Genomic DNA, 72089 nt, shown 5'->3' with positions numbered 1-72089 from the left:
TTGCAATTGGGTCAGTTTTGGAGTAACTTAGAATTTTATAGATTTGACAAAAAGATTACCGGTATAGTTGATACCTGTGGCTTTTTGATTGCACCTAGTTTCCCAGGATCTACACATTCTCACTGGGAAGTTTTACTTATCTACTAATAACATACGAGATGTATTTTTTTATTCTAGTTTCCTCTGGGAACCTTGAAAGGTCACGATCTTTCAACAGATGTTCTAAATCAGTAGCATTGCTTTCATTTAGGATAAAAATACCATGACGGAGACCCAGTACAACTAAACCAAGCGGTAGTGACTATTCGTCAATCTGGGTAATTAATCTTCTTCTGTGGAAGAAACATTTACACATCTTGCAAGTGATGAGGGAGAGGTTTCAGTGTGGCTCAGCGTAGTTCTATAGGTTATAGGATGTTAATTTCATTCCTGCCATGTGGCATAACAGGAAGGACTGGGAGGTCTGCGTGAATATCTAGTATTATGCACAAAGGATAACAGAAACTGGACACATTTAGGTCTTCCTCCGCGAATGACTTCAGCTACTAGCAAGTCAACCATCTAGTCTTCTAGAGCAAGGGCTAGTTTAAGAAACATCAATAATGTTTATGGATTGTACGTCATATAGGTGGTCATTTATTAACAGTGCATGCTAGCCATTAAATGCACATTATTTGCCACAGGGCACATTATATAAAATCCAGTTACATTATATCAACCAACTCACCTTTCCCTGTGCTAAATCAATGATGGCTCGGCCGTGTCTCTTCTTGTGAATAATTGTGCTTTTGTCAGTTTCTACCATTTTGCTTAGCACCAGTCAGGTTCACCCCCAAGAGCCCTTTAGTCTAGAGTCGGCCATTTTCTAATCCTCAAGTAGAGTAGCTACCTGACTGTAACAAAGCCACCGCCGCTCTTGGAGAATGGCTCGGCAATGTTTAAGAATCCACCGGAGTGCTCATTTGAATACTGAAAAGCCCATTTGCATGGCAGCGTCGGAGACTGCTAAAAAACTCGCAAAAGATAGCCAAAAGCTGCTTTGGATAATCCGACGGTTTAGTGACTGCGTTAAATGCCGATTTTGTTTTGAGAATCTAGACCTAAGTTCCTTTAGAACTCTGGGGTGTAAACCATGTGTTTCTCTTTAACTTGTCAGTATGCTCCATTACATTTTCCATGTTCACCACGACAGGTTACAATTCCTCTATCATCACCATCAAAGAATGTTTTCCCAAAATTCTCTTCAGTAAAGACTGCAAATAATTCATTTAGGCCCTCTTTTATTAAATTGCGGTAGAGGTTTCTACTGCTGCTAAATGCTCCAAGACTTCACTGGATGTTCAAGTTGAACACCATGAGCCCTCACGGACTCAATCTCACAAGTGATTGGCTCACATCGGCCACATGACGGCTCTCAGCTGTTTCAGCGTTGTTCATTCATAGTCTTTCATTTCATGTTATGTTTCTATCAGTTAATTCATTGGCCAAGCAGGGTCACATGATAGGGGGAGTGACTTTATCAATCCAGCCCTTAACGCCGCGGCCATTTTGCACCATTGGCGAACATCATTGTGAATTAGTGTTGAGCTAAAGTTCCGGATAGTTCTGGTAAATATTTTATACATATGATTGTTTCTTAGCTTGTTTTTTACTCCGGATTGCTTATGTATCCATTCTTTTTACAGCTCTCTCTGTCCCCGACCCTGAAGAAAATTATGAAATGCATCGGTGGGGAATGAGGCAGACCCGGTTTAAAAGCTAAGTCATTTTCATATACTGACTAACTTCAAGATGTCTTATAAGTTTTATAAATAAGTACTGATACTTTATAATTTATTATAACTTATAATGCACATAGTTGCACATTTGTTCAAAATATCCCATGATAAAATGTTCCAATGAGGATGGCTACCACACAACTATACAGTGTGGCATTCTGAGGAATTAAGAGGGATTTGAACATAATTGGTGGTGGATTGTTTCTGATAGTTTGATATCCAAGACTGTTCCGACATTTATAAGAATTCTATGAGCATCCTATCAGCATCAGATCATTTAGCGCTCCAAGCCGTGGTAGAAACTTCTACCGCTGCTTAGTAAAAGGTGGGGCTAATTTTTCTGCTATGACAATGTCTTCTTTGAATATCCATTTCACATATCGATCGTCTGATGGCCCAACAGCTTCCCTATCAGGTTTTAGCTTTCCGTGTATTTAAAGAAGTTCATAATGTTAGCGCGTGCCTCTGTGATGTGCTAGAAATTATGAGAAAAGAGATAAAAAATAAGATGAAGAATATTATAATTAGGGTTACCATTTCCACGGACATGTCTACCTTTTTGAGGACATGTCCAGGGGGGTCTGGAGGGCTTGTCAAAACCTGGCACTTTGGGTTTAGAAAAGCTTCCTCGAAATTGCGTCAGGCAGGAGGGCATCCACGCATGAGCGCATGCCCTCCTGCCTGACAAGGGCAGGCAGCAGGGGCGGGGCTAGGGCAGGATTGGGGGTGGAACTTGGGCGGGGATGGGTGGAACTAGGCAAGCCTGGCGGGGGCGGGGCTAGGGATCCAGATTTTACTAAAGTAAAATCTGATAATCCTATTTATAATGTCTCTGCATTGCTTCACGGTGAGACCTCACCTTAAGTATTGCCTTCAGTTCTGGTTGCTGTATTTCAAAAGAGATCTAGCAGAATTAGAAAAGATTCAAAGAAGAGCGACCAAGATGATACTTCTCTCATGTGAAGAAAGACAAATTTTGAGCTTCATTTCTTGCTTTACTAGTTCTTGCAGTAAGAGAAAAGGTGCCACCTTAGCTATTTGAATCCTGCTTGATTTTGTGAATGTGAGATAGCGATTTGCCTCTAAAGAAGGGGGGGGAGTGATTTCTTTCCCCCCCCACCCCCTTCTAGCAAATTTCCCCTGACGCAGCCTGAGGGCGAAACGTGGTCACGTCAGGTTTGGCTTATCTAATAAATTGCAGTCTTCTCGATATCATTTATCTGTTCTGTGTTTCTACCTCTTTAAGTTTTTTGAGTGTTTATTATCTGTTGTACTTTGTGTAAGTTTAAGCCTTGGTTTTAATGGATCTATAATGTAATTTGGTAGGTCATTCTGGGCCAGATTTTTAGGCGCCTAGATGTGTCAATCGCATGTTAGGCATCTAATCTAATCTTCAGTTTATATTCCGGGTCATCTCCCGAAGGAGCTCGACTCAGTTCACAATTGATTAAATTAGAGCGACATAAGAATAAGCCTATGAGAGAATAACAGAATCGCACCTACATGGTAGACACCTACCTCGCCTACATTGAGATGTGTAATGTAGAAGCCTACCAGTACTTAGCTTAAAAAAAAAAACACCCTCAATCCACCCCTAACCACGCCTGCATGTTGGTAGGCGCCTACTACCTAATTAACCTTAATTTTTTTGTCATTGTTAGCTAATTTTGAAGTTGATTTTTAGTGATGTAGCTGCCTACAATTTAGGCATCACTAGCGTTACCAGATTTTCCATCGGAAAAATCCGGACCCACGGCCACGCCCTCAGGACCACCCAATTCTGCCTCTGTCCCGCCCTGTTCTGCCCCCAGCCTCGCCCCCAGACAGCATGCGCGGATTCCCCCTTCCCAACGTAATTATGTTGGGAAGCTTTTCAAAACCCGTACAAAGTGCCAGGTTTTGAAAAGCCGTCCGGACCACCCGGACATGTCCTTAAAAGGAGGACATAGCCAGGGAAATCTGGAGGTCTGGTAAAACCTAGGCATCGCTTATAGAATTTCCCCCTTTCTGCTTGACCTAGAAAGACAAATCATTACTGAGCAAATAAAAGGATGCGTAAATAAATATAAATTCTAATCCATTGGTCTGACCCAGTAAAGCTGTTCTTTTGTCTTATGTCTAATGTATCAACTTAGAAGCCCTGCGATCTTTTCCTTCTTAGATTCCCATTTACAAACCAGTGCCAGGTGTAAGTGAGTTCAACAGCTACAATAACAGCTGAAGCCTCAGATTACCGGGCACCTTTCTTTTTCTAAATGGCTTTTTGAGGAGGAACAGGCAGTCAAATTTCAAGGCTGGTATCAATGGCTGAGGATCAAGTTTTAAATGGATGATGGGATGAGCAGGGTTGTTCTGGAAGTCAACTGTACAGGAAACAAGGGGAGCAAGAATGCAATATTCTTTCTTTATTAGTTCTGTTTTAATACGAGGGTCATTTCATAAATAATGCACACTATTCTTTTAAATTTACATGTTTTCTTTTCCAAGTATTTCTTTACAATCCTTCAATATAGTCTCCCTGCTTTGCAATGAACGAGTCCCAACGTCCGGGAAGCTTCATTATTCCATCCAAGACATCTTTTTTGTTCAGTTGCGGAATGGCTCGGGTAACGGTGGAAGAAAGCTCTTCCAGAGTTGCAAAACGATGTCCACGCATAGGTTGTTTCAACTTTGGAAATAGATCGAAGTCTGGTGGACTAGGAGTTTCACTTTATTTTCATAACTTCCTTGAGATTCTTTGTTCTCTCCCTTCCTATTGTTTTCAGTCATAAGTGTCTTTTCTTCTATTAACCAAATTGTATTTCTTTCCCCATCCTTTCCTCACGTTTTATTATGTTAGAAAAGTTCGTCTTCAATATGTTTTGTAAGGTTCAGTTTTTTGTTAGTTTTGTTGTCCCTCCAATTTTGTAATTTTATTGATTTGTTCATCGCTTGGAAATTTTGAATAAGCGATTAATCAAATTGTATAATAAACTTGAAACTTGATAAACTTGAGCATGAGGTAACACCTCCCAGCCGTATTTGCATTATTTTTTCAGTGACGACATTTCCTATGTGCAGGCGAGCATTGTCGTGAAGAATAATTGGCCCAGCCAAGAGCAACTGAGGTCAGGTTTTGTGCATTTTTCTGCGCATGTTTTGCAAAAAATCACGATAATACACTGCAGTGAACATAAGAACATAACAAGTGCCATCTCCGGAACAGACCCTAGGTCCATCAAGTCCGGTGATCCGCACACGCGGAGGCCCCGCCAGGTGTACCCTGGCATAGTTTTAGACCCCCATATCACATGGAACTTTGTGATGATGATGCCTTCATGGTCATAAGCAAAAATCATAATTTGTTTGACTTTTGATTGAGCTCGTCGAAATTTTTTTGATCGTGGGGAAGATGGAGCTCTCCACTCGTTGGACTGTGATTTCAGCTCTGGCTCAAAGTCTCTGATCCGCGTTTCATCAATAGCAACAATGTGATTCAAGAATGCCTGCCCTTGAACGTCGAATCTTTGTTTCAGCTAGGTTGAGGCAATGTACGACCTCTGATCGTCAACAGACACAGTGCCCGAGACACCTGCAGCCTCCATTTCCCATACTTGTCACAGCCACACTATGGGCTCCTTTTACAAAGCCGAGTTAGCGGTTTTGGCGCATGCAGCTTTTTAGCATGCGCTAAACCTCACTACGTGGCTAGAACTAACGCTAGCTCGATGCTGGCGTTAGCGTCTAGTGCGGCTGGCAGTTTAGCGCGCACTATTACGCGTGTTAAACTGCTAACACGGCTTCGTAAAAGGAGCGCTATGTACACTACAGAGCTCCTAAGCACATGTCCTGCTGCTTCAAGTACTGAAGTGAAAGTGAAACAAGGTTTACTGCAATTGGCATCATCCACTCCCCAATGTTGCCAACCTTAGCATTATTTATGAAATGACCCTCGTAACCTATAATAATAAAATGCTAAGCGTGCATGCGCACTCATGCCGCGTGTTCCCTGAACCCTGATCTGTCGGGATGTGCCGGCAAGAGTGCGCATGTGCGCTTACTACGTCACCACAGCACCGCGCCGCCCCTTCACAATGCCAGCCACAACGGTGATGCCATTGGCTGGTTCGGCGGTGGGTTGGAGACAGCACCGATCCTCAGGTCTCCCTCCCCCCCAGCCATCAAGAGGAGAGTCGCAGGCGGCCTGGCTACTTCACAGATTACGGTAAAGTGGGCTGGCCTCCCATCCCATGTGGGTCCCCCTCCCGACAGTTGACATGGCGGAATCCTCCTTCTCATAGTTCCCTAAAGCTGACCGGGGGAGGCTGCGAGAAGGACGGGATGATCCAGGCTGCGAAGAACCCAAGCCCCTCCTCCCGCCCCACTTCAACACTCCCCCCCCAGTTCAGCCGTAGACAAGGTAAGAAACGCCTCCTTCTCTCCCCCCCCCAACCCAGGCAGAGGCGCAGCCGACGGAGCCCCCGATCCGAGTGAAAGCACTTGGCGAGAGAGAGACCGAGGGGGGGGGTTAACACAGCCGCAATGTAAAACGTACCCGGAGACGAAACCGAAATGAAATGCCGACGAAGGTAAGCAGGGTTCGGGCCGGGATACCCTGGCACTCTTGCACCACTTTGGACGATGGTGAGGGGGGAGTCTTCTTAAAAAAAGAAAAAAAGGTTTGTTGGAGGGATCGTCGATCCTCGGCCATCCCTGCCTCTTTGGATTTTTTTGTTTCATTTCGGCCCGCTCTTCCCTTTCTTTTGCCACTTTCCCCCTTTTGCGAGGGATTCCTAAAAGAAGGCAGACAGACAGTGCAAGAAAGACAGGGGGCCAGGGAGAGAGACAGAAAGAAAGACAGACAGGGGGATAGAAACAGAAAGAAAGAAAGACAGACAGGGGGCCAGGGAAAGAGAGAGAAAGAAAGACAGACAGAAAGAAAGAAAGAAAGGGGGCAGGGAGAGAGAAAGAAAGAAAGAAAAAGAAAGAAAGAAATGCCTAAGTCTACACATCTATTTTAGCATCCGTTAATGTAACGGGCTAAAAAACTAGTAATATAAGAAACCGTTAAGCATACAAAATGAAATGGGAAATAAATGAACACAAAGGCCAGCAGCATCCGTGTACTGTATCACACATATCAAAGTGAGTTGTCTGCAAAAATAATGTGTGCTAATTTCCCAGCACAGGGAAAGTATTTGAGCATCCCAAGCACAACAGAGATGAGAATTGATACGCTGTAATAGTTAATCTCTGACTTTCAGTACACGGATCTTCATCATAATGCTTGGATTTCACGAACGCAATCTGCGTTTCACGATCAACTGTTGTTATAGGCATGGTTACTATGGTGCTGAAAAGGAGAATGAATTCATCTGTGCACAGCTCTGATTGAATCCACTTTGTATGTCAAATAGACTTTCTGGGTTGTTAAATGACTCTTCTTACTGCATTGTGGAAGGAACGGATGGTCCATTGTTGCGCTGTGATTTAGGCAGCAGGAAAATTGCTAAGGTGAAGCTATCACGATAGAAAGATTACTGAAAGAGACCCCGGAAGACAGGGCTGGTATAACCACGGTGTAGATTAGGTGGCTCCTTTTACGAAGGCGCGTTAGGGCCTTACCGCGCGGAATAGCGCACGCTAAATCGCCCCACGCGCTAGCCGCTACCGCCTCCTTTTGAGCAGGCGGTAGATTTTCAGCTGGCCCGCGCTAATCCAGTGCGTGCGCTAAAACGCTTAGCGCACCTTCGTAAAAGGAGCCCTAGGTGGTTGTCTACGATGGCAGATTCTTTAGGGTGGCCAGGAGAAAGCAGCATTCAAGACAAAAGAAAACTCAAAAATTCCTAAGAACAAATGGGCTACTGGGCTTGATGGACCATTAGTCTGACCCAGTAAGGCTATTTTTATGTTTTTATACCCGTTCTACGCCAGTCGGGATTTTATAGACTTCAATCATATCTCCTATTAGTCGTCTCTTTTCCAAGCAAGAGAAGCCTTTAGTCTTTCCTCATATGAGAGGAGCTCCATCCTCTTTATCATCTTGCTCGCTCTTCTCTGAACCTTTTCTAGTGCTATATATTTTTTTGAGAAAAGGACACCAGAAGTGAATGCAATACTCCAGGTGAGGTTGCACCATTGAGCGATACAAAGGCATTATCAAGTTTCAAGTTTATTAAAAGCTTGTTATACCGCCAAATCAATGTACATCCAGGGTGGGTGGGAGGGGGAGGGAGAAGGGAGTTGCACTGGAATTTGATTCAGGGAATTTATGGATAGTTTCTTGAAGGTTTTTATTTTATTTGAATATCAGATGGTGGGGGAAAATATAATTGTACATTAATGTCTGAAAAGTTGATTGTGCTTTTCTTGTAATATTATATATATATATGAATTACTTGTTGCACAATTATAGTTCGAAAATTCAATAGACATACAAAAGAAACCAAATCAATATACATCTAATAATGTCAAGGCGGTGTACATCTAATAATTAAAATATTATAACATTCTTAGTCTTGTTAACCATCCCTTTTCTAATAATTCCTAGTATCTTGTTTGTTTTTATGGCCGCCGCCACACATTGGGCAGAAGTTTTCAGAGTATTGTCCACGATGACACCTAAATTTTTTTCTTGAGTGCTGATCCCCAAGGTGGACCCTAGAATGTGGTATCTATGATTTGGATTACTCTTCCCAATGTGCATCACTTTGCATTTGTCCACCTTTGGATGCCCAATTTCCTAAGGTCTTCCTGGAGTTTTTCACAGTCCACCTGCATTGTAACAACTTTGAACAGTTTTGTGTCATCTGCAAATTTAATCACATCGCTCGTAGTTCCAGTTTCTGATCATTTATAAATAAGTTTAATAGCACTGGTTCCAATACAGATCACGGCGGCACGCCACTATGTACCCTCCTTCATTGAGAAAAATGGCCATTTAACCCTACCTTTTGTTTCCTGAGTTCGATAATCAATTCTTAATCCACAATTGAACATTGCTTCCTATCCCATGGCTCTTTAATTTTCTCAGGAGCCTCTCAAGAGGAACTCTGTCAAAAGCTTTCTGGAAATCTAGATACACTACATCAACCCACTCATCTTTATCCACATGTTTATTCACGTCATTTAAAAAAAATAATAATTTATCTTTTCATTAGATTTCTTTACACATCCAGGGTGGGTGGGTGGGAGGGGGGAGGGAAATGTACTTTGAGGAGTTAAATTATTTAATTATAATATTGAAATCATATCATATGTTTTATTGTATTAATAATTAAGATGAGGATGGGAGTAAATGACTGTTTAATGTAATAATTGTATAGTTATTAGTGCGTTCTATGCAGTATTTTATGATTTACCAATTATATTGCACTATCAAAGTTTGAAAATCAATAAAGATTTTAACAAAAAAATTCTTTATTGATTACTTATTTCTTTACAATCAAGTATAATACAACTTGAAACAGATCCATGATTTCAAATAAAAGTACAACAAAAAAAAAGAGGAAATAACAACTCCAGTATTTAGTCCACAATATTACGAGAGAAATCAACAAGAAAATTAAAACATAGGAAATCTAAATATTTAAATGAAAAACAGCAATGCTCAGCAAATGCTACAGCTGGTTTATGACAATTTACACATCTTGGTTACGGGTACCAGCCTCTCTTGATTCTAAGAAGTCTAACAGCTGTTTGGGCTAAAATAAGAAAAGAAAATTCTTAAGGGTCCTTTTATCAAGGCGCGCTAGCGGGGTTAGTGCGTCGGACATTTCATCACGCGCTAACCCCCTCGGCCGGCTAAAAAACTAATGCCTGCTCAATGCAGGCATTAGCAGCTAGCGCGGCAGGCGGTTTAACAGGTGGTATTACGCGTATTAAACCCCTACCGCAGCTTGATAAAAGGACCCCTTAGTCTGATAAGTAATAAAGAATTTTACAGGAAACATTAACAAAAAAAATTCCTCCCAAGGTGAGGACTCTTGGCTTTAATGCCAAGAACTCCTTTCTCCACCTTTGGGATCTCTGAGACATATCTGGAAATATATGAACATTAGAGCCCAAAAACTGATCATTTATATGCCTGAAATACAATCGCAATATATATTCCCTATCACTTTCCAAAGCTAAGGTTATCAGCAGGGATTTTCTCTGTTATATCCTCAAGTGAACGTTCCAAAAATGTTGATAAATTCATATCCACCTCTCTATCAGCATTAATTTCATTGGGGGTTGAAGCCCCCAATGATTTCTTTATCTGAAGGTAATTAACCCTTACTATAGGAGGCAAATCTTTTCTAACCATCTCCACTGGTGAAATTAAAGGACATTTAGGAAAATTTAAAAGTCTCAAATTATTTTTTCTTAGTTGGTTTTCAAAAGTTCCATTTTTCTTGCCACAAAAGATCTTTCTTTCACCAGTTCAAATTCTAATGCTTTCATTTCAGAAATTTTTTTCCTTCCTGTTTCTCCAACCTTTCATTTACCTATGTTAGAGCCAAACCCTGTTGCTCAACTTTAGAAAAGATAGTCCCATAGACCAGTGATTCCCAACCCTGTCCTGGAGGAACACCAGGCCAATCGGGTTTTCAGGCTAGCCCTAATGAATATGCATGAGAGAGATTTGCATATGATGGAAGTGATAGGCATGCAAATTTGCTTCATGTATATTCATTAGGGCTAGCCTGAAAACCCAATTGGCCTGGTGTTCCTCCAGGACAGGGTTGGGAACCACTGCCATAGACGGTACTCAAAGTTGGAAATGACAATTTGAGGTTAGCGTCCATAACCGATAGGGCTTGCCATAAAGCTTCTAAGTCAATATTTGCTGGCTTCTCTAATACCCCAAATTGGATGTTGTTCCGCTCTGAAGCACCTCTCACCTTTGCCCCGGTGAAGGGTAGATGTATTAATTCTCCTACTGCTCCTTCTCCAGCAGGGGTTAGAGCAGAGGACCCTCCATCACAAAGGCTCCAGTGGAGAGTGATAGGTTGAGGATAAGGCAGATAGAGGGGATGACAGTAGGAGAGATGGTGATAAGTAGATGGGTGAGGATGGCATCAGAAGAACAAGTAGTGGGTTTGGAAGAGGAAAGAAAATGTGCAGTTTCTTCTTCAGTGATTTCAGAGAATTGAGAAAAGGCAGCAGGAGTTGACAGAGGATTAGAGAAGGTAGAGGTGCAGGTGATTTGATTGAGAACTCAAAGTTTGGACAATTTCCTGGAGGAAAAGTCCATAGTCTGTTATTGAGAAAGATTTGGGGCAAGCCATTGCTTGCCCTGGATCGGTAGCATGGACTGTTGTTACTCTTTGAGTTTTGGACAGGTACTAGTGACTTGGATTTGCCACCATTAGAAAGGGCTACTAGTGACCCAGTAAGACTATTCTTATGTTCTTGTGAACCTTGTCATAGAAGTACTCTGCCTTAGTCTGTGGAGAAAGTGAAAGTGGGGGTGGGGGTAGGGGGGGTTGGATGCGAGGGCACTTTGAATAGAGAGTTGAGTGTGGCAAAGAGATAGCAAGGTTAGATCCTCCATGAGAATTAATCAAGTGGGTGTGGCAATCTTTTTTTTTGTAAGTAAAAGGGCAGCATAAGGAAACAGGATAGCATAGAAACATGACGGCAGATAAGGGCCAAATGGCCCATCTAGTCTGCCCATCCACAGTAACCATTATATCTTTCTCTCTCTGAGAGATCCCACGTGCCTATCCCAGGCCCTCTTGAATTTGAAATGCACGAAGTCAGTTGAGTGTGGGATTTCAGGCAAAGATGTTCCACAGATCGGGCACAGAAGTAACAGATTGTAGTGGTCAGCCAGGGCTGGGGTTTGGCACACCTTACACAATGTGAAATGGGAGAAGCGAGGGTATCAAGAACAGAGGAAAGAATAGTATTATAGGAAGAAACTGCCTCATTGTCAGACTTACATAGCATAATGTTTGAGAGGAGATGGGGGAGACAGTGGTGGAGAGTGTACAAAGGTCAATAGCCTGAAGATTTCTGAATGTATTGGTGGAGATTGGTTGGTGGAGATTGGGGTGTGGGTTGATGAGTTCTGAAGGTTATCAGATGATGGTCAGAAAGGGAAAGAACTAAGGTGGAAAAGTTAGCAATTGAGCAGTTCGAGAGAGCCAGGAGTCGAGGTCAGTGAGAAAAAACGATAGAGATTTGTCAAGGGGTTGATAAATGGCCAGAGAGATAGAAGAGTGAATATAAGAATGGAGTGGACTTTGAAGGAAGAGAAGCAGTGAGAATGAGATGGGAGAACAGGTTGAAATCAACATGAAGGTGAAAGTAACAGCCCGACCCTTGCTCCTTGACCAACTGGACAAGGCATATGGGAGAGAAGGTAACATCCATGACGTAGGGCAGAGTCAGATCTCAGTTAGTGCAAGCAGGTAGAAAGAATGAGAGATAAAGAAATTGTGGACATAAGCGAGCTTGTTGGAGATAGAGCGGGCATTCCACAGGGCACATGAAAAAGGTAACCCATGGCATGTGATCATCTCTGGGAATGTCACCAGAAGACAAAAATTGAGGTTTTAATGAATTAATTCGTTAATACCACAATCAACCCCATCCTTTTATGTGAAAAAAAAGTTACTTAAGTTCTGTTTATGGACCTATGACATGAAAATCACCCTTCTCAATATTGTGGATCTCTTTATGTTTAGGTTTATTTCACATTTGCTATACTACAATTATTGTACCAGGGAGATCTAAACAGTTTATAATCTAAAAAAAGAATTCAATAAAGTGAGAAAAGGAATGCCAATATGTAGATAGGAAAGCAGAATATCAATCATTCAGTGCACAAAGTGGGGTTAAAGACAAGAATCTGGGGGATGTTACTTTAATCACCTTTTCCCAGAGACGGTCACTTAAAAGAACATAAGAATAGTCATGCTGGGTTAGACCGATGGTCCATCGAGCCCAGTATCCTGCTTCCAACAGCGGCCAGTCCAGGTCCCTAGTACCTGGCCAAAACCCAAGGAGTAGCAACATTCCAGCATCTTAAAGAATAGCAAGATTCCGGAACCCCAATGAGAGCAACATTCCAGAGCTGAGATTGTGATGTCATAATGCCTCATTCCACAGTGCCTCAGAGCCAACCTCATCAGTGATGTTACAATGGCTTGATTGTCTTATACTTGGCACATGTAAGAGCATAAGAACAGTCATACTGGGTCAGACCAATGGTCCATCAAGCCCAGTAGCCCGTTCTCATGGTGGCCAATCCAGGTCACTAGCACCTGGCAAAAACCCAAAGAGTAGCAACATTCCAGCATCTCAAAGAATAGCAAGATTCCGGAACCCCAATGAGAGCAACATTCCAGAGCTGAGATTGTGATGTCATAATGCCTCATTCCACAGTGCCTCAGAGCCAACCTCAACAGTGATGTTACAATGGCTTGATTGTCCTATACTTGACTCATGTAAGAACATAAGAATAGTCTCACTTGGTCAATCCAAAGGTTCATCAAGCCCAGTAGCGCATTCTCACGGCGGCTAATGAAGGTCAATAGTACCTGGCTAAAACCCAAGGAGTAGAAACATGCCATGCCAGGCAAGCAATGGCTTCTCCCATGTCTTTCTCAATAACAGACTATGGACTTTTCCTCCAGGAAACTGTCCACCTTCTTAAAACCATATATTTATTTCATTTTCTATCCCGTTCTCCCCAAAGAGCTCAGAATGGGTTACAGGTTAAACATACATAATATACAGTTTTCAGGTTACAAATTGCCATAGTTATAATGCAAGGTTTTTCAATACAAGTTTTTATCCTAACGCGACACATACCAATGATCTAGTACCAATATACATTTCTTTGTAATCCATTGGCCGTGGGAGTTCTGTGGTTTGCTTTGATTGCTTATGCTGCTGTATCAATTCTTTTGATTATAGGAATTTTGCTTCCTTTCCAGTTTCCTGTGGTAGCATTTTATTCTTTCTAAATGAAAGCGTTTGATTGATTGTATTTGTAATATTGATAATGTTGTAAACAGGGGGGAATGTGTGATTCATCCTTGGAGCATTACAAGAGCTAGGTCTGGAGCCTATTTTAAAAAGGCCCACGGGCTCCTATGTTACCCTTTTAAAATCGGTGACTTATTTGTTTTACCTTCTCACACAGGCATTTGTTATAAAATCACCCAAAATGACTTATTCACCCAAACGTTTGGTGTTTCATAGATGGGAAACTTAAAACAAAGGAGCTGCTGACTGCATAAATCCTTTTCAATGTCACCTATTGTGTTCTTCAGGTTCGATAACACCAAGCAAAGAGAGGAATGTAATATTACTTGCTTTGGTGTGTATGCTCTGTAAACCACAGGGAGATTATCTGTCTATTTATTTATTTAGCTTTATAAATTACATCCTCCTAACAGTCCAGTGTGATGACCAAAAATCCATAAACATCACAAAGAACTCAATATTCAATGGCACGCCAACCGTATAACTTTAAATATATATCTTATCAGTTTGTTATAAGTCTTTTCAGTGGCAGATATATATGCTCTGCATTGAAAATCCACATATAACTTACATATTTATGTACCATACCATATAGTTTCGTACACCCTGCAATTGGCAACAAGGATTCATTGCAGTTAATAAGGTTTGGGCTCAGTCATTACAATTACAATAAGATTCAAAAGAGCATTGGAGCAGTCAGACAGTTACACGGAAAAGAGAGAGGTTTTTAACATTTTCCTGAAGTTGTAGTGCAAAGGGGCCTGACATAGATATAGTGGAAGGCTGTAGTACAGTGGTCTCAAACTCAAACCCTTTGCAGGGCCACATTTTGGATTTGTAGGTACTTGAAGGGCCGAAGAAAAAATAGTTAATGTCTTATTAAAGAAATTACAATTTTGCATGAGATAAAACTCTTTATAGTTTATAAATCTTTTCTTTTGGCTAAATCTTAATAATGATATTGTCATTTATAGCTAAAGAGACATATGATTAATAAGCTGTTTTATTTTACTTTTGTGATTATAATAAACATACTGAGGGCCTCAAAATAGTACCTGGCCGGCCGCGAGTTTGAGACCACTGCTCTAGTATATTACATGAATCAGAATGATAAACCCAGAGGACCACCTCAAAATCAAATTCTATAATAGCTCTTCAAGTGAGCACTGAGAGAGAAACAGAATCCACTCACACAGTTATATCAGTATAAATAAATAATTTTGATGATTTGGAAGTCTTCAGTGTGAATGCATAAGTCAGAAAAACACAAAGGCCCGGATTCCGTATAGGACGCCTGGTCTCAGAAGCCGACGGGCATCCTATACAGAATCGCGCCTAAGCCCCGCCTAAAGCGAACCCAGTTCTCTAACTGACATCCATGTTACAGACACCGGGTTAGAGAATCGGGTCTCCGTTGAGCTTATCACGATATGTTCCCACCTCCTGCAAAGACTACTGGCAGAAAGGATGCCCAATCCCTCCTTCCGGAACCCCCCCATACAATCACGGCATCCTTCCTGCTGCATTTGTTTGGGGAGGGACCGGTGGCCACAGCTGCGGGCGCTAAACTTACTGCGGCAGGGAGATCCCTTGCAATAAGCTCAGCGGCCGTATTTACACATTTTGCTGCCCTACATTGTACGTATCTCCAACTGGCCTAGGGAGACGCGCACGGCCGCCAAGGTCTGCCTAAGCCTACTTCCGGGCTATACCACGCTCGTGCCTAGCCTTGGGCTTGCACACTTTCCTAGGCTCCCAGAGGCACCTCCAATGTAGGCGGCATCAGGAAGTTAAAAAAACAAACAAAACGTGCATCTGATTGGCTGGTTAGACAGCGGTAGAATGCCTACCGCTGCCTACAATTGGGACGCCGTTTATAGAATCCGGGCCAAAGCGTTCAATACTTAACTCATGCAAGAGCACAAGGCTCAGTGCAGCACACCATCACAGGATCTTCCTGGTGCGTGATAACAATAGTGTAAAATGCAAACCCATTCAAATAATAATATAAACAAGTAAATTATGCTGGACAACCCGCTAAGAGTACAAAAATGAAAAAACTTATCTTGTGCCGGAAATGTTATCATAAGTGAATTTGCAGCTCCTGGTTCTACTGAGCTCGATTTTGGGACCACCCCTTCGGCAGGAACCTCCAAATTGCTGCTTGAATGATAACTCTCAGTTTTAAAGTACAGTGGTACCTCGGTTTACGAATGCACCAGTTTACGAGTGTTTTACAAGACGAGAAAAACATTCACAAATTTGGTGCCTCGTAAACCGAGCTTGCCTCGCTGTACGAGCGCCCCCCCCCCTGAGAACCGGCACCCTCCCCCCTGCGATCCGGCACTCCCCCGCCACCATCGGGCACCCTCCCTGCCGCCATCAGGCACCCCCCGCCGCCATCGGGCACCCCCCCGCCGCCACCTGAGATCCCCCAATCCACCCGAACCCTCTTCTTACTTCCAGTGTAGCCTCCGCATCGGCACCAGCATGTTCTGTGCCCGAAAATCTGCTTCCTGTGCTGATGCCGGCGATGCTGATGTGGAGGCTACACTGTAAGTAAGAAGACGGTTCGGGTGGGTTGGGGGATCTCAGGTGGCAGCGGGGGGGTGCCGGTGGCGGCAGGGGGTGCCCGATGACGGCGGGAGGGTGCCAGATTGCGGGGGGAGGGTGCCCATTCGCGGGGGGGCCTTCGGGGGAAGCAATGCTGGTTCTCGTGGGGGGGGGGGAGCAGCGCTGCTGGCCTCGGGGGGCAAGGTTTGGGGTGGGAACATATCAAAGCAAGTTTTCCTTACTTCCTATGGGGAAACTTGCTTTGATATACGAGCATTTTGGATTACGAGCATGCTCCTGGAACGGATTATGCTCGTAATCCAAGGTACCACTGTAGAATTTTCAGCAAAGCAAAACTTGCACGCTGAGCTGGGCATATTAGCTGGGCAGCTATCTAAGCAGCAGACTTTTTGGGGAAGACTCCTCAGAAAATCTGAGATACTTATGAGGTGACAGGAGAGAATTAATTCCAATTACTGTCAGCTGGTATCCCTTCTTCCTTCCTAACTGTTCCCCTTAGCTGTATCCCTGACATCCTTTTTGTTTCTCTTGGCTGTTTAGATTGTAAGCTCTTTCGAGCATGGACTGTCTTCTTTGTGACTCTCTACAGCGCTGCGTTCGTCTGGTAGCGCTATAGAAATAGTTCATTATAGCAGTAGTAGTTTGAAGAGTTTCAGTCTTTTGGGAAGCAGAGCTGAGATTGTGATGTCATAATGCCTCATTCCACCAATAAGAGCCAACCTCATCAGTGATGTCACAATGGCTTGATTGTCCTGTACTCCCCTCTGCCCTCCAGATTAACCATTCCCCTTAACTATATCCATGACATCCTGTTTGTTTGTCTTGGCTGTTTAGATTGTAAGCTCTTTCGAGCAGGGACTGTTTTCTTATTCTTTTCACTCGTGCAGTGCTGCGTGCGTCTGGTAGCGCTATAGAAATCATTAATAATAGTTTTACATAGGATAACATATAAAATCGCCCTCCTGACTTTTAAAACTTTACAAACCAATGCTCTGGCATTCATGGACAGACTCTTGATCCCTTATGATCCCCCTAGAGCAGGGATCTCAAAGTCCCTCCTTGAGGGCCGCAATCCAGTCGGGTTTTCAGGATTTCCCCAATGAATATGCATTGAAAGCTGTGAATGCACTTAGATCTCGTGCAAATTCATTGGGGAAATCCTGAAAACCCGATTGGATTGCGGCCCTCAAGGAGGGACTTTGAGACCCCTGCCCTAGAGCCTTAAGATCAGCCTCCCAGCATACCCTTAATGTCCCATCCCTGAAGATAATCGGTTCTCGTCGCACCCTTTTTTTTCAGTAATCGCTCCTTTGATCTGGAGCTCTCTTCCTCTATATTTAAGAGCCAAACGAAACATGCAGAAGTTCAAGAGCAGTTTGCCCTTTAAGGATGCCTATAACTGATAATTAGTTATCTATCTACTTTGATAATTTTAACTGTTTCTCATTCCCACTCCACCAATTCTTAATTTTTTCCCATTTCCTGTTGTATTTTCCTTTTATGTATTCTAACTATAACAAATTGGAATTCTGCCCCCTTCTTCTATTGTTCTTATGGCCTGAGTTTGTCTGTTTAGTTCATGTTTGTCCAACAATTTAGTACATGTATGTCTATAAAGCTATTTACCAAAAGAAAATTGGCCAACACTATAATTCTCCTGGAGGAGATGTTATGAAGAATAAAAAGATTTTGAATGAAAACCTTTTATTAAAATAATGGATATCAGTATGAGCCTTTCTGGTTACACACGAGAGATTATTGGCTCAGGCAGTAACTCATTAGTGGCTAGCACCAGACATAAGTCTAGATAAGAACTGCCTCATACATCATATTGTCCCTTTGGTATATGATCAAATAATATATGCTTTAAATTCTTGCACACATCTACTCCAGGGGAAAAAAACAAAAAATAAAATAATCTCCCAAGACGTAATGATCACCCGGATGGCCTCAGGACTCAAGGACCTCCTGTACGAGGAGCGGCTGGAGAAGTTACAGCTCTACTCACTCGAGGAACGCAGAGAGAGGGGAGACATGATCGAGACGTTCAAGTATCTCACGGGCCGCATCGAGGTCGAAGAAGATATCTTCTTTTTCAAGGGTCCCACGGCAACAAGGGGGCATCCATGGAAAATCAGGGGCGGGAAACTGCACGGTGACACCAGGAAATTCTTTTTCACTGAAAGGGTGGTTGATCGCTGGAATAGTCTTCCACTTCAGGTCATTGAGGCCAGCAGCGTGCCTGATTTTAAGGCCAAATGGGATAGACATGTGGGATCTATTCACAGTGACAGGTAGGGGAGGGTCATTGGGGTGGGCAGACTGGATGGGCCGTGGCTTTTATCTGCCGTCTATTTCTATGTTTCTATGTAATGAAATAAAGTGCTAAAAGTTATAAAGTGCTAGAAGTAAATCTCTAAAAATCTCTAAAAAGCTTTAAGTAGTAAATTGAAAGTGCAAGTGCAAATAGTGAAAAACATATCAAGTTGATCTTAATACCATGTAATAATAATTAATAATAATAATTTTATTTCTTATATACCGCCAAAGCCGTAGTAGTTCGAGGCGGTTTACAATAAAGAAGGGCTGGACAATCAGCGAATGGGTACAATCAGCAGATACAGATACAATTAATATATGTAAGCATGGAACAAGTACAATATAAGGGGTCAAATGTAAGGAGCGGGAAGGAAGGTAAGAAAAAAGAGATCTTGGGGGGCAAGGGTCGGGTAAGGGGTCTTAGGCTACAAATCGGTTAAATAAATTGGTTTTTAATAATTTTCTGAAGTTTAGGTATGATGAGGAACGCGAGATAATGTTGCTCAGCCAATCGTTTAGATGACCTGCTTGGAAGGCTAGAGTTCTGTTCAGGTGTCTTTTGTAACGGCAGGCTTTTAGAGTTGGATGGCTGAAGAGATGAGCTCTGCGAGTGGGTCTGGATGGACAATCTAAGGTAAAACGGGGAACCAAGTATAAGGGGGCCGAACCAAGAATTGATTTGAAACAGAGACAGGCAAACTTGAATTGCACTCTTGCTTCCAGAGGCAGCCAGAGGAGTTTTTGGTAGTAGGGAGTTATGTGTTCCCATTTTTTTAGTCCAAAGATCAGTCGAATTGCCGAGTTTTGGATGATACGTCGTCCTGTGAATGTAAAAAACAGTCCATGTAAAAGTTGATAGTAAAGTGCAAAATCTAAATAAAATCAATTGATATAGTTCATAAATAAGGTTCATAAATATAGTTAATAATTCGTTCAATTGAGGAAACGTGTCCTCTGTGACAGTTCATAAAGTTATATGCTGAATTTCATCCAAAAACTGCTTGCACGCCAAACACTATACTGTACTTGGATACTTAGCTCAGTTCTAGTTAGAAATATATAAGGTCCATAAGAACATAAGAAACGCCTTCACCGGATCAGACCAAGGTCCATCTAGTCCGGCGATCCGCACACGCGGAGGCCCATTTAGGTGCTCCTTGTTGGAGACCCGGATTTCCCGTATCCCTCAATATGATTTGCAAGAAGGTGTGCATCCAACTTGCGTTTGAAACCCAGAACAGTATTCTCTGCCACCACCTCCTCCGGGAGAGCATTCCAAGCGCCCACCACTCGTTGTGTGAAACAGAACTTCCTGACATTTGTCCTGAACCTGCTGCCATTCAGTTTCAGGCTATGACCTCTTGTCCGTGTCACATCTGAAAATGTCCATGAGAATCTCCACTCTATAAAGCTGACATGTTTGTCTTCCTGTAATTTTTAAATACTTTGTACAACGCTTTATACTGTTGGATAAGCATTTAATCAAATATTTTGAATAAACAATAAGTATTCACCAGGAAATCTATAAATGTTTCTCTAACTATCCTGATCTTCCCTGAAAGTAGTTTGCCAAATTGGTGTAAGGAGGAATTAGCTGTTATGCCTTTGGTAGATATTAATGAAGCGAAAAAAATCTTAATATACTGTATAAACATTCAGTTATAGGTTTAAAGTTATACCGCAATTTATTTGTCAGCATTTCAAAAGATAAGCTATAGGTCAAGTACCTGAGTTTTGCCACCCCCCATTTATAGACACCTAAAATTGGCCATTTTGCAACCATGGTGTCAGGTCAAAAGCGCACCGGGACAAAGGCGCACCCAGACAATTGAGCGTAGCGCGCGCCGCCGCACCGCTCTAAATTACTGATTTTAGTGCTCACCATAAAAGGCAATATAGAAGTCCCATTCCCTTTCCTTATAACAGCAATCCTAATTCAGCACCTTAGGTATGAAAGATAGCTTGTGGAGCAGATGAAACCATAGGTACTTTAGGAACAAGAAATAAAGAGAGTTGAGAAATTTCAAAAAAAGGTATTGTTTTTTTTTGTGGTCTTTACAGAAAGAGAGAGAGAGATTTGTTACAATAATTCTCTGTGAAGATTGTCATGTCCACCATTACCCCCAAGTCCCTTTTTTGGGTACTCTCATTCAATAACATCCCTCCCATCTAATAGTTGTACCTCGGGTTTCTGTTTCCCACATGTAATACTTTACATTTCTCAACGTTGAACTTCATCTGCCATCTCGTCGCCCATTCCCCTAGTTTGTTCAAGTCCCTTTGCAATTCTTCGCAGTCCTCTTTAGTCCGAGCTCCACTAAATAGTTTGGTGTCATCCCCAAATTTTATCTCACACTTCGTCCCTGTTTCTAGATTATTTATGAATATATTAAATAGCAGCGGCCCAAGCACCGAGCCCTGCGGGACCCCACTTGTGACCCTCCTCCAGTCCGAGTAGTGGCCATTGGTCTAAGTCACAAAAACCCACCTAAATTCTATAGATAAGCACTGAAAACACATAACACAGACCCCCACACACTACCCCAGTGATCACCAACCCCTTCCACCCCATAAAAATTTTATTCACAACTTTAAATTTCAGCCTCCAACCATCATCACCTGGCCACCTGGCATAGGAAAGCCTAGTCGTCCATCCCAGAGGCAGCTTAAGTCTTCTTGGGGGTGGGTTAGGGACCCATAGAGAGGAGGACCCATGCCCATAAGCCCCTGTAATCACTGCATTGATACTTAAACATGTGCACTCCCCTATATACCCCCAAAACCCTTTTGTACTGGCATATAAGTGGCTCCTGCAGCCATAAGGGCTATTGGGGTGGTAGATAAGTGGGTCTAGGGGATTCTGGAGGTGGTATGGGGGGGTTCACCGTAACCTATAAGGGAGGAGAAGCCATGGCACCCTTTTTGTGAAGTTCACAGCAGTGCCCTGTAAGTTACCCCACTATTTAGGTGGCATGCATGGCTGTGCAGTCCATTACTTTGCAGACCCCTCCCATGTCCAACAGGGCTTGTTCTAGGCATTTTGGACTTGGACGGAAAGTTGGATGGAAATGTGGTATAAAGATGGACGCTGTAGCGGCTTCGACGATCAGATCGGCAGGACGTATAATTAGACGATTTTTGAAAGTAAAAAAAAGTTGGGACATATCTTTCAAAAATGTGTCTTAGACTCTTTTTAACTTTGGATGACTTGCGAGATGGACGTAAACGGACTTAGACGTCCCTTTCGATTATGCCCCTCCACGCGTTTTAGCGCGCACTAAATATACGCGAATGCTAACCGCTAACGCGTCCATAGACTAACATGCATGCGTTAGCGTGTAACACGTGGTTAACGTGTGCTAATATTTAGGGCTCCTTTTACAAAGGAGTGCTAGCGTTTTCAGCGCACACACCGGATTAGCGCGTGCCAAAGCGCACGCTACCCAAAAAACTATCACCTGCTCAAGAGGAAGCAGTAGCAGCTAGTGCGTGCGGCAATTTAACACGTGCTATTCTGCGCGTTAAGGCCCTAACGCACCTTTGTAAAAGGAGACCACTGTTTTGATGCATATCCTGATGTTCAGTAAATGGATTCTACTACGACTGCTACTGCTGAACAAAGGTACGGGTGCTTCACTAGCAAGATAGTGAACACAGAGATACCGCAGTAAGGTGGTTTTCATACAGATTCAAAACTGCATACTATAAAAACTGTAAATTAGATACATGCAAAAAATGAGACAACTGAGGGGAGATATGATTGAAGTCTACAAAATCCTGAGTTGGGTAGAACGGGTACAAGTGGATCGATTTTTCACTCCGTCAAAAATTATAAAGACTAGGGGACACTCGAAGTTACAGGGAAATACTTTTAAAACCAATAGGAGGAAATATTTTTTCACTCAGAGAACAGTTAAGCTCTGGAACGTGTTGCCAGAGGTCATGCGAGAGCATTTAACGTAGTTGGTTTTAAGAATGGTTTGGATGAGTTCCTGGAGGAAATGCCCACAGTCTGCTATTGAGAGAGACATGGGGGAAGCCCATGCTTGCCCTGGGATTGGTAGTATGGCATGTTGCTACTCTTTGGGCTTTGGCCAGGTACTAGTGACCTGGATTGGCTACCATGAGAACGGGCTACTGAGCTAGATGGGCCATTGTCCCAGTAAGGCCATTCTTATGTTCTTAAGTTAAATATTATCCAGTATCAAAGAATCAAATGTGATTTTTGTAAACTATCTCAGCTTACTGAGTTTATAAACAGTACGGGATTGAGAGTCGGTTCTCCGAGTGTAGATCCTAACGTGTCGTCATAAATGGCCATTATGAGAACTGTGGGAATATTGTTTTCCTGTCTAGTGTCATTTACATTCTTAATATGTGGGGTTAAAATATTTTCTTTTCTAATTTTGCATCTCCCTCTTTAGAGGACTTGAGTCAGTGGGGAGTTTCAGAATCTTGCCAGGTGTTTGGACCTGGATTGGCCATGGTTGGAAACAGGGTACTGGTCGTGATGGTCTTTTGGTCTGTCTCAGTATGGCAATGCTTATGTTTTTATAGTTTTTCTTCTTTACATCTATTCACTTGTATTTTTATCACCCCACTGTATTTCTGTACAAATGGATAGTCAATTATTTTAGTATTTATTTTATATACCACTTATAGCCTAAGTGGTTTGCATTCAGGTTGTTGTTGCTGTTAGATGCCATCGACGCATGCTCGAGTCCTAGTGACTTGATGAATTGCGGATCTAAAAAGAAATTGGTTTTGTGCTAGTTTGGAAATGTCTTCCAGTGTTATCCTCATGGTTGTTTACAATGTGTCCAGCCATCTGATTGCAGGTCGCCCTCTTCACCTGGGTTCTTCGATCTTCCCAAACATGATGTCCTTCTCCAAATCTTTCTCTAGCACCAAAGCTCAAATGAGTCAATCTTACATATAAGAAGATAAGAATAGCCTTACTTGGTCAGACCAATGGTCCATCAACCCAGTAGCCCGTTCTCACGGTGGCCAATCCAGGTCCCTAATACCTGGCCAAAACCCAAGGAGTAGCAACATTCCAGCATCTCAAAGAATAGCAAGATTCCGGAACCCCAATGAGAGCAACATTCCAGAGCTGAGATTGTGATGTCATAATGCCTCATTCCACAGTGCCTCAGAGCCATCCTCATCACTGATGTTACAATGGCTTGATTGTCCTATACTTGGAACATGTAAGAGCATAAGAACAGCCTTACTGGGTCAGACTAATGGTCCATCAAGCCCAGTAGCCTGTTCTCATGGTGGCCAATCCAGGTTACTAGTACCTGGCCAAAACCCAAGGAGTAGCAACATTCCAGCATCTCAAAGAATAGCAAGATTCCGGAATCCCAATGAGAGCAACATTCCAGAGCTGAGATTGTGATGTCACAATGCCTCATTCCACAGTGCTTCAGAGCCAACCTCATCAGTGATGTTACAATGGCTTGATTGTCCTATACTTGACACACATGTAAGAACTTAAGAACAGCCATACTGGGTCAGACCAATGGTACATCAACCCAGTAAAAGGAGCCCTAAGCTTTGTGTTAAATCATCATTGGATCACAAATTTATCTATATAAATATGTTTAAATAGTTAAATCTATATATATATAAAATCGGAGGTATGTATGTGTGTATGTATGTATGTGTGTATGTATGTATGTGTGTGTGTATGTGCCGCGATCACGCAAAAACGGCTTGACCGTGGCTTGACGTGGGCGGAGCTACAAACTGAAAATCAGATTTCAACCATTCATGTCAATGGCAAAAATGTAAAAAGCTGCCAACGCAAAAACGGCTTGCCCGATTTGAACGAAACTTGGTATAAAGATCCCTCACTACCTGGGGTGATATGTTCTGGGGGTCTCGCGGCCCTCCTGCACACGTGGGCGGAGCTACAAACACAAAATCAGATTTCACCCATTCATGTCAATGGCAAAAATGTAAAAAGCTGCCAACGCAAAAACGGCTTGCCCGATTTGAAATAAACTTGGTATGCAGATCCCTCACTACCTGGGGTGATATGTTCTGGGGGTCTCGCGGCCCACCTGCACACGTGGGCGGAGCTACAAACAGAAAATCTGATTTCACCCATTCATGTCAATGGAAAAAATGTAAAAAGCTGCCATTCTCACAGTAATTCCAACTATAAAACACTTTCTATGACACTATAACCACTAGGGACATCGTTTCTATTCTACCACGGACACCATACATATAGAGTTTGTATGTTCTAACTGTGTTTGTAACTGTTTCCTTCATGCACCCCAGTTCATAATGTTATTACATTACATGAGTACTCACATATCCTGAACTAGGAACACAGGTTCCATTCTGAACCGGGAACAAACTGCATGGAGTTTCTTTTCAACCTGAGTTTCCACATATTGAGTTGTTTAAATCAATACTGAAACTTTTGGATGCCACTTATTCCAACAGATCTTCCTTTTCAGTTTAAGAGATTGCAAATTCCAGTGAGACTTGCATTCTCTATCACAATCAACAAATCACAGGGACAGACTATTACATACTGTGGAGTGGATTTAAGATCTCCCTGTTTTTCCCATGGACAACTCTATGTTGCTTGATCAAGGGTGGGTTCACCAAAGAATTTATATTTGCTTGCTCCTGGAGGTGAAACTAAAAATGTTGTTTATAATCAAGTTTTGTGTTAGTTGTATTGTATTCATTTTGTCAAATATTTCACATTATAATTTGATTATTGTACTTTTTATAAAGCTGTAAAAAATAATTTCATTCACCACTATAAAGTTTCTTTATTTCAATCCATTTACTGTGTTATTGCTATAATTAAATACCCGTGCAACGCCGGGGCATCAGCTAGTAGTTTATAATACTTAAAGTTGAAAATAAATACTCTTTCTCTTTTTCTTATAACATCAGTATAGTATAGTTTCTATTAGCTATTACTTAGCTTTTTCTTCTGGTCTGAATCAGGGACGTGAAATTCACTGACATGTTTCGCTATTAAGCTTTCTCCAGGTGAAGTCCCTTGTATTCAAGTCACCTTCCTCACAGGTTATAAGCTACTGATTGCATTTTTTGCCCCATAGGGGGAATTCCTTGAAACAGCCTGTGGCGAACCGTAGTCCTATGTCGGAATATTTACCCCTAGCCGCGTTTATAAAGATGAGTATATATTTAAAATATATTGATTGAATAGAAAGCACTAATAAGCACTTTGCAATTGTTAATAAAGATATTGAAAAAAAAAAAAATAGACCGATGAAGAGGTTGGTGTTTTAGATCTGTGTGTGGAAAATGCTATATTACACACAGTAGCAACTCTGAGGTCTGTAAGTGGAATATTTAAGGTATAATAGATAATCTAATATCTAAGTGAACCACGCTTATTCTCTGCCCATAGCCATGCCTACTTTTTAATATAGGCATTGTTAAGCATCCCTAGGCATTGGATGACGCCTTCGCTCAGGCATCGCTATGCATTCTAAGAGTTCAGCACCGAATTCTTAAATTTTTTTTTTTTTGATTGGCTGAAAACTGGCATGGTCAATTACCACACTGATTATGCCAATAAAAAAATTAAGTTTGATAGGAATCCTGAACGTAGGCGTTTATAAAATATGGCCATTAATGTTTTACTGACCATGTCTAGTCATTCCGCACGAGTTGTACGTTTTGGCGTGTCTTGTTTTTACGATGGCTGCTAAAAGTCCTCCTTTCCAGCAGTGCATAGCTGTCCCTCTCCTTTGCAAAGCCGTGCTAGCGTTTTTAGCGTCAGCTGCCGCGGTAACAGCTCTGACGCTCATAGAATTCCTATGAGCGTCTGAGCTGTTACTGCAGCAGTCGGTGCTAAAAACCCTAGCGGGGCTTTGTGAAGGAGGGGGGTATATTCTGTAACACTATCAAAATTAAAGACCTAAGAATTTAGGAGGCCCCTAGAACATCTTGAACAATATACTTAAAAATATAAAGTCTTATTTCAGTCAGTGCTTTGCAAATTGTTTTTTTATTATTATTATTATTTCTTATTAAATTAATCTGAAGCATCTTTGTAGCAAAGTGGAAGATGCTCAGTTTCCTGACTACTCACACGTTTAAGTATCTCGGTGTTAATTGCCCTGAACAAAACGATCTCTGGAGTGGAACAATAGAGAAACGCATTAATGGTACTGTTCTCACTATCCTTTCAGCTGTGACATTGATGATAGAAATAAAATGGAAAGCGTTTCTGAAATGTCTGAGATTTCATAAAGCTATCCTAAAAAAAAAAAAAAAAAGTTCCACCTCTATCTTTGCTAATGTATAAATGCTGAAAAGTTTGCATTTATTATCACCTGTTCACTTCCTTCTCACTTGCTCCCCCCTCCCCACCAATCATCCTCAGGAGACTTGGACTTAATAATCTTGTCAAAAAAATGCCAAATGTGCTTTTTTGCTTGCTATATCCAATAGCTTTTTTTTTTTTTAGAGACTGCCTGCTATGGATCCCGTGTGAAAATATCCTTAATTTGTTGGGGTAGGGGGGAGAGCATGGGTTTCCAGATTCGAGACGTTCAAGTATCTCACGGGCCGCATCGAGGTCGAAGAAGATATCTTCTTTTTCAAGGGTCCCAAGGCAACAAGGGGGCATCCGTGGAAAATCAGGGGCAGGAAACTGCATGGTGACACCAGGAAATTATTTTTCACTGAAAGGGTGGTTGATCGCTGGAATAGTCTTCCACTTCAGGTCATTGAGGCCAGCAGTGTGCCTGATTTTAAGGCCAAATGGGATAGGCATGTGGGATCTATTCACAGTGACAGGTAGGGGAGGGTCATTGGGGTGGGCAGACTAGATGGGCCGTGGCCCTTATCTGCCATCTATTTCTATGTTTCTATTTATCCCAATTCCCCAGCATTTCCATAGCAACCAAACACATTCTTTCCAACTGCACTTCGCGTTTTCAGCAATCGCGGTTTAAATTATTTGCGTTTTTTCCGTTGCTGGCTCCTCCCCCCCCCCCAATTACGTCACAGAAATTGCTGATTCACACTGTTTACAGATGTAATCGCTGATTCCAAGCACTGCACAGAGAAATCACCGATTCCCAGTTGCACAGAGAAAATCGCTGATTCCAAGCATTTGTACAGTACAGATAAAATCGCTGATTCCCAGCATGCACAGCTGATTCCCACCATGGCTACAAAGCGCAAGACTTCTGGTGCTACCGAAAGTGCTCCTAAGAGGGAAAAAAAAGTGAAAACCTTACAAGAAAAGGTTGACTTATTGGATATGCTTCAGAGAGTAAAGTCATCCTCTGCTGTTGCTCTGCATTATGGCATTAATGAGTCTACCGTTAGTTACATAAAGAAGAACGAAAAAGCAATCCGTAAAGCTGTTGCAGCAGCTACTCCTGCAGGAGCGAAGATATTACATGTTGTGCGAGATGTCGATCTCTCTCGTATGGAAGCTGCAACACTTCTGTGGGTGCAGGATTGCTACAAGAAGAGAATTCCAGTAGACTCTGTGATGATAAGAGGAAAGGCAAAGTCTTTGTATGATAACTTGAAGAGCAGGGAAGGCGGAGTGTCACAATTCATCGTCTTTCTGGCCAGTAAAGGGTGGTTTGATAAATTCCGTCACAGGTGTGGCTAATGTGACCATACGTCCTGTTTTGAACAGGACCATCCCGTTTTTAGATCCCCTGTCCCGTTGTCCCTACGCACAGCTTCGGGACGCTGAAATGTCCCGTTTTCAGAGACAGCATCCCGAAACTCTGCGTGGGGACAACGGGACAGGTGATCGCTTCCCCTCCCTTCCTGCCGCGCCAATGCCAGCCTGCCTGTCTCCCTCCCTCACTCCAGCGCCGAAGCCTACACTGATTCAAACCCCCCCTCTCCCCGGTCCACCACTGCTGCAGCCCACTACAACTGACAAAAAGAAAGGTGCCGGCCCAGAAACCTTCTTCCCGCCATCAATTCTGACGTTGGAGAGGAAGTTCCGGGCCAGCCAGCCATGCGGGATTGAAAATTAATAGATGGCCTGTTTTGATGAAAAAATGAATGGTCACGTTAGGTATGGCCTGCATTAAGTGAGAGTGACAGGAGATGCAGCATCTGCCAACCAAGAGGCAGCTAGAAAGTTCCTTGCTACCTTTAAGGAAATTATTGAAGAGAAGGGATATGAATCTGAGCAGGCATTCAATGCCGATGAAACTGCTCTATTTTGGATGAAAATGCCACAGAGGACTGCCATTAGCAAAGAGGATAAGCGAACACCAGGTTTCAAGCCTGCAAGGGATAGAGTAACCATGTTGCTTTGTGCAAAGGCAGTAGGCCATATGATAAAGCCAACACTGACGAGGCAGTAGAGCCAGACGGAAATCACAATGTATTTCCCAAAGATACCTCTCCATCCACCTCTTCCACCCATGAGGAGGCATCCCCCTCGTCTCTTCGTCTTCCTCCTACACCGCATACTGAAAATCCACTTCCACTGCCTGAGGAGGGACCTGGTGCTCACTTATCCTCTTTTTCTCCTCCTCCTGCACTGCATGCAATACATGTACTGAACGATGAGGAGGAAGACACCGACTGAGTAAGGGATAATTACTGTACAGTATTCTATACAGTACTGGTTCACCCATGTTTAATGTACAGCACTGTGTTATTCAAAAGCTGCAATAAATATTTTCAACTTAAATCGCAAACCTCGTCTTTTTTGTCATTCGCGGTTGCTCGATATTCGCTACGGTTTTTAATAGAAAACCGCGAATAACATACGAAAAGTTATTTGCGGTTTTTCCGTATTCGCTGTCTTGCTATTCCCCTATCACTGTGAATACGGAGGGAGAAGCGTACCTGCCTTTGAGATAACTTGCTGACAGAGTTACTAGATTTTTCCATCAGGCCACGCCCCCGGCACCGCTCCCAGTTCAGCCACTGTCATGCCCTGTCTTGCCCCCAGTCCTGCCCTCAGATGGCATCCACGCATGCATGGACGCAATGATATAACGCGCGGACGCCCCTTCCCGACCCGATTTTGTTGGGAAGTTTTTCAAAGTGCCGGGTTTTGAATAGCCGTCCGGACCCCCGGACATGTCCTCAAAAGGAGGGCATGTCTGAGGAAATCCGGACGTTTGGCAACCTTACTTACTGATGGCTTAATTAGAGATCTTGGATTTCCCTCTTTCCCTGGGCCAGAACTCTTGATTAATCCTTAACAATGGACGCTTTTCAAAACAGCACGTCAATCACTTTTTAAAGTATGAAAGATAGCTAGCAGTTTAAGAGAAGTGGAGTGACATGCATCGACAGATGGGAACTGATATGGAAAAATGCTCCGGCAAAGCACGATCACATTTCCATCTTTTCTTTTCATAGTCTCATAACGTCAGTTCGGTAGTAAAAAAAAAAATCTGCTTCTTTAAACTTCGCCTTATTCGTTCTCTAACTTCTATTCTAGATACAGATGCAATCAAAATTCTGGTTCATTCCCTAGTTATCTCCCACCTCGATTACTGTAATTCTCTTTACAGCGGACTCCCCCCCCCCCCCTAAAGAAATCCGACGCTTACAATTAATCCAAAATACGGCGATAAAACTCGTACACAAAATAGGTAAATACGACTATGTTACCCCCCTCTTTTGAAAGAAGCACATTGGCTTCCTGTCATACATCGTATTACTTATAAAACTATCCTGCTGACTTTTAAAATAAAACTCTCTCACCAGCCTTCATATCTTGATAGGCTTCTCATTCCTCAATGCCCAACACGCACACTGAGATCAGCAGATCAGAAACTCCTTTCAATTCCCTCTATAAAAGACTTCTTTTATACTAGGAAAACAAATTTTGATTCGAGTCGCCCCAACATTGTGGAGTGCTCTGCCACATCAACTTCGATTCGAACAACAACTCGATAAATTCAAGATAAGCCTGAAGACTTTTTTATTTCGTGATGCTTTCACCTGCCCTTAAAGCTTCTCTTTCTTACTCAACCAACCGCTTCTATGAAGCGACCCCACCCTACATGTTTTATCCTATCCCCCTCACTATCTCCAACCCCCCCCTTTTTTTTTTTCTCTCTCCCCATTTTTTCCTTTTTTCTTCTAATTATGTAACTTTACCCTCCCTTCCCTCTTACCCTCACTTTCAAGTCCGTCCAGTTAATGTCCTTAATGTACACCTTTATTATTTTCTCTAAATATTTATCTTAACCTCTATTTTAAATATTTTATTGTAAACCGGCCAGATACTTGTTGATGGTCAGTATATTAAAAGTCAATAAACTTGAAACTTGTCTGAGTGATGGCTTCTGCATCCCAAACTTGACGAGGCCTTGAATCAAACTTTTGGGTCTATTGTGAGCATTTTGTCCAGAGATGATTTACACACCGAACAGTCAGATTCGGCTGATCAGATTAACTGATTCTGCCTCTTCTGTCATGCAAGTTTACTCTGTGGAAAAGATGTATGAAGACCTACGTAACACCAGCATTAAGAGCGACCGGAAAGTCACATCGCGGTGCCAGTTTAAATTACACTTTGTAAATAAGTCCCTCCCTTTGATAGGGCACTAGTTTTCTCATCCATTGCCAGACGTTTAAATCCTTTGGCCATCGTAAATCTGTCCATCGCTGTCGGGCTTCACTTCCCTTATACTGTTTTTGAACATCACATTTCCTTCCAATTCTTCCTCATTTGTCTCTCTTGTGCAGTGGTTAAAGCTACAGCCTCAGCACCATGAGGTTGTGGGTTCAAATCCATGCTGCTCCTTGTGACCCTGGGCAAATCACTTGATCCCCCCTCATTGTCCAAGGTACATTTGATAGATCGTGGGGCTCATAATCGAAAGAGAAGTACGTCCAAAAACCGGCCTAAGTTGGCACTTGGATGAACATTTCTGAAAAACGTCCAAGTGCCGATACTAAAAATGGGTTATGGACGTATTTCTAAACAACCTAGGCCTTCATAGTGCCGCTGAATGACCAAAGCTAAACGGGGCATTTCGGGAGGAGTGTCGAGGGCAGGAGTTGGGCGGGATGTGGGCCGGCTTAGACTTAGTCGTACAGCATGTATAACCGAAAGTTATACAGCCCACGATCGACGGAACTTGGAAGTCACAAAAACCCACCTAAACTCACCAGATAAGTACTGCAAACACATAAAACAGACCCCCCACCACCACCACCCTCATAAAAATATTAATCACACCTTTAAAATTCAGCCTCCAGACCATAATCACCTGGCTGCTTGGCATAGGAAAGCCTAGTTGTCCAGCCCAGAGGCAGCTTAAGTCTTGGGGGTGGGTTAGGGACCCATAGAGAGGAGGACCCATGCCCATAAGCCCCTGTAATCACTGCATTGATATTTAAACATGTGCACTCCCCTATACACCCCCAAAACCATTTTTTACTGGCATATAAGTGGCTCCTGCAGCCATAAGGGCTATTGGGGTGGTAGATAAGTGGGTCTAGGGGATTCTGGAGGTGGTTTGGGGGGCTCACCGTACCCTATAAGGGAGCTGTAGGGAGGAGAAGACATGGCACCCTTTTTGTGAAGTTCACAGCAGTGCCCTGTAAGGTACCCCACTATTTAGGTGGCATGTCTGGGTGTGCAGTACATCACTTTGCAGACCCATCCCACGCCCAACAGGGCTTGCTCTAGGCGTTTTGGACTTGGACAAAAAGTTGGCCGAAAATGTGGTATAAAGATGGGCGATTTAGCAGCTTGAACGATCAGATCAGCAGGACGTATAATTAGATGATTTTCAAAACGAAAAAAAAGTTGGATGCATTTTTCAAAAATGTGTCTTAAGCTGTTTTTCCTTTGGATGACTTCCTTTAGATGGACATAAACGGACTTAGATGTCCCTTTCGATTATGCCCCTCTGTGAGCCCACTAGTCCAGACAGGGAAAATGTTTGAGTACCTGAATAAATTCATGTAAACTGTTCTGAGCTCCCCTGGGAGAACAGTATAGAAAATTGAACAAATAAATAGTGTGAAAAGCTTCAGCCTCTGATAACCAGAGATGATATTGTGACATCATAATGCCTCATTCCACCAATTCCAAGAGCCAACCTCATCAGTGATATCACAATGACTTGATTGTCCTATACTTGGCTCACTTTTATTACACTTTGATTTCTAGAGTGGTTAAAGCTACAGCCTCATCACCCTGAGGTTGTGGGTTCAAACTCACGCTGATCCTTGTGACCCTGGGCAAGTCACTTAATCTCTCCTCCCCCACCCCCCATTGCCCCATGTACATTAGATAGATTGTGAGACCACTAGAACAGACAGGGAAAAATGCTTTAGCATCTGAATCAATTCATGTAAACCATTCTGAGCTCCCTTGGGAGAATGATATAGAAAATTGAATAAATAAATACTACTACTACTACTATTAATTCTTTCTTTGAATTATGCAGACGTATGCAGCGCACTACAGAGTGTCAAAGGAGACAGTCCCTGCTCAAAAGAGCTTACAATCTAAACAGACAAGACAGATAAACAGAATGCCAGGGTGGGGATGCAGTTTGGGAGGGAGGGATAATCTGCTGGCTAGGGTGGTGAGCAGTGGGCAGAGGGGAGTAGGGTTATGGTTTGAAGGCAAAATCAAAAAAGTAGGATTTTAGTCTGCTTGTAGCCCTTTCAGGACCAAGGGACATATTTGTCCCATAACTTTAAAATCCTATAAATTTTGATTGGGATAGTCTACAGTTCTAAATTTGATATGTACGGATTCCATATGATACTGCCTTTATGTAAACAAACCGGTTCCGACATTCATTCATTAGCGTCGTTGCTAGATTGACGAGAAGATTCACTTGCCACACTGTCCATAAGCCAGAAGTGTGATTTTTTTAAATAAAAATAATGATATTTCACAAAAAAAATCAATTTTTTGGCATCTGCAAGCCCTTTTTACCATAAAAATGTCGTCAAAACCACAAAAATTGGCCTATGATCCTTATGGTCCTGAAAGGGTTAACAAGGGAAGGCAAGGGACATGACCGACAAACTCAGTAGATTATTTCCGGCATATGGGGGCAGCTAGATGAAAGGAACGAAGTCTAGAATTGGCAGTGGAGGAGAAGGGTAAAGATAAAAGCAGCTTATCTGAGGAATGGATGTAATGCTACAAGGATTCTTAATTGCTATTTATTTATTTCAAACTTATTATACCATTTACAATAAAACCTAAACGGTTTACATCAATTAAAACATACATAAGACAAAAACAAACCATATCATAAAATTGACATAATTAAATATAATCTACATAATATATTATCCCTCTAATTCAGAGGTCTCCAACCTTTTTCATGTGAAGGGCAGTAGAATGAATATGAGCCAGCTCTGAGGATCACCAAACCCATCTGTGTTGGACAAGCAATTCTCGCAATGACCCTGCCTTAACCTGTTTGCTCTGAGTGGGTATTAAACATTAAAAATGAATGCTAATACGGAGTACACAGCACTTCAAGGATACATTTTAGAAACCCACTTTGTTTTGGGATTGTCAACAGTGGCAAATTCCATAACTGCGACACTTGAGTGAGCACTTAAGTGACTGTTTACAGTTACTATATCAAGTGGGCAAGATTGAAATTAACGCATTTACAGGATCTGAAGGGCCACAATGGAGGACTTCAGGGTCATGCATTGGAGACCACTGATCTAATCCTATCACACATATCCATTTTCACTCTTAGCATGCAAACTTTATTTATTTAATTTTTTATACCATTCTCCCAAGGGAGCTCGGAACATTTTACATAAATTTATCCCTGTCTGTACCGGCGGGCTCACAATCTATCTAGTGTACTTGGGGCAATCAGGGGATTAAGTGACTTGCTCAGGGTCACAGGGAGCAGCATGGGTTTGAGGCTGTAGCTTTAACCACTGCACCACTCTAGAAATCAAAATGTAGTAAAAGTGAATCAAGTATAGGAGGACAATCCAGCCATTGTGACATCACTGATGAAGTTGGCTCTTAGGAATGGGTGGAATGAGGCATTATGATGTCACAATACCAGCTCTGGTTAACAGAGGCTGAAACTCATCACACTATTTATTTATTCAATTTTCTATATTGTTCTCTCAAGGGAGCTCAGAACAGTTTGCATGAAATTATTCAGGTACAAGCATAAAATGTTCCCTATCTGTCCTTCACAATCTATTTAATATATCTGGAGCAATTGGAGGGGGGGGGATTAAGTGACTTGCCAAGGATTACAAGGAGTAGCATGGGTTTGAATCCACAACTTCAGGATGCTGAGGCTGTAGCTTTAACCACTTTGTTGTATCCAAACTTAAATCATATATGTTTAAAGATGCTTTTGATATATAAGCCAACTTTGCTCGACTGCTAACCTGAAACATTCTTTTTAACCCTTTCCCTTCTGTGTCTCCCTCTTAATTCCCTTTTCTGTGGTTTTTTTTTTTAATACAATGTAACTTTTGCCCTTATACTCCTTATGTATCTCATTATAGATATTTGTGGTTCATATCTGTCTTTGAAAACCTTCTTTATTTCATATTTATTTTAACTTTGTTTGTAAACCGTTTAGACTTAATGATAGGCGGTATATGAAATTTAAAAAAAACTGTGAACTTGAAACTTGAATATTTGTGTTTGTGCTGAATAGAGTTAAAGGTGCTCTGCCACGCCCCCATCTTTCAGGAGCCAAAGCGATAAATAAATTCCTTTGACTATCTTCTTGGGGAAGCAGCTTACCCGAGTGGACACAGTCACAGATTTGATTTAAAAGAAGAGAAAACTTGCCATTAGAGTCAACACTCAACAGTACATTTTTCCTGTAGTAGAAAAACGTGCTGTCTATAGGGTATTTCTTTGCAAAATCAGCTGTCTTTGTGAGGCCTTGAAATGACTAAAAGACATTCTCCAGCCACCAGGAAAAGAGAATAGCATATCTCCGTTTCAAATGTCATTCGCAATTACAGGAGACTGTAACTTTGGAAGAGTGAAGCGAAGAGCAATTTGTCATGCCGGGCATCTCCTTTATATAAATTCCAGAAGGATTCTATTTAATCAGATATCCTTCCTTTTAGTATTTCATTTTTGATGGCTGACTTATTAAACGTACAGAATGGTAAATGAAATGAGTATTGGAAGACACCATGCAGAAAGATATTAAATGCATTAGCTCTTTTATTCTTGCAAAAGTCATAAGAACTTAAGACTAGCCTTACTGGGTCAGTTCAATGGTCCATCTTGTTTCCAGCAGTGGCCGAGTCAGGTCACAGTACCTGGCAGAAACCCAAATAGTAGCAACATTCCATACTACCGATCCCCATGTATGTCTCAAAAGCGGGCTATGCACTTTTCATCCAGGAACTTGTCCAACCTTTCCTTAAACCCAGCTACATTAACCGTTGTAATCACATCCTCTGGCAATGAGTTCCAGAGCTCAACTCTTCTATGAGTAAAAAAATATATATACAGTGGAACCTTGGTTTACGAGCATAATTCGTTCCAGAAGCATGCTCGTATACGAATTTACTCATACATCAAAGCAAGTTTCCCCATAGGAAGTAAGGGAAACTCGCTTGATTCGCTCCACCTCCCCTCCGCCCCCCCCCCCCCCCCCCGAGGCCACCGGCGCTGCTCTACTTTACTCCCCACCCCCGAGGCCACCTGTGCTGCTCCACACACCCCCGCGATACGGCATCCCTCCGGCGATACGGCATCCCCACCCCCACTGCGATCCGGCACCCCCCACTCACCCACCCACCCACCCAAACACAATCGCTTACCTTGCTCTGGCACCGGCACCAGCACCAACGCACAGGACATGCCGGTGCTGAAGATAACTCCCTGCTGCTTGTGCTAAGCCTTGAGCAGTCTGCCCATCTGCAGTAACCATTATCTCTTCCTCTCTCTAAGTGATCCCACATGCCTATCCCACGTGTTCTTGAATTCAGACACACGGCCTCTTTTACAAAGTCGTGCTACTGGCTGCTGCGCGTCAACAGCCCCGAAGCCCTTTAAATCTCTTAGACATTCGGGGCCATTAGCGCAGCGCAGCCATTAGCACGGCTTTGTAAAAGAGGCCAACAGTCTCTGTCTCCACCACCTCTTCTGGGAGACTGTTCCATGTATCTACCACCCTCTCTGTAAAAAAGTATTTCCTTAGATTACTCTTGAGCCTATCACCTCTTAATTTCATCCTATGCCCTGTCATTCCAGAGTTTCCTTTCAAATGAAAGAGACTCGACTCATACTCATTTACATCACTTAGGTATTTAAACGTCTCTATCATATTTCCCCTCTCCCACTTTTCCTCCAAAGTATACAGATTGAGATCTTTAAGTCTGTCCCCATATGCCTTATGACGAAGACCATGCACCATTTGAGGAGGGGCCTTAGGCACCTGGGCCAATCGGAGTCCTAGGCCTCCTTCCCAGTGCATCCTGGGATACAGTGGGAGTGGCCTAAGAGTCCTTTACTGCCTTCTAAATAGGAGGCATTAAGTGCTCCCATGTCAGTTTGTTTAAATAGCTAAGCACTAGTCATACCATTACCATATAGCCATAAATGAAACAAATTTAAAAAAAGGCTTTTTCACAGCCATGCAAAAAATAGGCTTACCATACAAGAAAAACCCGCATAAAGATGGCCTGTCCATTTCTTTGTGTAGCTTAGTAAAAGAGCCTCTAAGTTGTAAAACTCTCAGATACTCTGTGTTACCCTGCTCTGACCTCACAACTGCACATCAGATTGAAGTTTTAATTAAATTTGGAAAGGGTAAAAACTGCACAGGGTAATGTGACGGCCTCCTCTTGTTAATTACAGAAACTCTTGAATTCATTCCTTATAAATTAGTGAATTCCTGAAAAACTGGGGCTAGCCAGAGGCATGAGTCAGCTGCAGCGTTTCCTCTCTTTCCTCGCTCTCCCCAGCCTGTCTGTCTTCCTGGAGCGCTCACTGCTTCCAGCTGTTTTCTTATGCTGACCACAGTATCTTACTGAGAAATGCACAGTCTGTGGGTGGGTTGCTCTGCCTCGCTGATGGGCTTATGAGCCTAAGCCAGAACTAGGAGAAACCACTTCAAATACCACCATCACAGCAGCAGCTAAATAAAATCAGATGGACGGCTCGGTTCCTGCCTACTTCAAAGATTCCCCCCCACCCCCCCAAAACCAAATCTACTTGAGAGTATGGAAGAGTATGTTCTTTCATTTAAATTGGTAAGGGGGGATAAGGGAGGGGCAGGGGTTAAACATGGAGAGATGAAGAGCCTCTGCCCCTATTCAATCATGTTGCTCTCTACAAACATATTACAAAAGTGCTTAAAATGAGATGAATTTAATCAAGCAGGAAATCACAGCAATCGTGTGTCGTGCTGTGTATCAGGAAGATACACGTGGGGTAATTTTGTAATGTTTGTGTGCCAGTACATATGGAGGAAATGACATGTATATCAGAGTTATTCATTCAGCACCATTTTATAAAGAGGATGACATGTATATACTAAGGTCGTAAGGCAGAAAAGGGGTCTGCGCATACATTCGTGTTTGTTTGCTGCAGTTTTTTTTGGGGGGCCCCCAACTTCATCCCCAGCGGCACCAACTTCTTTTTGAAAAACTTTTTCTCAACTTCTTTGCGAGTCCGTGGTATTAACCCGCTTAAACCCGCGGGTTAAAACCACGGGCTCGCTGTGTGGGGAAGGGCAGGAGAGATTCGGGGAAGAGCAGGGCGGCGATTCGGGGGAGAGCAGGGCGGCGATTCGGGGAGAGCAGGGCGGCGATTCGGGGGAGAGCAGGGCGGCAGGCATGAGAGATTCTGGGGAGAGCAGGACAGCGATTCAGGGAAGAGTAGGGTTGCGATTCGGGGCAGCAGGCAGGAGAAATTCGGGTGGAAAGCAGGGTGGCAATTCGGGGCGGCAGGCTGGAGAAATTTGGGGCAGAGCAGGCAGGAGAGATTCAGGGCAGAGAGATATAATTATTGGGGCAGCAGAGAGCAGGGCATGCAGAGAGCAGGGCGGCAATTGAGCTGGAGAGTGGTAAAGGACGTGTGCGACAAGAAGCAGTCGCTTCTTGGGTTGATCGGACAGCCCAGTCGGTTCACAAAATTAGTTTTGTGAATCGCATCCCTGCCTACTTTGCATGCCGTTCCCCTCATTTGTATGCGCTGATCAGAATTGGATCGGCAGAGAGGTAAGCGAATCGGGCTGGAGTAAAATCGGGTCGCAAACCGATCGGTACACAATCGGTCTGCTTAGTGAATCTAGTCCTAGGACAAAAGCCTTTGGCTGGTGGTTTGAGTGGTAATTGGCAATGGTTTATGTAAATATCTTGTACTGTTATGGGGGAAGGGAAGGGCTTCTAATATGATTATATTTAATGAAATTTAGAATGCAAAATTGAAAAAAAAAAGTAATTAATTAATTTTACAATTTTAGTGGCTTCTCTGTGATTTAAAATAGTTAGATATGTTGAGAATTCAGCAAAACACTTAACTTCATTATCTTCAGAAACAGAACAAATCCTCAGGCAACTTCCCTTTGACATGATCATATTTCTAAAAAATGCACATTCTTGCATACATTACTCATATAGGCTAACATTTATTTCTGCTCCTGAGCAGGCGTAAGTGATTGCAACTAGGCATGATTTCCACTAGCTTATCCCTAATATTATTATTTCAAATTTCTAAAGTACAAATAATAAGTACCACCAAAAATGCAAAAATCAAGTCAAGAAATAGCGGAACTAGAAAAGGTACAAAGAGTGAAAAGATGATACAGGGGATGGAACTCCTCTCATATGAGGAAAGACTAAAGAGGTTAGGGCTCGTCAGCTTGGAAAAAAGACAGCTGAGGTTAGATATGATCGAAGTCTACAAAATCCTAAGTGTAGCAGAACGGGTACAAGTGGATCGATTTTTTACTGCATCAAGATTTACAAAGACTAGAGGACACTCGATGGAGTTACAGAATAATACTTTTAAAACCACAAGGAGGAAATATTTTTTACACTCAGGGAATAGTTAAGCTCTGCAATGCGTTGCCAGAGGATGTGGCAAGAGCAGTTAATGTAGCTGGTTTTAAAAAAAGGTTTGGACATGTTCCTGGAGGAAAAGTCCATAAATTGCTGTTGAGACAGACATGGGAGAAGTCACAGCTTGCCCTGGATCGGTGACATGGAATACTGCTATTATTTGGGGGTTTTTGCCAGGTACTTGTGACTTGGATTGGCCTCCGTGAAGACGGGATATTGGGCTAGATGGACCATTGGTCTGACCCAGTAAGGCTATTCTTATGTTCATAACAAGAAAACTAAAAAAAAAAAAAAAACCTCCAAAGAAATAAGGGGGCATTTTCGATACGATGTGTAAGACCAACTTTGGACATTTTGGCCCTGATTCTATCAACGGCGTCTAGCGGTGCCCATGTCCTAGGTACCACCTGGTTTAGTTGTGAATCGACCGCTAGACGCCATGTACAGAATCATGTCTACTAGCGCCTAATTCAACTTAAGTGCCGCTAGGTGTCCTAATATTAGGTGCATGGGGGGTGGGGGTTTGGAGGGAGGGGAATAAATATTGATGGGGACATCTTGGTAACTTTATTCTTCATTTATATTATATATTATGTTATATTATGTAATTATTAGATGAAGGATTACTTAAAATCTTGAAAGATATATATGTTACCTGTACAGATATTAGTGTAATGTATGTAATACCTATTATTTTGATCATTTGTATGACACTGTTTTAGATTAAAACTCAATAAAGATTAAAAAATATATATATATACTAGCTGATCACCCGGCGTTGCCCGGATATTTATTTATCCCAATCTTCTATTAGACAGGAAAAGGAATCGTGGACATCTTCATTTTTAGCAGGAATAATGGCCGTCTGTCTGGGGCTGAACTTGGACTTAAACGGCATTGGAAGTGTCAGTGTTATCTCAGGAAGTCTCTGAAGCTCTAGATGTAGCAGCTCTCTTGCGCAGCATGGCAAGTCTTGTATTCCTGTCCTCGGGAGTTTCTTGTCTACGCTATTGTTTCATATTTTAGCCTTTGATTGCACTTGGCCAATTGCCTTACGTTTCGTTGGAGGCACTGTTACAGCAATATCTGTGGTTTTATATGTCACCCCCCTTCCCACCTCCACAGTACTTTTTTCCAGATAGTAAGTCATATGTATACCAATGTGTATATCTATTTATCCCAATCCCTATCGTGCATAGTAAGTCATATGTATACCAAGTTTAGTTGAAATCTGTCCATGCGTTTCAGCATTATTCTGTGAAAACTATGGTTTAGACAGTAATATCTGTCGTTTTTGATAATTTTTACCTCATCCCCTTCCAACCCCCACAGTATATTAAATGATATGTATACCAGGTTTAGTTGAAATCTATCCATCTGTTTCAGAGTTATGCTGGAATGGATTCAAATAAAGATACTTTATAGTGGTGAATGAAAATATTTTTTACAGCTTAATAAAAAGTACAATATTCAAATTATAATGTGAAATATTTGACAAAATGAATACAATACAACTAACGCAAAACGTGATTATAAACAACATTTTTAGTTTCACCTCCTGGAGCAAGAACATATAAATTCTTGGGTGAACCCAGCCCTGAGCAAGCAACATAGAGTTGTGGGCCGCGAGACCCCCAGAACATATCACCCTAGGTAGTGAGGGATCTGCATACCAAGTTTCGTTCAAATCGGTCAAGCCGTTTTTGAATTACTGTGAGAAAGGCAGCTTTTTACATTTTTTCCATTGACATGAATGGGTGAAATCTGATTTTCTGTTTGTAGCTCCGCCCATGTGTGCAGGTGGGCCGGGAGACCCCCAGAACATATCACCCCAGGTAGTGAGGGATCTGCATACCAAGTTTCGTTCAAATCGGTCAAGCCGTTTTTGAATTACTGTGAGAATGGCAGCTTTTTACATTTTTTCCATTGACATGAATGGGTGAAATCTGAATTTCTGTTTGTAGCTCCGCCCACGTGTGCAGGTGGGCCGCGAGACCCCCAGAACATATCATCCCAGGTAGTGAGGGATCTGCATACCAAGTTTCGTTCAAATCGGTCAAGCCGTTTTTGCGTGATCGCAGCACATACACACACACACACATACATACACACATACATACCTCTGATTTTATATATATAGATTAGGTGCTGGTATATTAATTTACTGGCACCTAACATAGATTGCTCCGAGTTCTGCATAGAACTATTTTTTTTTTTTTTTTTGGGGGGGGGGGTGTTAATAAGCTTTTAATGGCATGGTCAGCTACCACACCAGTTAAGCTCGTCAATCAATTTTGAGTTCCGTCTGGAACTCAGCTAGGTGTCCCCAATCAGGCCCTTTCCAAGTTTCCAAGTTTCCAAGTTTAATATGTATTTGATTGATCGCTTTATCAATTTCAAAGCGATTAACACATGTTTAAAATTACAATATATAAAAGTTACAATATATTAAATTATTAAAAAAAAAAAAAAACACGACAAAACATAAACTAATACAAGACAAATTGGAAACATTAGGATAATTAGAGGGAGAAATTACAATATGTTTGAGCAGAGTGGGAAACAAATTAAGGAAAACACATATGGGTGGGATAAGAGGGGAGAAGATTGAAAAAATATTCTAGCAATAAAAAATGAATTGATTCCGAAACTTGTAAAAATATAGAAGAAGAAGCCGAATAAAATTAAATAATAAAAGCGTCGTTAAATAAAAAAGTTTTAAGATTACTTTTGAATTTGTCCAAATTAAATTCTTCACGTAAGTGGATGGGGAGAGAATTCCAGGTTTGGGGCGCTGTAACTGAAAAGATATATTGTCGACGCGTATTGATTATTTTTAATGAGGGAATTGTTAATAAGCGCTGTTTCTCTGATCTTAAAGTTCTGTTAGAAGAATAAGGAATTAGTAATTTATAAATGAAAGCCGGAGATTTAAATAGGAGGGATTTAAATGTAAGTAAGCAAAGCTTATAGATTATTCTGTGGGCCACAGGGAGCCAATGGGCCTCCTTAAGGAGAGGAGTAATATGATCAAACTTTTTAGCTTTTGTGATAAGTCTGATAGCTGTATTTTGTATGATCTGCAAACGTTTAATCTCTTTTTGTGCAATACCTTTAAACAGTGCATTGCAATAATCTAATTTGGATATAATGAGAGAATGAATGAGTATCTTTAAAGAATCAGTATTGAATAATTTAGAGATAGATCGTATTTGTCTAAGTCTAAAAAATGAAGACTTAATGACGCTATTGATGTGGTCATGGAAGGAAAGTTTGTTATCGAGAATAACTCCGAGTATTTTGGTTTTTTGAACCACTTGTAAAGGAAGTCCAAGTATGGAGATTGGTGAGACAAATGTTGGATTATCTTTCCAGGGAAAGAGCAGTACATTTGATTTAGTGATGTTTAGTGCTAGACGATTATTGTTTAACCAGTGGTGTACTTTTTCGAGTTTTGTATTAATTAGAGTTATATCAGAGAAATTATTAGGGTCGATTGGATGTAAAAGTTGTATGTCGTCGGCGTAGGCGAATGTAGTGAAGCCGATGGATTGACATAAAGTCAACAGAGGTGCCAGAAATATATTAAATAAAAGTGGAGATAATATAGAACCTTGAGGTACACCATGCTTAGTAGAGAAAGTGTCAGAAGTTGTATTATTAAAAGAGACAACAGAAGTACGATTTGCGAAATAAGATTGGAACCAGGCTAAGACTTGATCTGAGATGCCTATTGATTGAAGTCTGTCTATTAATAAATCATGATCAATTGTATCAAAGGCCGCCGAGAGGTCTAAGGAAACTAAAAGAACTGACTGATGATGGTCCAAGAAGTAGTGAATAGAAGTGGTCATACCGATTAAGGAATGCTCCGTGGAATGATATTGTCTAAAACCTGTCTGATTAGGATGAAGAACATTAGTTTTTTCAATGAAGTCGGAAATCTGATTGAATACAACCTTCTCAGTCAACTTAGCTAGAAATGGAATATTGGCTATGGGTCTATAGTTTGTACAATCTCCAGCACTGATTTTTTGATTTTTTAAGATGGGGTGAATAATTGAGTGTTTCCAATCATTTGGCATGATGCCTTGTGCTAAACTTTCACTGACTAAAGTATGTATTGGTGGTCCGAAAATGCGAAAAAAACGTTTAAGAAGAAAAGGAGGAATGGAATCAGTCTTAGAGCCTTTTATATTAATAGTATTTATGATAGATTCAAATTCCAGAGCATTTTTCAAGCCAGAAAAGCATCTGTCTTTCAAAACTCACAGTCCTAATGAAAAATGCACAAAAAAAGACATTAGGATGCCTGGGGGTCGTGTTTAATAGATCGGTCAAACAAACCCTAGCAGAGCAATGGGGCAGCCTAGGGGGCACTGCAGTGTACTTCACATAAAAGGTCCCAAGTACAACTTTCACCATAACTTTCATCATATACTGTATGATGAACCTCTAGGAATAGAAACCCCCCTCCCCCAACTGTACCTCACTGAGCACCATTACAATAGTTCTCGAGCCTATAGATGTTACCTATATGTAGCAGGTATTTAGTGGGTTTTGGAGGGCTCACACCAGTGACATACCAGTGACATATGTGACACCTGGGGCCCATCATTTTCTAACCCCCCCATATGAAAATTATGATTTTTGGTAATAATGCACACATCGCACAACAAGAGTTTAGCTAGGAAAAGGCATCTTACAAACTGCAGTGAGTTGTAGAACATCAATACACCCACTGTAAAACTAAACAAGCCGGACTAGCCCAGATTGATCCTGCACAGTCAACGCTAACAGAAAACCATGTCTTTCTTACACACAGAACTCAGAAACACCCTCGCCCAACATGGAATATGTAATCACAAACTAAAAATAGAAATATGTAGTCAAAAGTTAAACTGAACCACCAAGAAGCTGGACTCTGCATACAATACACCACCACAGAAACAGTGCAAAATATTGTGCAAAATATAAAGATAGATAGCAGATGTAAATGTGAATAAACTGAGAAATAGCAATCATCACTTTACAAATTGACAAATAAAAATAAAACAAAAAATGGAAAATAAGATAATACCATTTTATTGGACTAATACATTTTTTAATAAGATTTCAGAGGCCAAAACCTCTTTCCTCAGGTCAGTAAAGTATACTGCTGTTACGGTATCTTGTCCTGACCTAAGGAAGGGGGCTTTGGTTTCTGAATAGTCAAAAATGTATTAAAATTAATCCAATAAAAGGATAGCCTTATTTCCATTTTCTGTTTATAAACATTTATCAACACAGCTGCAATAATACTTTACTCCTAAAGCAAAAAATAAAAAAATAGAACGTTTTTCTACCTTTGTCATCTTTGGTTTCTGTTTTCCTCATCTTCTTGTCACTCTCTTCCTTCCATCCACTGTCTGCCCTCTGCCCCTTCCATATGGCATCTTGTCTCATTCTATGCCCCTTCAAGAAACTGCCGGCCTCCCCCTACCAACTCCCCCTCCACCCTCTCCTTCCACGGGTCTGGCATCCATGTTCTTCCCTTCCTTCTCCAATGGTTTGGCATCTTTCTCTTCTCCTCTCCTGTCCTTCCCTTCCCTCCCCCCCCCATGGTATGACATTTTACTCTCTCCTCTCCCTTCCCTTCCCTTTCCTTTTCTTTCCTCATCTTCCTTCTCAATTTATTTTCTTTATCAGTCTAAATTAAATTTTCATACTATCCAGTCCTCAATTTCCCACTTTTCACTGTCTACCTATAGCTTGCCAGCTCTTTCTCTCAACCCCTTCAGTAATTCACTAACTATCCTCTTCCCCCAGCCAGCATGTGCCCTTTTTTATTTATCCCCTCCTTTCATCATTTGCCCTTTCTCTTCCCCTTCCATCCAGCATCTTCTTTCTCTGTCCTCTCCACTTCAATCCAGTGTCCTCTATTTCCAGTCAGTGTCTTCTCCCCTCTTTCTCTCCTCCCCACTTCCTTTCTGCGTCTGCTCCCTTCTTTCTTTCTCTCATCCCCACTTCCATCCAGCATCTGCTCCTCTCTGTCTCCCATCCCCACTTCCATCAAGCATCTACTCCTACCTCTCTCCTCCTCACTAACATCTAATGTCTGCTCTTTCTCTCTCTCTCCATCCACCCACTTCCATCAGCATCTGCCTCTTCTCTCGCCCTCCAACCCAATTCCATCTAGTATCCTTCCCCTTCTGTCTCTTTCTCCCGCTCCTTGCATACCAATTCCATCATCATCTTCCCCCCTCTCTCTCCCTCCACCCCACTTCCCTCTCCCTGCACCACCCTTCCAGACCAACTTCCTGCTCCCTTCTCTCTCCTTCCACCTCAATATCATCCGGTATCTTGCCCCTTCACCTTGAACTAGCAGCAGTATTTGCAACTTAAAAGCAGTCATCGTGGGACCTTTCTGCACCTTACCATGGCTGCCGGGTCTGCTCTGGAACAAGGAAGTGATGTCAGAGGGGGATGAACCGGTATCCACGAAGAGGTACAGGTCAATCCCGCGATGGCTGAATTTAAAGTTTACTGCCGCTGCTGCTGGTTCAGGAATACAGCAGTGGCAGAGTAGAGCAGGAGGTTCGGGACCCAGGGTGCCAGCTCTGCACCCCATCAGAGCAAGAGCATGCACCCAGGATGAACCACTATCCTCCACCCCCATTTGGTGTGCCACTGGTTCATACTTTCTACCATGTGTCCCTTCTCTACAGTCCACTGCACCTACCACTCCAATATTTCTGGGACCTGCTCGTTGCACTAATAGGATTGGTCATCATAATTGAAGATGTCATATAGCTTGGTATCTAATGTCACTGTCACATCTTTGGGGGGAGGGGGTAGAAACGTGTCACTAACCACTGGAGAAATAAAGGGGATCATCTGGTCATTTATAGGGTTACCAGATGTCTGGATTTCCCTAGACATGTTCTCCTTTTGAGCAGGCAGCAGGGGGGGGCTAGGGCAGGATTGGGGCGGGGCTGGGCTGGGGCATAATGGGGCAGGGTTGGGTGGAACTGAGCAGGCCTGGGGGTGGGTCCAGATTTTCCATAGTCATTTAGGACACCTGTTTGTAATTTAGTCATGTTTGAAGCAGGTCTAGACAAAAATGTCTCAATTTTGTTCCATTACAACAGAAAAAATATCTAACTTTTGGGAACACCTAAGCTCTGCCCAAAACACGCCCCCTTGAAATTTGGACACACTGCAGAGGAAAAATATCTCAAATCTGAGTTTCAAATATCACAGCCTAGACGTTTTTTGTTTTTTTTGTGAGAAAACCATCCTTCTGCCATTTTATGACTTTGTTAGATGTTTTCCTCCTTTGAAGATGAGCAGCATCTAAATCAATCAGCAAAAATTGGCCCAGAACTTAAACAAACCTACACACATTCCCACCCGATCAAGAAGATATTGTTCAGAGAAAACCTATTCAATTAAATTGTGCATTCAAATTTGGCACACGTCCAAATGAATCTGGGGTAAACACGTGTGAGGCGGCCCCTGTTCTACAGAGTTTATAATCTATTCATGACAGACAAACAGAAGAAATAAGAGATTATGGAATTATTAAAACAAACATTGGTACTTTACAAGTGAGTAGCAGTTAGGAGTTAAAGGCAGCCTCAAAATGGTGAGTTTTTAGCCTAGATTTGAATATGGCCAGAGATAAGGACATAAGAATAGCCTTACTGGGTCAGACCAATGGTCCATCGAGCCCGGCAGCCAATCCAGGTCACTAGTACCTGGCCAAAACCCAAGGAGTAGCAACATTCCAGCATCTCAAGGAATAGCAAGATTCCGGAACCCCAATGAGAGCAACATTCCAGAGCTGAAGCTGTGATGTCATAATGCCTCATTCCATGTGTCTCAGAGCCAACGTCATCAGTGATTTTACAATGGCTTGATTGTTCTATACTTGTCACATGTAAGAGCATAAGAACAGCCTTACTGGGTCAGACCAATTGTCCATCAAGCCCAGTAGCCCGTTCTCACGGTGGCCAATCCAGGTCACTAGTACTTGGTCAAAACTCAAGGAGTATCAATATTCCATGCTACTAATCCAGGGCAAGCAGAGGTTTTCCCCATGTCTTAATGACAGAGATGTGCTCGGTATTACAGGTTTTGGGATCTGCATCTAATTTTACGTGTGGGGATTTATGTCAGAGTTCACTTGCGCCTCTCCTCCTCCCAGGCGTCTCTTCTCCTTTTCGCACATCTTCTTTTGCAGCACCCCCTACTGGTGACTCAGGGTCCCATTTGGGGTTTTGAAAAGCCGTCCGTACCCCCGGACATGTCCTCAAAAGGAGGACATGTCGGGGCAATCCGGACGTCTGGTAACCCTATTGTGATGTCACTTCCTGGGCGCAAGACCCGGAAGTGAAATCAGAGAGTGTGCTGGCATCGACATGGGCAGCGAGTTTGTGATGCTGCTCGCACCCGGAAAATCAAAGAGGTATGGGAAAGACGCACACATGCAGCAGGGGGGGGGGGGGAGCAGAGAGAAGGATGGGTGCCGGCGCCCCCACCAAGATGGCGCTCCAGGGCAGACTCCCCCGCTTACTACACCACTGCTTGACAGAGCTTACAATCTAATCAGACAGACAAACAGGACAATTGCCCCCTCTTCTATTAAACTGCGCTAGCAGTTTTTAGCATAGAGAGCCGCGCTGAATGGCCCGTGCTGCTCCCGATGTTCATAGGAACTCTATGAGCGTCTGGAGCAGCTCGGGCCATTCAGCATGACTCACCACGCTAAAAACTGCTATCGCAGTATTGTAGGAGAGGGGGGTTGAGGTAGGGAATTAAAGAGGGGGTGACAAAGTAGACATGGATGTTTTACTAGGTAGATTAGATTACAAGCCTTCTGGGAAAAGGATGTAGCCACTCTACCTGAATGTAACTCCCCTTGAGCTACTACAGAAATTCCATCTGTGATAAAAGGAAGACTGTAGGATTTTGATGGCTCTGTGACTTCCTCGTGTTCCCACCATAAATTTACTCTAGGTCTATTCGCTATGCCATCAGGCTTGTGGTTCACAGGGTTCTGAGGAATGTTAGAAGGTAAAAATAACTTTATATATCTTTTTCATTTTGATCGATCTCACAAGGGGTCGCAGAGCACGAGAGAAGCAATAACAATAATATAGATTTATAGAGTGTTTTTCATCTGACCACATTAGCCCCTATTACACTAAACTCCACTGGCTGCCGGTGGAGGCAAGAATCATCTTTAAATTCGCTTGCCTCTGCTTCAAAACCTTAGCAGGCTCTTCACCAATTTACCTATCTGAGCACCTTGAAATTGCTGGCCCCTCTCGTACTCGAAATACCTACCTGTTTTCCTTTCCCTCCCTGAAGGGCTGCCTCTACAAAAAATTCCTTGTCCGATCACTAGCATTCCAAGCGGGCAAATGGAACAAATGCCTCTCTACTCTCATCTCCAATTCCCCCCCCCTATCAAACATTCAGGAAGTTAACTAAAACCTACCTTTTTGACAAATTCCTCTGATTTATCCTCCCTCCTCCTTCCTCCTCCTCTGACCTCGACTCCCCCCCCCCAGACTCTTTACCGCCGTATGTAACACTGCTATTTGTAACACCGCTGTATCTCACTTATAGCAAATGTAACTACTCCGAACATATAACCTAGCTGCAAAAAATAACTTCACCGTAAATTTATCGTCTAAAATGTAAATGTAACATGACTGAATATGTATCGTCTAAAATGTAAATGTAACATTAACGAAATTGTAACTTCACTGTAAATGTACAGACTCTTCATCTGTTAACCGCATAGAACTTCCATGGTAATACGGCATTCAAGAATAAAGTTATTATTATTATCTGAACTGCATTAGAAAGCAATACTTGTATAAGAGTGCACACAACCACTCCTTGGGTACAAAGTCAGCGTACCGGTTTGATATGACAGGTGCCAAAAAGGAGAGGGGGCAATGTTGTCAGTACTCTTACGATTTGCAGTTAGGTAAACAAAGGCACAGAGAGATGAAGTGGTTTGTTGAAGTTCATAAAGTCAGTGGGAAAGCACAATTTGAAGTTCCAAACTCTCAGGATTTCTTCTGTCAAGGAATTTGTGCTTCTAACTCCAATCCATACATTTTCCCTGTGCAGCTACAGTATGTTCTCAGCCTTACTTATCCCCAAAATATGTGGAGAAATAGCTATTAATGGTTTTTTAGGCCCTGTCGAAATGGCTCCAACTTCTTATATGGAGGTACTGTTATAACATCCATTTTTTGGCTTTCTTCAAGTGGACACTACGGAAACAACATAGAAAGAAGATTGACTCATTTGAGGTTTGGTGCTGGAGAAGGATTTTATGCATGCTATGGTCCACCAGAAGAACTAATAAATCAATGCTGGAAGAGATCAAACCGGCTATGCCACACAAAGGCCAAAGGATGAAGTTACAACTGTCTTATTTTGGTCACACCATCAGAAGAGAGCGATCACTGGAGAAGGACATCATATTTGAGAAGATCGAAGGAACCAGGTGAAGAGGATGACTTGCAATCAGATGGCTGAACATGCTGAAAAAAACCATGAGAATTAGAGAATGACACGGTGACAAAATTCATCACCGTTCCCGTCCCCGCGGATAACTGCGGGAAATAATCCCATGTCATTTTCTAGTGTCTATTTCAACCTTGGTCCTTCTACACCAGCATTCTTCAAAGCAAAGCTTGCGGGTCAGTGGCTGTGGTCATTCATACTCTGATTCTTATGTGAGCCAAGGATAATGAAGCCATTGTGACATCACTGATTGGCTCTTAGGCACTGGTGGAATGAGGCATTATGACATCACAATATCTGCTCTGGATACCAGAGACTTTCATTCTGTAGTGTCTGTTTCAACCTCGGTCCTTCTACACCAGCATTCTTCAAAGCAAAGCTTGCGGGTCAGTGGTTGTGGCCATTCATACTCTGATTCTTCCCTCTCTCCTTAAAGAATGACATGACAGTGGTTTCCCGCGGTTATCCGCGGGGACAGGAACGGTGATGAATTTTGTCACCGTGTCATTCTCTAATGAGAATGAAATAGGATAGGGTTACCAGATGTCCGGATTTCCCCGGACATGTCCTCCTTTTGAGGGTATGTCCGGGGGTCGGATGGCTTTTCAAAACCAGGCACTTTGTCTGGGCACTGTCGGGCAGGAGCGCATGCGCGGATGCACACCTACCTGACGAGAGCAGGCAGTTGGGGGGGGGGGGCTGAGGCAGGGCTGGATTGGGGGCGGGACTGGGGCATAATGGGGCGGGGATAAGAACATAAAAATTGCCGCTGCTGGGTCAGACCAGTGGTCCATTGTGCCCAGCAGTCCGCTCACGCGGCGGCCCCCAGGTCAAAGACCAGTGCTCTAAATGAATCCGCCTCACCTGCGTACGTTCCAGTTTAGCAGGAACTTGTCCAACTTTGTCTTGAGTCCCTGGAGGGTGTTTTCCCCTATAATAGCCTCCGGAAGAGCATTCCAGTTCTCCACCACTCTCTGGGTGAAGAAGAACTTCCTTATGTTCGTACGGAATCTATCCCCTTTCAATTTTAGAGAGTGCCCTCTCGTTCTCCCTACCTTGGAGAGGGTGAACAACCTGTCCTTATCTACTAAGCCTATTCCCTTCATTATCTTGACTGTTTCGATCATGTCTCCTCTCAATCTCCTATTTTCAAGGGAAAAGAGGCCCAGTTTCTCCATTCTCCAATGGGTGGAACTGGGCGGGCCTGGAGGCAGGTCTAGGTGTCTGGATTTTCCAAATGGAAAATCTGGTGACCCTAAAGTGGGAGGACCTTACCGGACTAGCAGAAAGCCGATCTCTTTTTAGATCTGTAATTCATGAAGTCACCAGGACTCGAACACGAGTCGATGGCACTTAACTCAAGTGGTCTTGTTCCCTTTAGTGTTCCTTTTACGAATCAGAGCAGTGGACTGAGAACTATAAAAGTCTGGATTCGAACTCCACTCGCACTCCTTCTGATTTTGGGTAAGTCACTTAGGCCCGGATTCTATAAACGGTGCCTAGAAAAATTGCACCAGACACGTGTCAATCATATTTAGGCTCACTGATAACACAATCAAATTTTCACAAGGGTCCTTAATCAAGACTATTTCAGATATGGTAGAGTAGTTCTTCCACCATTTGAATACCCTTATGGTTTTACTATTTTTCCATACAGTTTTAAAGGATCCTCAGCGGCACCACTTGGAACTCAATTACATTTCATTGTACCAAGCTTTACGTGTCAACTCGTCATCGGGTCCAAATAATTCTAGTACTTTTATCTAGTATTTTTCACTTCTGCATATTTATCAATGCTTGAAATTCAAATATTTTATAGTTTTATAAGCTATCACTTAGCTTTTAGATGTGGTCTCCGGCTAGGGGAATGTCATACCGACATGTTTCGCCAAAATAGCTTTATCAAGGAATTCTCCCCTATAAAAAACAGCAAAAGTTACATTAAACACTGTCCAAAATCGCTATCTCAGTGACCCATATACTTTATAAAGAATCATTCCGATAGCACTCTTCTTACCCAATACTAAGCCGACAGCCCTTATGACCACTCTGTCTTTAGAGATGGCGGCGGCGTCTTCAGCTAGCTTTTTATATCTACAGGTCCCGGGATCACTGTACTACGTGGCAACAACGTCACGAGGTAACAGCGTCACAGGGCCCGAAGCCGGTATTAAGGTGGAAATATTATTCATTTAAGTTCAACTCAATAGAGATAATATCAATGCCCCCTATCCAGAACAACAGGTTAAATCAAGGTCCCCCATTCTAATTCTCCATTTAGCCCTTGAGGTATTACAGTGTTAAGGTGATAAATCCATCGTTGCTCTTTATAATTCAGCACTGCCTCACTATTACCTCCCTCCCTCCCAATCTCCAGGCTCTCTATCACACGCCACTGGATCTGATCCATACTATGCTGCTTAGCTAAAAAATGTTCAACCATAGGGGCTAATACATTTTTTGTTTTTAAACGTGACTTATGCTCGTTCAGTCTGATATGTACGGGTCGCGAAGTCCTACCCACATATACCAGACTGCACGGGCAAACAATTATATAGACCACATCAGCGGACTGACAATTTGTATTCTGAAACAAGCTTATAGTTTTTCCAGATTGAGGATCCGTCCAAGTGGGTCCCTTAATAGCGGTGGAACACCACTGACAGCGTCCACATTCATCATGATTTCCCAACTTATAATCTCTGTAAGACCCTAACTTTTGTTGAATTAGGGTCTGACCAATCGTTTTGCCTCGTTTAAAGGCAAACATTGGAATTTCTGCCATTACTTGGTGGATTTGTAGTACATGCCAGTATTTTTTTATCAGAAAAATGAGTTGCTTGGCTGCTACTGAATAGGGGAGAACACAGATAAGTTTATCCGTGTCATCTTCTGTATGTTGTTCTGTCAAAAGAAGACTTCTATTAGCATATTTTGCCCTAAGAAAGGCCTGCCTAATAGCTCTTATAGGATAACCCCTATCAATAAAACGCTGTTCAAGGTCCTTAGCCGCTATCTTAAAATCATGCTCCTCCGAGGAAATTCTTCGAACTCTCAAGAATTGACTGATCGGGAGACTGAATTTGAGATGGTATGGGTGATGGCTAGAAAAATGGAGAAGAGTATTACGGGAGACTGGTTTTCTATATAATTGTGTTTTCAACTGTAAATCCTGTTTAATGATCAAAATATCTAAAAATTCTATTCTTTCCGTGCTATATGAGGGAGTGAACTGAAGATGAGGATTCCTTGTGTTGATCCAATCAAAAAATTGAAGTAGCTCATCCACTGACCCTTCCCATAGGAAGAATATATCATCCAGGAACCTCTTCCAAAGGGTAATCTTTTCAAAAAAGGCCGAGGTGTAGATTTCATGTTCTTCGAACCGGCCCATATACAGGGTGGCTACTGAGGGAGCCAAAGTGGCCCCCATCGCCACCCCCTGAATTTGTTGATAGTATTTCCCCTCAAACATAAAATAGCTATCTTCAATGACCCATTTTGCTAATTGATACAGGAACGGGGTACTAATCCTGGAAGTTTGTTCTCTCTCGTTCAGACTCTCTTGTATGATTTCTAGAGCCTCTTGCTGGGGTATTCTTGTGTACAAAGACACAACGTCGAGAGTAACTAGTATAGTTTGAGCAGTCATATATTCCTCCTCAGATAAAATTCTTAATAGATGTGATGAATCTTTTAAGTAAGAAGAGACAGTGAGGGCTTTCTTTGACAAAAAAATATCCAGAAACTTAGATAGAGGTTCTAATAAAGAACCTCTAGTGTTTACGATGGGTCTCCCTGGTGGAGCATTTAGGTTCTTGTGGACCTTTGGCACAAAATATATAGTTGGAGTACGGGGATATTTTTCCAGTAAAAAAATATATTCTTTCTTCGTGAGCATATTGTTCTCATAGTATGGTGTGATCCAATCAAAAATTTCCTTCATAAGCCTACTTACTGGATTAACTTGAACCAGTCGGTATGCAGAGATGTCAGATAATTGTCGATTCGCTTCATTCAAATAATAATCCCTATCTAGCACCACTGTGGCTCCTCCCTTATCTGCTCTCAGAATCATAACATCTCGCTTCTCTTTAAGTTGCAACAAAGCTTGGTGCTGACCATATGTCAGATTATATTGAAGCCGCTGTTTTTTGAAGGAGGTTTCATATTCAGAAATGCTCAACAATATTAAAGTCTGGAAAACTTCCACTGCCGAATCCATCGGCCCAGGGGGAGTCCATCTAGATTTAACTTTCACCATGGATACTTCATCTTCAGGATCACAAATCACCTCCTTTGCAGAAAAAAATATTTTTAACTGTATTTTCCTTACAAATTTAAAGAAAAAGATTTTTAATTGAAAAAAGTCAGGGTACTGGCAAATTGCAAAATTTAAACCTAATTCTAACACTTCTTGTTGTTCCTTAGTCAATATAGCTTTAGAGATATTCACTACCGTAGAGTCTATTTGGTTCTTCCATTGCTGGGGGGCTTTCCTCTGTTCCTCTGCGTACCCCTGGCTCTTCCCCTGGGACGACCTCCTCTCAATGGGCGTACCTCGTCCCCCGAACTTTTCGTAGAGGGGGGGTCCACTGATTCACCACTCGTGATATCCGATTCTTCTGAGGATGCATTAAATGCAACTTTCTTCTTCAAGGGAGCCGGGAGGGTTTTTTTATTCCATGTGTAAACCCTACCCATTTGGTAATCCTTTTCATCACGCTTCCATTTTCTGATCTTTGTCTGTTTAATGGAATCTTTAAATTCAACTAAATTGTCCTCTAATTCATTACGTTGTTTTTCGAATACCTCTTTTTCTATATTCTCTTTCATTTGAAGCTCCATAGAGACTGTCTTAGACCTCAATTCCAGCTCTATGTCTGAGGTGGTTTCTACCAATAGAATCATTAGGTCACGTGAACATCTATTCAATATTCCCGTCCACTTCTCCATAAAGGTCTTCTCCACCACCGATATTTTAGGTTCTTTCAAGATTCGTAAACCTCGAGGGATCATACCATTTTTCAAATACTGCACCATAGTGCTGCCGTGCAACTCTGCTCTAATCAAACGCTTGTGAATTTGTTCTAAATCCAACCATGAAGTCTGGGCAGAGGGCTCTTCAATATCATCTAGTAAAGCTGGTCTCAACAATATATGTTGAAACTGTTCTTCAGAATATCCACCAAATCCTTGGTCTTCTTGTGCCATAATGTTAATAAATTCACTGATAACACAATCAAATTTTCACAAGGGTCCTTAATCAAGACTATTTCAGATATGGTAGAGTAGTTCTTCCACCATTTGAATACCCTTATGGTTTTACTATTTTTCCATACAGTTTTAAAGGATCCTCAGCGGCACCACTTGGAACTCAATTACATTTCATTGTACCAAGCTTTACGTGTCAACTCGTCATCGGGTCCAAATAATTCTTGTACTTTTATCTAGTATTTTTCACTTCTGCATATTTATCAATGCTTGAAATTCAAATATTTTATAGTTTTATAAGCTATCACTTAGCTTTTAGATGTGGTCTCCGGCTAGGGGAATGTCATACCGACATGTTTCGCCAAAATAGCTTTATCAAGGAATTCTCCCCTATAAAAAACAGCAAAAGTTACATTAAACACTGTCCAAAATCGCTATCTCAGTGACCCATATACTTTATAAAGAATCATTCCGATAGCACTCTTCTTACCCAATACTAAGCCGACAGCCCTTATGACCACTCTGTCTTTAGAGATGGCGGCGGCGTCTTCAGCTAGCTTTTTATATCTACAGGTCCCGGGATCACTGTACTACGTGGCAACAACGTCACGAGGTAACAGCGTCACAGGGCCCGAAGCCGGTATTAAGGTGGAAATATTATTCATTTAAGTTCAACTCAATAGAGATAATATCAATGCCCCCTATCCAGAACAACAGGTTAAATCAAGGTCCCCCATTCTAATTCTCCATTTAGCCCTTGAGGTATTACAGTGTTAAGGTGATAAATCCATCGTTGCTCTTTATAATTCAGCACTGCCTCACTATTAGCAACGATGGATTTATCACCTTAACACTGTAATACCTCAAGGGCTAAATGGAGAATTAGAATGGGGGACCTTGATTTAACCTGTTGTTCTGGATAGGGGGCATTGATATTATCTCTATTGAGTTGAACTTAAATGAATAATATTTCCACCTTAATACCGGCTTTGGGCCCTGTGACGCTGTTACCTCGTGACGTTGTTGCCACGTAGTACAGTGATCCCGGGACCTGTAGATATAAAAAGCTAGCTGAAGACGCCGCCGCCATCTCTAAAGACAGAGTGGTCATAAGGGCTGTCGGCTTAGTATTGGGTAAGAAGAGTGCTATCGGAATGATTCTTTATAAAGTATATGGGTCACTGAGATAGCGATTTTGGACAGTGTTTAATGTAACTTTTGCTGTTTTTTATAGGGGAGAATTCCTTGATAAAGCTATTTTGGCGAAACATGTCGGTATGACATTCCCCTAGCCGGAGACCACATCTAAAAGCTAAGTGATAGCTTATAAAACTATAAAATATTTGAATTTCAAGCATTGATAAATATGCAGAAGTGAAAAATACTAGATAAAAGTACTAGAATTATTTGGACCCGATGACGAGTTGACACGTAAAGCTTGGTACAATGAAATGTAATTGAGTTCCAAGTGGTGCCGCTGAGGATCCTTTAAAACTGTATGGAAAAATAGTAAAACCATAAGGGTATTCAAATGGTGGAAGAACTACTCTACCATATCTGAAATAATCATATTTAGGCGCCATTTACAGAACCTCGCCTAGTGACGCTTATGTAAAAACTTAGGCACTGGAAATGTAGGTCAGGGTCTTAAAGGCCTACATTTCTGGCAACTGAATTTTTGGAGAATCACGCTTAGTGGTGCCTAAAGTCACACTCTGCCCTAACTTTAGATACCCCTTAGAGAATCTGGCCCAAAGCCCTCATTACCTTGGAATTAAACATGAAGGGTAATTCTTAGGGTTACCAGATTTTCTGTTTGGATCCGTCCCCAGGCCTGCCCAGTTCCGCCCATCCCCAGCCCTTTATGCCCCTGTCCCGACCCCAATCCCGCCCTAGCCCCACCCCTGTCTTGCTGCCTGCTTTCGTCGGGCAGGAACACATCCGCGCATGCACTCCTGCCTGACAGCGATTTGTTCCTAGCTTTTCGAAACCCGGACAAAGTAATTCTATAACTGAACACATGTAATTGCACACAGCAAGATAATTGGAATTTATGTGCATATTTGAGCAGTTGCTATTCTATAATTTATGTGCATATTTGAGCAGTTGCTATTCTATAAAGTTAATAAGTTGTACCCTCACTACTTGTATCCCGTAATTCGACAACTGTCCAGTTTTATTCTGTAATTCGCTTTATCCTGCAACCCACCTTATTTTGTAACTCGCTTTACTCTGTAATTCGCTTCATTCTCCAAATCGCCTCATTGTCCAGCTCTATTCTAAATTTTGCAGATTGATCAGTTTTATTCTGTAATTCGCTTATCCAGTAATTCGCTTTATCCTGTATTCCGCCTATTCTGTAACTCGCTTTAGTCTGTATTTCGATGTATTCTGTATTTCACTGATTGTCCAGCCTTATTCGATGTGAACCGCCTAGAAGTCTTTCGACTGTGGCGGTATAGAAGAATAAAGTTATTATTATTATTAGTGCATGGGGGTGTACACATGAGTGGAGCCTGGAATGGATGTAGCCATGTCTCCCATGTATCATGGACTACTTAGACTTGCCCATTTGCACCTGCCATCGACCTGGATTAAGTGATTTTACCTAACTTTAAGTGCACTAATGCTAACTTACGCTAGTAATCTTTTTTTTTTTTATAATTCTTTATTCATTTTATAACTTACATCAAGTACATCAATATTGGTATTAACATTTTAACATAGATATATCACTTGAAATTCTACAATTAATCTTATCAAATTAAATTTATCCCCTTCCCTCCCATCCTTTTATATTTCATAAAAACATTTTCCAATAATAAATCCCCCCCATCCCCCCACCCAATTTCCATTTGTACTAATCAGGGAAGAAAAATATATGCTCATTCTTTACAATAATCTGATAATGGCCTCCACACATCCTGAAATTTATTAAAGTTCCCTTTTTTGAATGGCTAATGTTTTTTCCATTTTATAAATATGGCATACTGAATTCCACCAAAAACTAACGTTCAATCTATTCCAACTTTACGCTAGTAATCTTTAACAGCATCTTGGCACACAGTACATTTCATTGGTTTGTCTAACTGGAAACATTCAGTAATAGAATTACCACTTTTACCAGAGACAGAAAAATACCTGTCGTATCTGAATACAACTCACCTTGAACCGATCATGTGCCAATCAAGCAAGGGCGTCCTATTCAGAATCGAGTCTATACTCCTGGACAAACGTCTTAAATGTAGGCCAGCATTTTGCAGGCTTACATTTTAAGGCGTATGTCTTGCATCTGCGGAGATGCGCAACGACACTTAAGCCCATCCAAGGCCACTTCCAGGCGAAACCACGCCCATGACCCACCTTGGGCGTGCTTAACATGGGTACGCGTCTCCATAGATGCGCTACAGAGGCCTACAATTTAGGCGTTCTGCCCGGACACTTTTTTTTTTTGTGTGCATTGTGATTGGCTGCTTACCGCCACCTGCGATCGGGACACGCGCTTCGATAATCAGGTCCTATGTGAATATTTCTAAAATGCCTGACATAAATGGTATGGTCTGGTACATACATATGTATGTTGGTGTTTGGATATCTGCAACCAGATATTTATCAAGTTGCTCTGACTGTGTCGGAGGTCTGTAGACAACACCCTTGTAGACAGAGGTTCCATCTTTTCTTTCCAAGGCAATCCTTATCACTTTTTCCTTTCGCATTTCAATCTTTTGGATATTGGTTCTCACGTACAGAGCTACTTCTTCACCTTTTCGATCATTGTCCTTCCCCAAAAATATTATTTGCGTTCCATCCATGTGAATCACTGAACCATCACTATCTAAGTCTGCCTCTAACATCAGGGCTTTGCAGATCATGAATTTTGTTTCTTAAACTGCAAGTGTTTTTGGTCATTGCTCTCCAGCCATATTTCAGTGGCAGTCTCGGTTGTTGTTTAATCTCACATCCTACTGTATTGCTAAGATTGTTGTCTACATTGCTTTCTTTACTACTGTCATGCCTTCTCTTTTGCTGGGGGTGACCACTGGACATGACCTGCATCCATATGTCACCCCCCCCCCACCTTCTAGTTTATATAACAGTGTTTTGCAAACTGTGCACCACCCGAGATTCCAGGCGTGCCACGGGACGCCGGGGAGGAGGAGAGGCACTGGCGCCTGCTGACTGCCTATATGGCGTGCCTCTCGCGGTGAGAGGCACATCTTTTGACAATGCGCCGGTGCCTCACCTTCTCTCCACGCCTCTTCCCTTCCAGCACCCCCCCCCCCCCCCCCGGCGGCTCAGGGCACCATCTGGGATACATGTCTGGAGAAATCTGGACGTCTGGTAACCCTAGACCAAATGCCACAAGAGGAGTTCAGCTTTTCAACTTATTTCAGCTGAAAATTGATTTCCTCGTATATCCTCATTATCAATGGTCCACTTCCGTATGTATTGCTGTAAACTATTTCCTGTGCTGAGTTTCTCTCATGCCTTCTAAAGTTGTGTTTTATGAGCAACTTTTCTGCATCATTTCTTTTATATACTCTGTGTTTATCATAATAATATACTATATAATGTTGACCACTGCAAAGCTTGGGGGTCCCTGTGGTGAGTGTGGGTTTGCACAGCCCACAACAGGACTCTTTATGGTTGGCCTCATGCTTCCTCTAAAGTTTGACACACAATAACTCCAAAAAATGCTGCAAAAAGATACTAAATAGAAGCCGCATACAGCAGTGAAAAGTCTAATGGACTCTCGGAGTGACTCACTCGCTCTATAGCACGAAATATTAAATCCAAAATGAAACATAATATGTGAGGAAGGGGTCCTCAGTGTGAAGGATAAGCGAAGGGAGAATTCTCCAGCGCTTTACACACAGTGGCGAAGATATAATAACCTCCACCTGCACACCATCACCGGACCCCTCCGGCGTGCTCAAATTAATCACACAATAGTGAATGAAATAATTAAGTAATAAAATGATCACCACGCTACAGTGCGGAAATAAAGACAAGAGTGAGGCGCTCTGGGAGTCCCCCAGCCGACTCCTAGGTGAAAAAACAGTAGACTTGTGCATGCCTTTTCCTTCTGCCACTAGTCATATCACCATCTATGAAGTCCTCATATAGGGCGTGATAATAGGCAGGTTTCAGATCTCTGAGGGAATGATTAGTGGTTTGTAGGCGCTTTTCTTTTCACTGAGTTATTCTAGCAGACTTTGCAGAAGGATAATTAGGCCTGCCTTCCTCGAATTAGATTTATTGTTCAGTGAACAGATTATTACAGTCTAGTTCGTGTATCCAGGGCAGACACTGCAAGCAGGCTGATTTCAATTAGAGATGTTAAGCTCTATTGACCTGTCCTTTGGATAAAATAGACAAAAGATGGATCCGTTGGGTTTCTTCATTAATCCTACAGTCGGAGATATCGCAAAGGTTTTTCATCTTATCTTCTTAAGGAATAACAGGGCGATTTATTTATTCGACTTTTTTTTTTTTCTACTCAGCAAATGTATTCCTTATTTGACAAAACGGAAAGTGTGATTCTTAGGTACATCTTATCCAAAGATAAAATAGAGCAGACCTCTTATTAGTCCACTTGAAAGATAGCAAATGGAAATACAACACAATATTTATATATCCTTTTTATTGGACTAAATATCTTTCTTTGGCAAGAAACCAAAGGCAGAAGTCTCCTGGTAGAGGTGATGGAGACAGAGACTGTGTCTGAATTCAAGAAAGCCTGGGATAGGCACATGGGATCTCTTAGGGAGAGGAAAAGATAGTGGTTGCTACAGATGGGCAGGCTAGATGGACCATTTGGCATTTAACTGCCATCATGTTTCTATGATTTCTTCATTTGGGAAGCTAGAGAAGCTGGAATTATAAGAAAGCGAAAGATGTTATTTATACAAATCTGGGGTTCATATTTGCAAGATTTGCATCCTAAGGGCCGTAGTGCGATTTTAAGTTGGATCTCTTAATTGGGCTTTTATTTAGTTACATGAAGAGAGTATCATTGGGTAGAGAGTACTATTGGGTGGGGAGGGGTGGGTATGGAGAGAGATGGTAAAGGTTCAAATACATATAGATATAGTGGGAATATATTGAAATTGGAATTTGTCTTTTATTATGTATATTATATTATAATAGTTGATGCATTATTGATGTGCTTTGATGTTGTATTTGTTGTATTTGATGATGTTTGCATCAATAAAAATTGTTTGAATTTAATCGTGTTTATGTCCTTAAATCCTGATAGTTTAGCATATAGCTAGGGCATCAAAGCTGCCATTTTGAACTTGAATCTCAAACGGAACAAGAGCAGAAGAGGACCACTCCTGCCCCATCTACTAGACTACCAGGGATAGATGGGGCAAGTGATGGGAATGATCAGGGAAGAGCCGTGATGTGTTGTTGTTGTTTTTTTTGGGGGGGGGCTGTTAACAGGGTAGGGGCTTCAGTTGAAGGTATGGAATCAGTGGGGATTCGATGGGGATAATGTGGGAAGAGTTCTAATTGGGGAGTGAAGGGAAGAACGATCAGGGATACGATTGAGAAGACTTGATCAGGAGGAGCATGTGGGAGGTACTGTTGTTCCAGGGTTGAGCCAGGATGCACCACTGTGGCAGCCTACTTCTAGTGGATTGCACCAGAGCCTGCTCTTCCTGCCCCAGCAGATAGTATGGGGCACTCCCCTGCTATCTGACGGGGCACATAACATAGACTTGCGTAGTAAATGCAGGGTCGATGCTGCACACTTTTCATCTGGTTATCGTGTAGGCTTTGCATTTATTACACCGTAAGTTTTGCACTTAAGTTGCTGTCAATGAAAAAAAAAAAAATCGATTGCATTTTAGAAAACAGGCCTCTAAATTGAACTATCGGGGCCAGTTAAATCTAATACCAAATGTGCCATTGCAGATACACTGCGTTCCATGGTATTCAGCTGCAGGAGCAAAGAAGAAAGTTTTATGCAGAGCTGAATGAAAATGATTAAATCTTTGGCTTCACCTTGTCATGAGTTCTATATATTGGAGAAAATGAATATGAATGGATGGTTGAAGAAAGCAAGAAATCTTTTGTTACATACTGCACTTAACTGCCCATGTGAGCTTTTCTGTTCAATTCATCAGCTTTTATATAGTGACAAAACACGGTGGCAATAGTATGAGTAATTGATGGAAAATAAAGACTTACGAGGCCCATCTAGTCTGCATAGGAAAGGGGCTAAGGTTTCATCTGTGCAGGTTGCCCTCCTTTAGGCCTCTTTATTATGAAGTGGGACAATCTTAAGTCTTGCTGTAAGTGGAAAGATCTCTTACTTTAATGCTATCCTCTTACAATCCTGTGCTGCTTTTATTTTTTTTTTTTTAAATTCTGTGGCCATCAGTGTTTAACCTTCTAATGCAATCCTTGAGAGCCAACCTAGATGTCGCACGAATAAAACATTCTACCTATGCAGATAACATAACGATCATGCTACTTATAATGACTGCATTAGCCAACACCCTCACCACTGTCAAAAAAATAAGTCCACATCATAGAAAATTAGACCTCAACCCACTGCCTCAAACTAAATAAGAGCAAAACAAAATTCCTTTGGCTAGGACCCTTAAATGACCTAAACTACACTCCAAGGATTACAGTAGACGACACAGACTTTCCCTTAGAACTACAATCCCGAATCTTAGGTGCAGAAATTGATAACCACGTATCCATGAAGAGCCATGTACAATAAATAGTAAAGCAATATTTCCTTGTGATGAGAAAGCTAAGATCCATCAAAAAATACTTCAAAACAGAGGCTTTCTGAATCATAATGCAATCCCTAATCCTATCTTGACTAGACTACTGTAATGTAACACAAGTTCTTTGCTCTAAAATGTTGCTATCGCATCTACAACTAGTTCAAACTGCAACAGTAAGACTCATATGGGGACTGTGGAAATCAAAACACCTACAGCCCCAACATTTGCTGCCCATAACTGCAAGGATCAAGTTTAAATTAGGCACCACTGCCTTTAAGATCCTGACAGGCAACTCCCCCATCCGACTCCAGGGCACCTCCAATGGATATTCCACCAGAAATATTTTCCAGTATGCAACAATATAAAGTCTATTAGGCAAATTACCTTATCCATCCAATATCAATTATCAAAATGCTAGAACCTACTACCACTTATACTACGATCTTGTCACCACTATCTCAAGTACAGAAAACGTTTAAAAGCATTTCAGTACAAAGACAGGGAGCCAACCCTAAAGTAAACTGTTCATTTAGCCAACGATGACCTACTTGAACTTGTAACTCTGTATTTGTAACTATGATCTAACTGTATTAATAACTGGATTGATCTATCTGTACTAGCAACTCTATTGAATTTCCGAGTCAAAGTGTCCATTGTAATTTCCTGGATAACTAACCCAACCTCTTGTAATGTAATCTGACCTTGAACCGAATAGATAAAGGCAGAATAGAAAACCTGATTAACATAACTGTTTTGGTCCCCCATCACTACCATCCACTACCCTTTTTGTGAACCCCCCCCCCCAAAAAAAAAACAACATTCCTGATGTTGCTTTTAAGTTTACTTCCTTTCAGTTTCATTTCATGTCCAACAGCTTCCCCATAATATGAAAACAGTTGATTTGTTCATCAATACCTTTCCAAAGGCTCCTTTTACTAAGATGTGTTAGCGTTTTTAGCGCACGCAGCATTTTAGCGCGTGCTAAACCCATGCTACGCGGCTAGGGCTAACACCAGCTCAATGCTGGCGTTAAGGTCTAGCGCGTTTTATTCCACGCGTTAAAGCCCTAACCCGGCTTAGTAAAAGGAGCCCCAAGTTTTTAAACATCTGTATCTCCCCTGTCCCTCCTCTCCTCCAGAATATATATGTTCAAGTCTCTTCACATATGTCTTCTAGCAGTGACACGTGAAAAGCGCGTCAGACACTGGCACTAACGATCCCGCACCGACATCTGCACGCAGAACCAAAGCGCCACCAGTTCCACCGGTTCCACGCCTTACCATTAGCGTTCTGAGGGAAGACTCCCCCCCCCCCCCCACTACACTGAAAACAGTGAGAGAACGGAAGTTTTCAGTGTACTGGGGGGGTTCTCCCTTCCAAACCCACCCCCCAATGGAAGCGCGACCACTAAATGTACTGGGCGGGATCCCCCCCCCCCCCCCTCGAAACGCTAATGGTAAGGCATTAATGCGGCAGAACCAGCGGTGTGCATTGGTCCTGCATGCAGATGTCAGTGCGGGATTGTCGGCCCGCCAATGTCCTGCGCGTATTCGTCGGTGTACCCTTCTAGCACAGACCCCATATAGTTTGAGTTGCTTACTCCTCTTTTAATACCTCTTTTAATATCTTTAGTGAAATAAGGCTTGCAAAATTGAACACAAGTGCTCCAAGTGAGACCTCACTAACAACTTGAACAGGGGCATAATCACCTCCTCCTTCCTGGTGGCTTTGCTTTGCTCTGTGCAGCCGAGCATCCTTTTGGCTTTGGCCACCACCTTGTCATCTTGTTTTGCCATCTTGTGACCCCCAGACACTATTAACCCAGTGGCTCTTCATGTATATTTCTTCAAATCTTGGTATTGTGAACCCACTATCTATAGAAATTGACTTTTAAGCATACCTTATTACTTATTTCTCTGATAAGGTTAATGGTGTAATTAAGGTCCTCCTAGCTGTCCTTAAAAGAACAGGAACTAATCCTCAATCATAGGTCACTGCGGTTTCTCAGAAGTCAATAGATGACTATGGTTAAAATCAAACACATTAGGGAATTTTCTAAAAGATATTGTTAATGCTTTATTACATGAAGGCCTAATGCCATCATCATAAAAATGGGCGATAATTTGTCCAAGCCTTAAAAAAAATCTTCTTTGGATCCCTGACCTGAATAGCTAAATGCTAATGTTTTTGCATTTTTTTCTTGTAGAAAAAGTTAATTTTTTTTAGTGTGTTTCTTCTATATAAGCTGATACAACCTCCACGGCACCCGTTAGTGGATTTTTTTTTTCCAGCTACAATGTGATGAAATGTGGCTAGAGCTCTGCAGAGTTTTAACCCTGCCTCTTCAATGAGGGTTGAGAAATTGCTTTTCTCTTTCTCTTAATTTTGGTACCTCTACTGCTTGTCATACCCCGTATCTGAATACCATCGTTAATTGCAATTTGGACCAAGGCCTGGTGCCCACTCAATTGAAAGATGCCTGGTTTGCTAAATTTACTTATATATAATATTGTAATTACATATGTATGTCTTCTTGTATTAGTTAGGGGAGGGGGAGGAGAAAATGAATGTTTTATGTATTAATTGTGTATTTCAAGTGTGTTCTGTGTAGTGTTTATGTTAAATTAATTGTATTGCACTAAGTTGGAAAATCAATAAAGATATATAAAAAAAATTATCCCACAAATAAGTTTGTTAACTTGATTGTTTTTATTGATTAATGTACAACACCTAGAATCCTGATTAGGCGGTCTAATAAATTTTTTAATAAACTTGAAAAAAAAAAGGCCTAGAGTGAGACCTAGAATTAACAAACGTACTAGATTCCTCCAGAATTTTGCATTATAGACCAGTGTCTAACTTAACTTTGCTTTCAAAGCTACACAAAAAAGGTATTCTTGACTCTACTGATTTCGTAGAGAAAACAAACACTTTCTATGTCAGACAATCCGGATTTTGAGTAGCCCACCACTTCTTATTGAAATTTCAATCAGTGTGGATCATGGAAAGCTAGCTATTCTGGTCTTCGGAACTACACTTCTCCCTCCGTATTCGCAGTTTCAGTATTCACGGTTTCGATTATTCACGGTTTTTAGCTTGCTGGCTCCTCCCCCCAAATTACATCAGCTTGCATAGAGAAATCGCCGATTCCAAGTGTTTACAGAGAAAATCACCGATTCCCAGCACTTTCCTCACCGTGTTTTGCCTCTCCTTCAGGAACAGGCCAGGCCTCCCACCATGTTATTCGCGGTTTCACCATATTCACGATGGTTTTTAATAGAAAACAGCGAATAACATGAAAAAGTTATTTGCATTTTTTCTGCATTTGCGGTTCTGTTAATCCCCTATCACAGCGAATATGGAGGGAGAAGTGTAATTACCATTTTATTTAAGATTGGAAAACTCTCTTAAAGTCTTCAAGTCACAGCTGAAGGCTTATTATTTCGGAAAGGCTTTTGGCTGTGAATCCCTACAGACGCTTCCTATCCCAGAATAAACAAAACATAAACAACTTTATCCCTTTAACCGCTTGTGTTTTTCCTTGGTTTTATTAATTTTCCCTTATAAATATTGTAACTTATCCCTTCCCTGAATATCCTTTTGTCCCAGTTTGTTTACAGTATCGGTCTGTCGTGTCCCCTATTTTTTTTTCTTTTTAAAAATCTTGTACCCATTATTTTAACTTTGTTAACCACCTTGATTTGGCTACATTAATTAAGAAATGCGGTATATCAAATAAACTAACTGTAATGGTTTTAATAGATATGTCAGTTGCTTTCATTAAGTGGCCCACATCCACTGCTTGAGGCTTTACAAGTTGCGGCTTATCTGTGATGCGTTCAATTGGTTTCAATCTTATCTCGTTCGTCGTTTCTTTAGAGTTCAGTAAATTTCAACTATTTCTGATCCTTTACCTCTGAAGTCCCTCAGAGATCCATTTTGGCATCAACTATAAAATATATTTCTGGCTCCTCTAGTTACATTAATTCAGAGTCATAGGATTAGTGGCTACTTTTGCGCAGACACCGTTCAAGGGTTGCCTATGTGAATGCTTCTCAACTCCTATCTGAGTACAGTAGCTGACCAGTTGTTTGATCACAGATTAAATCCTTTAAAGTCCAAAGATCTTTGGATTGGTAAAGGATTGTTCCTCCACAAGAACAAAGGAGTCCCAGATCTAGTCGGTGACTGACTAGGGCATTAATTTTGATTCCAACTGACTCTATGGTTGTGTATTTCATCCATTGCCACCATTTTGACCCAGGCATTCAACATGTCAGAAGCCTCTTCATGTCCATTCACTAGACAGCTGGAAATACCTGGTAGATGCCAGTGGCAATGGGTGAGAGGGGTTAGAGGGTAAGGAATATATGAGGGGGTGCTGAAAAGTTCTCAGCCCAACCAACCAACTTCCTAAATTCTGAGCGTTATTTTACCACTGTAGCTGAAAAGAGTGTTGTCTTATTTCATTGCAGAATCGAAATTCTCGGACATTGTTTTGGATCATTGATTGAACCATATCCACCTCATTCTCTTCTTGGTTGGGCTGAGAACTTTTCAGTACCCCTCGGAGTGTGAAGACTTTCAGTCTCTGGGAACCAGAGCTAAGAATTTTAATGTCATAATGCTCTCATTCCACCAATAAGAGCCAAGCTCATCAGTGATGTCGCAATAGCTTGATTGTCCTATACTTGGCTCACTTTTATTACATATGAGGGGCTGCTGAAAAGTTCTCAGCCCAACCAACTGACTCCCTAAATTCCGAGTGTTATTTTGCCAACGTAGCTGAAAATAGCATCATCTTATTTTGTTAGGTGCCAATTTGCAGAAACATAATTCTCTGTTTTGACATTGTTTCAGATCATGATTGAACCATATCCACATCATTCTCTTCTTGGTTGGGCTGAGAATGTTTCAGCACCCCCTCGTAGGTAACGTATGGCTGGGGTGTCAGTATGTATAGGAGATATATGCTTGGGTTGTTATGGTTGGAGAGGCTATACGGTCAGGAGTCAAATAGCACCAGGATTTTTTTTCTACAGCTCTTTTTAAAGATGGTGTGTTAATGCAGCCTGGAATGTGAAACGTTATTAGGCTGCAGTTATATTACTGCAATATTATATCTTAGTGCTTCCAATGGTAAAATGTTGCTGCAATATCTTATTATTTTATAACAGCTCTTAATTTTTGTGGCATACCAGATAAATCTTTGGAATATCACCCTCATTTATTTCTAATCAAAGTCTGTATTTTGATGGTCAGTTTTGTTAAAAGGAACTAATGGTGTGTTTATTTTATTTTTTACCTTTATTCAGAAATATAGTGGCAAATTGTCAGACAGAAAAAAAAAAAATTGCTTAATCACCAAAATAACAGTACCCTCTTAAACGCTTCCATGCCATGACAATGTAGCGAAAAAAACTCCCAATATACCATTCTCAGTGGTCCCTCCGTTCATAACGGGAACTCAGACTTTCCAACCCTCCAGCAAACAGCCTGAAAGCGATCATATTCCTATAGCATACCTAAATTATGGAATCAACTCCCTCCTGCCCATTAGGGCAATTGATAAACTACTGACCTTCCGGGAAGCAGTAAAGACATTTCTTTTCATGGACCGGATCAATTCTGGTCTCAAACTTTAACAGACCTTGCTTCGACGTACCTTACCTCAGAACACCTGTGCCTGCTAACCAGTTCTTCTACCGTTCACTACAGATATGTTAATACCCATTCATTACTCTATGGCAGGGGTGCCCAAAAGGTCGATCGTGTATACAAAAAAATAAATTATTATTATTATTATTACTTCTCCAGTTTCAGCATTCCTCACAACTTGCTAGCATGGATTGAAGACTCTTACCACCTTTGAGAAGAGGTCATTTTTCTAACTGGCAGGTCAAAGTGGTTTACAACACTATAGAAAATCAGAAAGGAGGTACAATAATTTCAATCGGAAAGAAACACTCACACTTAAAATAAAATCTTAAGAATTTTTTTTGGGGGGAGAGCGGGATGGCAGTGAAGGATAGAGGGATAAATCCAGTGATATTCAAAAGCAAGCTCAGACATACTCATGATTTTTTTTTTTTAGCATTTATATACCACTTATAAGAAATAACGGCTGAAAACTTGGTGAGGAGACAATTCTTGTCCTAAGGTTTCATTCAGCCATATGGTGTCTCACAAAATGGATTCTGAGTACATTCAGGTACTCAAGCATTTTTCCCTATCTGTCCTGACAGGCTCACACTCTATCTAATGTGCCTGGGGCAATGGGAGATTAAGTGGCTCGCCCAGGGTCACAAGGAGCAGTGTAGGATTTGAACCCACAACCTCAGGGTGCTGAGCCTGTAGCTCTAACCACTGCACCACACACTCCCCCTGTGTGGTGCAGCCAAGTTTTTAAATTGGGTTGACATTCTGATCTTAAAGAAGATGGCAGTGAATTCCAGAATGATGAAGCCACCAAGAAAAATTCTGACTGTCTAGTTGACTCTAGACAGGCCATTCTCGGGTTTGGGAGAACGAGACGATGGTCATTTAGTGATCTTAGTAGCCGTGTTGGTGAATATGGTATTGTAAGAGAAGAAATATACACTTTCCCATCCGTATTCACAGGGGGTTGGGGGCAGAGCCGGCCCGCGAATATGGAAAAACCACAATTAATATTCAGGCCGGTTCTGCCCTTATCCCCTGCTTCCCCCAGCTATTTTTAGCACTGTAAGCCCCCTTTAAGCCTTATCTGGTGGTCTAATGGGTTTTCAGGCAGGAGCGATCTTCCCACGCTCCTGCCCCATGCAGATCGCTCACAGGAAATGGCTCAAGAGACTATGGGAGCTCAAGGCAGCCATTTCCTGTGAGCAATCTGCACGGGGCAGGAGTGTGGGAAGATTGCTCCTGCCTTAAAACTCTCTAGACCAACAGGTAAGGTTTAAGGAGGGGGGCTTACAGGGCTAAAAATAGCCTGAAAAACAAAAAAAAATTCTGGTCAAAAATCGCGAATAACCGAATCCGTAGATATGGAATTCACGAATACGGAGGGGGAAGTGTAGAGATATGAAAATTGTTTGATTCAAAGGACACATGATAAATTAAATTTGGTCCATGTGTTTGATTTAGTGTTAAGAGAAAGAGCCATTGAGAGTGGTGGTTATTTGCAGAAAATCTTGAAAATTGAAGAATTCATATATATATATATTTTTTTTTTTTTAAATTTAAGTTGAAAATAAAGATGTTGCCAATATTTTATATACCTGAGAAGAAGGCATGTCGAGTTTTATGTTGTTTTAATTTGATGTTAATAAATTAATTGTATTTCCTGACTACAAGCAGCACGCATTCCATGGTTTTCCTCTGCTTCTAGTGTAGTAGGTTTTTGACTCTGTGTTTTGCGTGAAGATGAATAGGGGCTTGGATTTTAGGGTGGTAGCCCCTTTTTTAAAGGACAAGTCCCTCATGTCTATACCCTTCTCCTCTACTGCCAACTCCCATCTCCGTCCCTTCTATCTTGCTGTGCCGCATGCCTGGCTTGTTATGTCAGGCTCCATCTCTGGCGATATTCAAATCCAGACTGAATGCTCACTTATTTGCATTTTAAATCCTAACCCCTACCAACATATCTGACTTTCATCCCTTCAATGGTCCTCTTCCATTTCTTCATCCCCCTCCTATTCCCTTCTTGAGCACTAAGTTCAGACTTCCCTTTGTCTTATGTGATTCCACCTCATCAGCCCTACCCACCCCTGTAATTCCCTACATGAGCACTTGTTCTGATTCCCCTTTTGTCCTGTGTGTCTGTCATAATTAGATTGTAAGCTCTTCTGAGCAGGGTATCTGTAGACCCTTGTAGAACAGGGAATATTCTGGATCTGCCTTTTTGCTTCCAAACCATAAGAATCAGAGATGATGTGATATGTTTCAGGATCTTAAATCTGCAAGGCACATTGCTTCCCTCTAGGATATCATCTTAGATCTAATCTAATCTAATCTTCATTTTATATATCGAATCTACTCCCTACGGAGCTCGACTCGGTTTACAGTTTATTAAAAAATGAAACATAACAAGTAAAAACTTGGGATAAAAACAGAAATTGGTTAGATTAGATGGATGGAAAAAGTTAGAAAAAAGTATGTTGACTTGCTTAAAATTACTATACGACAGCTAAAATCAGATTAACTATTTTTTGAAATTGAAATAATTGATCTACCAGTCTTAGAGAATCTGGAGGTCCATTCCAAATTCTCACCATTTTAAAAATAAAAGATGTACTAAGCTTCCTAGTGCTTTTAATACCTTTCAGAGAAGGAAATGCTAATTTGTGAATTGTTGTAATTCTTGAATAGCAGGATCTAAAGGAATTCCCACTAAGGGGAATCAAAGAGTCAAATATTCCATAAAGGAGTTTGAAAACAAAGGAGTATTGATATTCATTGCTGGTATAGGATTGCCTTCTTGGTGGACCTTAAGTCTCTCAGAGCAGTCCAGAAGATAGTCATCTTTTCCTGAACGGTCAAAATATTTTGCTAACACGTTCATCTCAATAACCAAAAACAGAAGTGTAAGAGCTGGCCTGTCTGTTATTTTCTCAATACAATGGGATGCCAAAGCATACACACCTCTGCTCTGAAAGCTGTCAAAAGGCATTTGTTGGCATCCTAGTTCACAAATGGGAAAATCATTGTCGGAAACTAGGGGATTCCTGAAATGCACTGCAACTCAATGCACAAATAAGCTGAATTTATCAAGATAGACACAAGATATGGAGCAGCACAAGGGGATTCACTTGTCATGGTTTCAGGTAGCCTAAAATGCAAGATCTAACACAGGGCTGCCCAAGTCTGGTCCTCGAGATCTACTGGCAGGCCAGGTTTTCAGGATAACCACAATGAATATGCATGAGAGAGATTTGCCTGCACTGCCTTCTTGGTATGCAAATCTCTCTCATGC

Source organism: Geotrypetes seraphini, chromosome 2, assembly GCF_902459505.1.
Source record: "Geotrypetes seraphini chromosome 2, aGeoSer1.1, whole genome shotgun sequence".
NCBI classification, from domain to species: Eukaryota; Metazoa; Chordata; class Amphibia; order Gymnophiona; family Dermophiidae; genus Geotrypetes; species Geotrypetes seraphini.
This window is presented reverse-complemented; position numbering follows the sequence as displayed.